The following is a 69963-nucleotide window of genomic DNA, read 5'->3' as shown; positions in this document are numbered from 1 at the left end:
TGCGAAGTAAGAAATAAACAGTTTGTCCTTCATGAATGGCCAGTTTGTGATTGAGGGAAGAAAAAGCATCAGTTTTTTTCCTTGCTACATTCAAGCCAAGGCAGTTTGCACAAGAGCAGAGACTCGGAGAAGGTCGTCGTCAGTGTCCTCCTTCTTCATAAGCCATTGTAAACTCTTCATTTCATCAACTATAGTAGAAACCTCGACTTTTCTTTGTATTACTCGTGAGCGTTTAAGCATTTTGCTTTTAAAGAATCAGCTTTCCCCCTGTATGCTACTACTTGATCCTCTGCTGAACTGCTCGGAGAAAGGTTGCATCTGTGATGGAGAAACCAAGAGGACGACTGGTAGGTGGCTGCTGTGCTACCTGCTTACAAAAGGCCATTAGCCGAGGTGTGTAGCTGACAGATAAGGCCCCCCGTTGTTGCCGGTTCGAGCTATGATTTACAATCTTTATATTTAACCGGAGAGAGATTAATTATTGCTGGCAAATTGACAGGGCCAGTGAGGTGAGGGAGGTTTCTGACTGACATCGCCATTCCTCACAGCGCTTCCCGCCTCAGGGCGCTGCCTCTGACCTTGAGATGCCAGGCATTTTGGGCAGCCCGCCCTCCTCCCAGCAACACCTTTCTGGCCCCCTTCCCCTCCCTCTAATACCCATCCTTTATTCTTTGCAGGACTGCCACACACCCCTTACTGAGCTTCCAGCGCACAATGGTTGTCATGGTAAAGCAAACAATTACTCTCAAGCAGAACTCCATTATAGTTTTTGTTGATCCTGTGGGACTTGTGCTCAAGTGTGTGCAAGAAAGAAGTGTGTGGTCTAAAAAGAAGCTAAACAGAAAACCTTCAGTTTCATATCTCGTAGTTGCCACTTTTTTAATCGCCGTTGTCATTTAACAGATAAGCGACACTCTTCCTCTATGCTTCTCATCTTTTGGGGAAATGTGTCTGCTAAATCAGCATAATGTCATGAAGAGACACAGGGCTGTTGCGGGTCTAATGTTACTGCAGCTTCACACAGTTCATGATGATCCCACCCAGGATGAGAGGATAATGTCTGTGCTGAAACACGAAGCGCTGTGTCGAGTCAAAAGCACCATAATTGTAGACATAACGAATACATTTGACTTGGTTTTTTTACAGTCAGTTTCAATGTTAAGGCAAATGATGGGATTTTCCAATTTAGATGTAGGTAAAATTTGGAAGATTCATGGATAAATGTTACATTTAAACAAAGAAATATATTAATAATGTTGATTAGTTAGTGGGGTTTTTTTCTCAATCCATTCATAACATCACAAGAGCAACAACTTGCTTGAAGATTACAGCAATAATCAAAAAACAAAATCCTGAGAATTTATTTTTAAAGTGGTTGTAAGATTCCATGATCGAAAATATTTCTGTTTGGTTAAATTTATGAATCTCAAAGAATTAAAGGGCCATTTGCACCTAAATCTAGAGGGAGACCAATTGACACAACAGTCATGTTTTTGGACTGTGGAGAGACAACAACACTTAACATGTTACTTCAAAATAAGAAACTAAAACTGACTCAGCTGGTTAACTTCAAATGTTAAGTTTCTAAAGAGCATGATTTTTTGTGTGTGTCAGATTTCTACAGAATATGCACATTTCCATCTGTTGTGTTATATGTTTGAAGCCGCGGCAGAACAGAACAAAAATATTTGCAAAATCAGTTTCCATTGGTGTTGTGGAGCCAAGACAGAAACATGTCAGTGAAGAAGTGAAGCAACAGTTTTACCGACCTCTCTGCCGCTCTGCACTTCCAGCTGAGATAACCATACGAATAAAAGTTGCCATTTGATCTGTTTGAAATGTGAATTATGTAAGATCTTTTAAGCAAGAATTACTTTTTGAAGATGAATAAAATGCTTAAAGATAAAACCCAATGTCTTCCGCCATAAAATCGATTTGATCTACTACTGGTAACAAGCTATGAGTCTCCCTGTCAGGAGGAGGACGTCTCTCTGGCATGTGACTAAGCAATCTGAGGAACAACATATTTTTAGCACCTCTCATCCCAAGAAGAAACTTTTACCTTGTTACTGCTACCCACTTCAGCTACGTGTTTCTGTTCTAAAGTCATTCCTCGTCTTTCCCTTTCAGTCTAAACATCTCTGCTCACTGCTTCACTCAGCCTACATCACGCCTGCCACTTTCCCTCAGTAGCTTCATATGGCTGAGGATCCCAATGCAAATGGTTTACATGCAGCAGATCTGTAGCGATGACCTTTTATCTTCTTTGTGCCACGACAGTGAAGGCAGCATTAAGGAAGGTCTTTCTGCAGGAGCGATGGCCACCTTCACAAATCCTCTGGCGTCCCCGCCGGCGTACATTACAGATGGAAATCACTTGGGGATTATAGCAGCAAAATCAGCTCTGCTTGGATTAAGACGCAGATTGCCATCAGCCGTCTCATGCTTCCTCTGCCCCGCTGCGTTTCTCAGTCTTCGCCACTCCCGAATCACACTCCCACATCTGAAGGCAAGGCTTTAAAAGGAGAGATCGCACCCATCCCGAGTGTCAGCATGGGAACAATTAGCTAGAAGGTGCAGTTTGTTGCTCTTTTCATAATAAATGTTAGTTATGTGGACTTCCCCCACACCACACACACACACACACACCCACGCCCCCCCATCTCCTCCAGCTGAATCATGGTTAAGGCTTCATCTCTTTACATTGCTCTCATTTTTTTCTGAACACACAAAGCCCCCAAAACAGAGCAGTAATAATTGGACGCAGGAACACAAACTAAAGGTTGCAAACCATACCTCCCCCCACTGGACACCGGCTTAGACTAGGACGTTACTGATTCTCAATCCAATTATTTTTATTGACCATAGAAAATCTATACGGAGGGTTGATGAATAATCTTTAGTGCCAAATTTCAGGGATTGCCTCACTATAATTGCAGTTGGTTGTGTCTGTCACTTTCTCTCTAATGAAATAATCACAGACAGGCATTGTTGTTATTAATCTCCCTTTTAAGAACAAAGTCTCTGTGACCCACTCCTGAGACCTTCCCTCTCTCTCTGTTTTTAGATTTTTTTGTAAAAGTGTCTGACATACAAATAAATCCAAAGCATTTCTGCCATATAACAAACACATGCAGAGATCATACCAAAGAGGACAACGGGGTAAGGTGAGAGTAATCCGTCGTGATTTCTGAGGCACTGCACTCACTCTATGGACATTAAAGACGCTGAAGGTCACGCACTTTTAGCCGATCGCTAAGTGAAAACAGTCTGCTGTGATTCAGAGATAGCCACATCATAACGACTCTCACTTTGTGAGGCACGTTTAATTCAGTCCACAAGGTCAGAAGGGTCAGTGGACAAAGTGTTGCTCATCTCAACTGACAAGCAGCCACATGCTGCTCCGCTCAGCTCCCTACAAAGAGTGCTACTGCTCTCTACTGATGGCTGCAAGACACTTAATGTACCTGACGACAGCCCGAGTCAGATTTACCTTGTAACCTGACATTGAATGACAATGTGGTGATGATCCCTTTTAGTTGCTCATATAAGAAAAGTCCATCTTTTATATGTTCACGACAATTCGGATTGTGTTATTATGGGATCATGACATCTATTCTGTCCCATCAAACTTCTGGTTCTGACTCTCACTCAAGACTCCATATTTTTTTTAATCAACTCCATCACTGTATCCTGCAGGATTTGAATCTGACTGGCAGTTCTGAAATGTGTTATGTGGTTCCTCTGACTGAACAATGAACCCACTCTGATATGATGCCATTAATGCCACATGTGTGTTGCCTGCTGTGTTGTCTCCATCTGGTGGAATCTGGGTGTATTGCAGCAAACCTGGCACCCTCGCCCTAAAAGCTCTTCGGCTTCATTTGAAAGCTTATTATTTGTTGCCACAACAAATCTTACCTCTAACTGCCATTTACTTGGAGCCGGTTTGGAGCCGAAATATGAGAGGAACAAAATCCCTCGGATAAAATAAAAAAAGAATAAATTTAGTGAGGGAAAGCATCTGTCTACTCATTATTTTAACATACCCACTGAACTAGATATGTCTCAAGTCTGCTGCAGCCTCTCACTGTTGTCTTTCCAGAATTTCACTGGGATTTATCTCCGTTCGTCCTCCCATCAACTCTGACCAGGTCCAGAAGCCATATCGAAGAAAAGAAGCCTAACAGTATTATGCATCCACTATCACACTTCGTCAGGTGGGTGATATTTTTTGTAGATTGATGTGAAGTGGGGCAGTTTTCCACCACATTTGAGGGGTTTTATAGGGCAGAAAGGTAAAGGATCTTTGCAGCACCTGGAGAGTTACTATTCTGGGTTTCTCTTTTGATTAGACTAGGTTTAGTTGGGGGGGATTACAGTTGTAAGATGCTCTTTCCATTTTTGGAACGCAGATTGAATGATTAAGTGTCGAGCGTTTAGGATGCTGGTTTACGATCTAAACCTGATTTAATTGCTTCACTTAATTATTTTTCTAGCTTTAAAGGGGAAGAGGTGTTATGCACAACTAATTTTTTTAGCCTCATATCACATTATAATGTTATTACCAAATCAAAAACATACCTGGAGTGCTACTTCGATTCTTTCATGCATGTTTGAGAAATCTTTGAATATTCCATGGAAGCCATTTGGGGTGCTTAAACACTTGTTCATGTCTCTTCAGGTCGAGCTTCCACCTCACAGAGCATCCTTCCCCCATGCCTTCCCCACTCAGCTCCCCTAGACTAGCGGCAGCAGCAATGAACAAACACCTGGTGAGACTGAGTCTGCTGAGCTTATCATAAGAACTGCCTCTCACTCCAACACTCCTTAGCACAGCCATAAACAGCATGATGAGAAGCACTGTTGTGATGACGTGCTGAAGGTGAAGTGCAGGGAAGAGTAGGAGGTTCTTAAAGAGACAGTATCTGTCAAATTACAAAGTCAAATTGCTTTTAAGCCATGTTTGAAATGTACAGCATTTTTATAACTGAAGATAACATAGTTACCCGATTGTGCTGTGAAATGACACTTTGTACCTGGAAAACACAGGTACAAAAAATACATAAAATATTTACCCCCTTTAAAGGAAGTTAAATACAAATGCATGATGCAATTTATAATTTAAAAAAATGAAAGCGATGTATCATTTTCCTTCCACTTTACAGTTTTGAAATTTCACTGCAAACCATAAACCGTAGGAATTAAAATACAAAATAAAGACAAACCCAACAACAGAATTGTACAAGAGATTTCATTTAAAGAGACTGTTAGGATCTTGTGTTCATCATCAGTCAAACCGCAAAGAACCTGGATGGCAAAGGGAGGCATACGATTCACAGAACAACAAAGATTTTTGGCTCCCACTACAAGTGGGACTGAAAATCACAAAGAAAGCCCACAGAGATTTCCAGCTCCTTTAACGAACCACAAAGAGACATCAAAAGGACTCACAAGCGACAGGAGATGACACAAAACTGCAACAAACAACTGCAAAAACTCTTCAAAGAAGGAATTTGGAAATCTGACACTAAGGCAGTAGAAGTGACTTTAAAAACAAATAATAGAAACGACAAACGGTATAAATAAAAATGGCTATGCGTACAATACATACAAACCCACACAAAAGAGAATAAAACTAATAAAGGAAGAATTGAAAATGATCACGGAGGCAAACAGTAGCCATGGGAAAAAGGAAGATAAAATGATTTGTACTTTCTCAGTCTTGTTGCTCTGCAGCTTCAGGGAACATTTGACAAGTTTGTTTTCATTTGTTTTTATACATCCATATGTCAAACTTCTGCTATTAACACTTGAAACCAGAAGATTAAACTCACCCAGGACATACATACGTTCTTCTGTTTTTTGAAGACATAAATAATAAATCTCTGCCATATTCCTTCTCTCAGTTTTTGGCAACTCTAGCAGACCTAAAACAAGAAACGTTTGGTGTGATTTAACTTTAGACAGTGAGACAAAAATGTGAATGCGTCTTTTTATTTTTTTGTATGTAAACTTCTGGTTTCAGCTTTGTGAATGGTCACTGTGCGAATTCTTCCAAAACAACACCGCCACAAACTGAACCGAAGCTTCAAAAATCAAGGTAGCCTCACCTTTTTAACACCGCAAATGGACAAAAAAAAGTAGTGCATTAAAAATAAAAATAAAAAAGTGCTCTCTCCTTTCTGGGTCTTAGAAATGCGTTACAGTGTATGAACAATAGAAAACAACTTTCACTTGGGCCCAGGGCCAAAGTTTCAATGGAGTCCTTCATGATAAAAATGGATTGGGCCAAAGATGCTGTCCACTCATCTGCACGCCTGCCCATCAACGGCATATAATGATGTCATTACAACCACAATAGCCCGCCCAGGCATTCAGTGTGTAATGGATAATAAGTGTCTATCCACCGCTGACAGCTTTCAGGGTCCCTGATGCTCAAGTGTCTGGACGCCTTTCTTCTTTCGGTTGATGGACTGGTTCTTTACAACACAGTCAACGCACGTGTTTGCCTATCTGCCATATGGTGTGCTGGTACATTAAAAAAACAAAACGCTAAAACATGCATTTCATTGTGGTTTCACAAGGTTTAAATAGTATTTGAAAGAAAATCAGCAAGATTAGAAAAGATTGATCAAGGAGCATAAAAGTTCATGCAAAAATGGGATTGGTTGTATAAATGTAGGACACGTCCTCCACCTATATTGAGTGGCAAAAGTCCTGTGATGTGTGTGTTTAATGGATATTTTCAGTATGTTCTGGTAAAAACTCAGATTTGTCTTACTCTGAATTTAAGGAGTAATGTTTAGCTTACTTCTGTAACTTTGCACATCTAAACACATTAGCACTACTGCCTTTTAGAAATAAGATATGTGGTTGTGTTTTCCACACAAAGCTAAAAAAAACAGAGAAAATTTGTTTATGGTCAATTGTTTCTTTGTTGTACCAAAGCTTATTGTTAGGTATCACACATATTTTTCATTAACCTCACATTCACCCTTTTATTTCTTTTACAAATAAATCATTAGGAATTAATTATATATTTTTTTTCCTGAAAAAATATTACAAAAAAACAAACATTTAATGTCAAAGTGAACACTGATCTGAGCCGAGTTTGCCAAGAGCGGTCATGGTCAGTGGAAGAAAGTGTTTTGAGCTGATGAGATCAAAATTAAGCTTTTTGGTCACCAGACAACAAACTTGGCCAAACACCAAACACTAAATATCACCCCAAACTCACCATCCTCACTGTTAAGTATGGTGGTGGCAGCACAATGCAGAGGGGATGCTTCTCAGCAGCAGGCCCTGCATGTAGCATTCTAATTTTCTAAGAAACTAAATGTTTGTGTTTTCATTAGCTGAAAGCAGAAAATAAACCCACTAAGCAGAAATACAGATCTGAAAACAGCTGTATGTGTGAATGAATAGACTTTAAATAGCTATCTACCTAAACTACCGGCTCCATAGCAATAACAAATTAATGTTGTTTGTTAGCCTGGGTTAACAATCAACAATAAGTGTCTTCCAGGCTCCATGTGAACCATGATTAAAGATATCCATTCATCCATCCAACCAACTCTAATTAATGGCATAAATATAAAGTTGATTGATTGATTGATTGGTTGATTGATTGTCTATAACCCCTTATGCTGGCAGGGTCATGGGGGTGTCTCCAGCAATTCATACCCTGCACAGTTCTACAGTAATATAAAAAATATATAATAAGGCCATCCATAAAAAGCTTCTTTTTTTTAAAGTTACAGTTCACTTTTTCCACATACACACAGCTCCCGTGGGTTGTCTTTTGAAAGTAAATAGCGGTGTGGTTAAAGTATTATTTTCAGTGGCTTAAAAAATAAGCTTTTCTCCTTTTTTTAAAAATGGCCAATCCAAGCAAGATGCTGAGTGGCACGTGCCGCCCGGAACACTGTGATCATTGGTGCAGGTCCGCCTGTAAGAACCTGCTTTGTTCTGCCTGAAGTACCGCTCCTTCGGACCCCGTCTGTCGGACTCGGACTGAAAAGGCACCCCCTGCAGGACCCCGACTTAAAGCATCGCGACATTTCCTTCCACTTCACTGGAGCAGCGCGCGGTTATGCTCGAGATGACCGAAAGGAGAGCTGAAGATCATTACAAGCAGCTTCTAAACGAAAGATGATGACACACAGCATAAAGTCAGAGAGAGAGAGAGAACTACCCACTGTCTTTTTGAGTTCATCAATTAGCCCTTTGCCACAGATACCATTAACTTAATGAACCGTTTCTGTAAGGAGAATATTACTTCCCTCTTCCCAAATTAATGAGGCCGCTAATTGTCCTAATTTGCGTCTGAAACCCAAGCATTAAGCTTTCTCTCTGTGCTCACCAGAACCACCTCCGTAGCTTCGGGTGTGAGGGGATAATTACACACTATGGACTGTTTCCAACATCAAGAGGCTCTCTGTTGCTGGTGCACGGTTGTGTAAAATAATCCACACAGTCTTTTGTAAGGACATTAAAGGATCTTTAATTAAATAAAAAGATAGTTGACATAGAAACTTCCACTTTACATTATTACCAAAGCATCCGAAAGGGTGTGGCGGTAGCAATCCTGAAGATAGAAAATAATATTCCTTTTTGAACTGAACCAAAAAAGAATAAGGTATTTTTGGTTTAAAGTTTCATCAGTTATTTATCACAATTATTACACTGTATAGACCTGTATTTTGCAAACACGTCCAATAAATACCAGTATTACTGTAATAATAATGTAATAATATTAAGCAACAATAAACCAGGGTTTAGGTTACTTTATACACTAATGTGGCTTAGAGCTTTCATCAAGATCAAAAACAAAATTAGTCACTTGTCGCAATGTTAAAGACAAAATTTGACTGTTCTTGTGTGGAGCTAACAAAAAATAAATTTAGCATGAGTTGATCTTTAAATGGGACAAAATTGTCTTAAATCAAGCCTAAAAGACGAGAGAACATTGGGGCCCTTGTGGCTCCCCAGGGAGTTCACTGAGTGGGTCTGAGTGCGTCCCCTGAGAAATATCAAGACTGTTTGGTTTGCTTGGCACATCACCCGTCACACTGTGTTTAATAAGTATGATTGCTATTAAAATAACCAGGCCATGTGCAGTGCCTTGTAGAAGTACATATGTGGGTAGGGGTTTTTTTCCACATTTTGCCACAAAATAATAAACTTCAGTGCATTTAATTGGAATTGTATGTGAAAAAGTAGCATAAAGAGGCACAGAAGTGGAACGTAAAGGATGCATGCTTTCTTTCTTTTTTTTTTAAAATGGACTTTTGAAAAGTGTGTAATACACCTAAATTAAATCCAGTTCAACCAATTATTTTCAGCAGTCACCTAATTAGTGAATGGAGTCCATCTGTCGGTATATTAACCTCAGTGAAAACACACCTGTTCCCTGGCGGCCTTAGGGACTTTTAGAACATATTAATTATGATACGAGGATAAACTGAACTTCTTATCTGCTGTGCAAAAACTCTTATGTGAGACACTGCACATCAGCCTGGACACACCACCTCCACAGTGACACATGGTAGTGGGGGTAATTGTTATTTAGCAGGGACAGAAGAAAAATACAAAACGCAGAAGAAGATCCGGCAGCCAAAGGTACTGTTCAGATCAAAGAATTTTTAAGTATTTGAACGTCCTAGTCAAAGTCTAGGTCTGAATACATTTGAGAATATCTGGCAAGACATGAATCCTTCCCCTTCAGACCTTTTGTTTGTCTTTAAATGAAATACACAAATCTCAAAATGGTGGAAAACGAAGAAAAAATTCTAAACATTTTTTAGTTCTATGATTGTGGCTATTGATCAGACGTTTTTAATTCTTTTGGGTTCAAGTCCAAGCCACCTATGCTAAATCCAGCAGCTCAGGTGGTTAGCTGAACAACAGCCATGGGGACATTGTGTCGACACAAGTGGGTGCTGCTGCTCTTGGCTGATTAAGGTTTGAATAATGGTTAAGGCTCAGGAAACAAAGCACCTGGACTGACGCCAGGTTCCATCACTAACATCGTGGGCCAGATTCAGTCATCTGCAGCTCTCTGGTTGCCAGGCCAGTGACAAGTTGTGTGCAGCCACTGGCGGTAAACGGATGTTGTGAAATTTTCTCAGGGAAATTTGTCCAACCAGCTTGACTAACCATGTTAACTCTGACAGCAGAGAGTCGGAAAAAAATCTGAGGAAAAATGATTACTAATGAAAATAATAATGTTGGAAGTTACTGTATGTGTTTGAGGCTATTTGGAGTTTCCATCAAAAACTGTGTTTGTGTTGGTGACATCAGTCATCAGATTCAACTTCTATTGTTTTATTTATATAATGTTTATGCATAAATTTTATTTAATCGGACTGAAAAGCAATTTAAGGACATAAATAGATAACTTATATTTTAACTTTACATACTTATACAATTGTAAAACATAATTTTGGCTTATAAGCAAGAATATCTAATATTAAATATATTTATCTCTTAGTCATAATATTTATTTTTTATCTGCTTGCATGACTGAGTAAAATTTAACAGATATTTTATTGAGATGACAACTTTCAGATTTAAAATAAATAAAATAATTTTGTTAAAACTTTACATTATTTTAAAAATCATATTTATTTATTTATTATTTTGCTGCATACCACTTTGTTTCTGCTGACATAGCTTTTGGTTATTTTATAATTTTACTAAAGACATTAATATATTTCAATGTAACTGGAAATAAACTTGGGCCAAGATATATTTTTAAATAGATTAATATTATAATCTATTTATATATTGAAATCTATAATGTATTTATGTATAGTTACTGCCCATAGAATGTCCTGTCTTCTAATACCTTTTAGTTGTTAAGCCTGTGACTAACCTGAAGTGAGTTAACATGGAGTCCATACTATCTACCACATCTCAGTGTAAAGTAAAAGCCCCCAGCAGGAGCCACTGGGCGATTCAGAGGGTCAGTAGAAGTTGACCTCAGCAATGTTCCTCACACCTCCTCGGCCTGCGCTGCCACTCCTCCGCTCCCGCCCTGCACCAGATGGGAAGTGTAGCCGCATTTTTAAAGCCTGCACGCAGGGTTACAGGCTGTTGTGCTGGCAGTGATGCCGAAGGAATGAAATATTCATGCAGGCCCCCAAATAATACAAAAAAAAAACCCTGAATGGACTCCCCGGGAGAAGAACGTGCCGATTTATTCAACTAAGACCAGGGCTCATTAAACTGCTGGCGGCGAGGCAGGTCACGGTGATTTTCACTAACACTGCCCGACCCCGACTGTCTCTCTCACACAGAACTACCCAAACACCAACTCCACACACTTCAACAGGGGTTGGGGGGTGAAAAGGGCTGAATATAAAGTGTGTCCAAGTCACCATCGCCGGTCTACATGATCTCAAGATCTCCCAGCGGGACAGGTCTGCGCTGGTGCCGAAGCTGCTCCTATGCAGTAATTGACGCCCTAATGAGTGATTAGCTTCGGAGCACCGTGGGCAGCATATGGGAGATGTGGGTGACACTGTGTCCACCAGAGGTGCGTGGCTTGTGAGGGGTGCCAGGGGACACCAGCTGATAGGCACAGGGCAGGAGCCAAGTTACTAAAACTGAAATTTGTAGCCTAATCAATCATCCTTCACATGAAAACAACATCTTCATTTTGGCAACAACAACTATAACAGGAACCTGGTTATTTAATGGTGTAACTACCTCTTTTATGAATGTTTTCATCCTGCTCTTAAATGATTCATAAATCGCCTTGAGACAACTTATCAGTTATCATGGTTTCGCTGTGTAGCCAGGTGTGTCTCAGCCTTGTCTCCCACCTGTTCGTTTTATTATTCTTCTGCAAATAATCAGGGAAAGATTGGCCTTTTTTTTTTATTGTTTGTTTGAGCATGCATTTATTTTCCAGATCTGCCTTTCCCTCTCACACAGATCTGAGCCAATAGTTAGTTTTATGTTCAGTAAAATACTCAAATTCACTTTACCCTGGCTGATGATGGTCCGTGGTTAATCCAGAAAGGATTGCTGTTCACTACGTACACACCAACATTTAATGTGTAGCGTATCTTCTGTCTATTCAATAAGATTATTTTGACCACTGTAAAAATGATTTTTTGGGTGGTATTAACCATTAGTCATTAAATGGGTTTACACTTTTATCAAGGATTTTATATCGTAAATGTAATCTTGATTAATGGTTGAATTATACCAACTTTAGCACTTTATTTTGATTGCAAATCCTCAAAGAAGGTTTAAGAATTTAACAGAAGATGAAATGTACTTAATTCTCAGTCATTGTGTGTTGTTACCAGCAGTAGAAATGAAAAGCTGTGATGATTTTGTGGCTTGCATTATAAATAGAACGTTTGAAAAATTTTGCCACAAGATTTGTGATTGAAAAAGTTTCTCTGCTGCACTAAAAATTTGAGTTTGGGTCCAGCTTAAGGTAGTTTAGCAGCACCGCTAATAATAAAGTCAAACTTATTAGCAAGTTGAGCTTCTTAAACATCTTTAGCTGTTGTCATCAGGGAAAATATTTTCAAGCCATCTTGACAGAATACATTTCTTGACAGATAGGCTGAATAATGAAACGATATTTACTATTTTACAATACAAGTCAAACTGGAGATATTCGATTTGACTCGCTCTTTCTCTGGTGAGTCTTCTGGAGACATTACAATAGAGTTAGAGGCTTTAGATTCTCCCGTTCAATTATTCGTGACCTGAAGTAAGGGCATAAACACTGGAGATATGTTCATATCAGAATTCTCTTGAGACATCGGTGCAAAAATATGAGCAAGATGTAACAATTTGTTATAATGCAACTCTGTTGACAAAGCAGATTTTAAAGTTGGTTAGAGTTTAACATACTTATTTTAGAACCTATTAGCCATTAATCTTGCAAGATTTCTACGCAGAATGTTGATTAAGCTCCATCAAAATAAACTGCTAGACCAAATGTACTGGTTGAATTATAACAGCTTGTTTCATCAGTGTATTTAAATGTAGATCTTGTTTCAGTTCAAGCTCAAAAGTCGCTGTGCATAACGTCGAGTCTTGGCAAGCACACTTGTAATATGATCTGCATTTATCCATTAAGATTGTGTTTGCAAAGTTTACTGTCATTCCAATAAGAGAGATGTTACACCCATTTCTTCCTTTATCCAAACTTTCTAGACCTCCAGTGCCATCCACGCTCCTGAATGATTAATACTCCAGCTCCCCTCATGTGTAAGGACAACAACAAGGTCGTGATTGAGTTACAAAGCACAATAGGAGAGAAAAAGTCAAGCTTTGTCTGATTGTTCTTTGACAGGGTCAGAGGCTGCTCTCTCCTGAGACAGCAGGGCTGTCACTGGGCAGGGAGTGACAGCAAGGTGACTGAGGGGAGGCTCTATAAATTGGCGGCGCCGAGCAAACCTCTCCAAAGACGCGGAGAATCCCGTGCGCAATTCCACTGCAGTGCACGAGCGCAGGCTGTCACTGATGATGACCGCAAAAGCAGAGCTTCCGGGCTGGCCAGAGTACCCCGAGGACTTCTCCCTGCTACAACAGAAAAATCTGGCCCACCTCAGCTCCAAAACGTGGATTTCCTCAAATTCGGTCCGTGGCTTTTCGCGAAGGGAAGCGCACGACGCCGCAGAGGCTGGGATTTCACTGGAGAAACTCGGGTCAGTGGGTAGACTCCACGAGTGCGCGTCCGCAGAGGCAGGCCACGCGAGGGCATCCGATGGAGACAAGGGGAGCGGCTTGGGGCCTCAGAGACACCGGCGCGTCGCAGCCAACGCCAGGGAGCGCAGGCGGATGCACGGTCTGAATAAAGCCTTTGACGAACTGCGGAGCGTCATTCCATCGCTGGAAAACGAGAAAAAGTTATCCAAGTACGACACCCTACAGATGGCGCAGATTTACATCACTGAGCTGTCTGAGCTGCTGGCCGGCGTGGTTCAGCAGGAGTCCAGAGGCCCTCGCTCGGGGTCAGAGAAGACCTCCAGGAGGAACTTGATTCACTCTATCCGGCCAGACGCGGCTGCGCAGCCAGCCATGCTGCTGACTGGAGAGGAACAACAACAGCAGCAGAGAGACCAATCCATCAACCACCTGATCATACTCGGGCCTTCATCTGTGATAGAGTCCAACACGTCAGAGGCGTCCTCCAGCAGCAGTGATGGCGAATCCTCGAATTTCAGCGACACGGAGGACAGTCAGACTGGGAGACAGTGACAGAGAAGCAGTTTATTTCTAACTTGGTTCCCAGATGTTCACATGGCAGTGAGGCAGAGCTGCTGTTTACTCCGCGGCCGTCTCTAATAGATCAGATGTTGCACTTCTGGATTTCAAAAGTGAAGAGAACTCATTCATTTCTCAGAGATCCTGACTTGGTTTCCTCTTGATGAACTAAAAGAGGCCTACATCTGCACTTTAAGGTCCTGAACAATAACTTTATCCAGAGTCAGTGGTTGGATCCTAGCTTTTATTTTGAAATAAAACAAGTATTTTTCTATTTAAGAATAGCTAATCTGTATTGTATGAGGGATGTTTTGTTTTTGCTACAATAAAGATATAATTAATTAATGGGTGTGGATTTTAATTTATTTATGTATCACTTCCAGCGATATGTGCACAATTTATACCAAAGCACAATTATTGATTATGCTGCAAAATAGTTGATTTATAAGTATACATTCCATGGCTAATAAGAAGACAATGACCCTTTCTGGTGCACAAGTCATTAGGTTCGAGTAAATACACTACATTGCAATGATATTCATGAATATTATAAGGTTTCACAAATGATACCACATTATAACCACAAACCTAAATCTATTTTTACTGGGCCTTTTTGTCAGACCAACACGAAGAAGAACATGACAGTGCAGCAGGAATGATCAATTGTGTTAAATCATTTTTAGTGGTCTGCGACTCTTGTCCTTGGCTGCCACTGTCCTGCAACGTTTGTGCCACTCCAGCACACCTCAATCAAATTAGGAGGTAATGACCAAACTTTTCTAAAACTTGCTGACATGCTATTTGATTTGGGTTTGTTGGAGCAGGGTTGCATCTAAAAGTTGCAGGCCAGTGGCACTCGGCGGGCTGGAGTGTTAAGAGAGCTAAACTCAAATCCATGACAAACCTCTATCGTTTTCATTTAGAAAAAATGTAGAAAACCAGGCAACCTTTTCCTTTTGTTTCACAATTTCGAGGTCCTTCGTGTTGGCCATATCCCAATAAATTACACTGAAGTTTCTGGTTTGTAATGTGACAAAATATTAGCGAGCTCAGCACTGTATCAGCTAGAGGTTTTATTTTTAAACAACTGTTTTCTGCTTTGCCTGGTCAACCAAAGTGGCTGTAAAAGGTACAACGCTTCTTTAATGTCCAAGCAGCTGCAAAGAACAAAACTGATTATCACATTTCACATTTTGCTATTGCAAATCCCACTCACCCCCCCCCCCCCCCCCCCCCAAAAAAAAAGTGGGGCGTCCACTTTTCCAGATCCATTTTCAAAGCAGAAAAGCATACAAACAGCTGCAAGCACCAGAAGCCTAATTATGGCGCGTGACAGTTCATCATGTTTGAAACGGTTTTTCCCAGTCAGTCTGTGAGCTAACAGCCTACTGTAAAACGTGGGGCTTCCTGCTCAATAGGGAAGAGGAGGCTGGAACTTCGCCAGGTCCTTAGAAATGATTTCTGCCAGCCTCTGTTTGAAACTGCCGGGGGGCTCAGATGGGACGGTGGAGCTGATGGCCTCCTCCGGGTCGATCGTGTCGTCCTCTGCCTGTGCGCTGTACCCCGCACATTCGTAGGCATCTGCAGGGGGGAGATGCAGGCTTTGTGGTCGTGCTGAGGCAAAGTGATCTGCATTGGTGAGGGTAAGAGTAGAGGGCTCATTCGAATAATAGAGATCGGAGGAGGAGTAGCTTTTAGTCTCACTGTACATGCACTGAAATTCATCAATCTCAGTTTTTCTCATCAGTGGAGGCGTGGTCTTCCTCAAGTTGTAATAAATGCTGTCGTTTGTGTCGCTATCCTCATCTACAGCTTCAAGGGAATGACACCGATCATCCTCGCCCTCGATTTCCTCTTCCTCCTGCTTCTCCTCTTCCTCCTCCTCTTTGCTTTCCTCTCCCACCTCCTCTTTGCTGCCGGAGAGATAAGGCTGGATAAGACACAGATGCTTCATACTCTCCTCGGAGGGGAGGAGATTAATCGTAGAGTATTGGCTGACAGAACTGTCCTCCTTGTCATGACGAACCCGAACAAGACTGTAGATTGGAGGAGCGTCGGTCTGGCCGACCGTGGTTGGAAGGGCAACGGAGGACGCGTCAAATGATGGCCTTTTCTTGATACCGGAGGGCTGGACATCCTGTTTCTTCTGCAGCGAACACTGCCTCGCTAAAGTCTGGTAGATCTGGGGACCGTCACGGGTCAGGAAGGTGAACACTCCCTCTCCCGAATCACAGCGACGGCCTGCTTCGATGCAAAAGCCCCCCTGCAATCAGAATCAAACCAGCGCACAATTCATATTTAGCATATTTTGGCGGATACTGAGCCATGTGAAATTATCCATACATCTTGGAAGCAGTAACGTCGTGTCAAGTTACAACCGCAATCGTCACTCTTTGGTGTTGGGATTTTATGTGGTCGACACAAAGCAGCTAATAACTACAAAGTGTAATATAACATTTTTAAATTAAAAAAAATCCAAAAAGTGTGACCTGCATTTTTAAGCAGCCCCATTTACTCTGATTGCACCCCCCCCCCCAGTTTTCTAATTCCAATTTCCCTTAGGGGTGAATAAATTATTCTTGAATTTTGAATTGAATTGGTCAGCATAAAATACAACGAAAACAAAAAAGTAAAAATAAAATGAAATAGAGTCCAGCTGTGTTTCAGTTTAATTCCAGCTCTTCTGTAAAGACATCAGTGGTTTGCAAGACAACATTAATGAACCACAAATACAGCCAGTATAGAAGATTTATTGTTTGCCTCAAACCTTTTAACAAGTTCTTGTCTTAGAAGACTATACTGGTGCGATAAAAAGGCCCAGTCAAAGTCTAGACCAACTGACTTGAACAGTGACGTTCATAGATGTTCTCCATCTAAATTATACGCACTTGAGTTATTCTTGTGCAAAGCTAGCAGAAACGTACCCCAAAAGATTTGCAGGTATAATTGCGATTAAAAAGTATTGATTGAGAGAAAGGGGAGTATGCAAATGTGTTTCATCCAACCTTTATTTTACTAGGTAAGCTACTAATAAGGTGTTCTTATTTACAATAATGACCTGACAAGGCTGCTATTGACCTGAAGTGCATGCTACACTTTCAGATTATTATTTTAAATTAAAACCATGCCATATGCTGTACTTGGTGTTGCTCCATCACACAAAATCACAGTAAGATATATTGATGTGCCACGTCAAAAAAAAGTGCATGAATAATTTTGTGGGACATTGTATGTTCACAAAGACTTCACTGAGCATACAACTCATATAAATGAGTCGTTGTGCGATAATCTATGACAAAATTTCTCTTTAGGCATTAAGATGAATTAATGAGGTCCACTACAACTTTACCTCCACTTGTCCAAACTTGCGCAGGAGTCTGTACGGCCAGCTGTAGATGACTCCACCTGTGTTGACGTCGAGGAGCTCCAAGGCCTCACTGTCTGTGAACACCACATACTCCCCGGCCAGTTTGCACCTCTTAGCCGCATCCGTGCCCAGAACCCTCACTTTGTACTGGTCAGGAGGAAGTGTCGGCTCTACACGTCAGAAAACAAACCCAGCAGGGAGATGTTCACACGTCAGGACCGAGCAAATCCAAAAAAACTTTTCTATAGCGGCTCTTGAGAAGCGGAGTGTCATTAAAGGAAACAAGCGCTCACCACATTTTCAGACAGTCTGATTCGAAATTACTTGCACTCTGCTAATCTCTCCATGCGTTCGAGCTACCCGGGTGTCTTGGGCATGTAATCCGCTCGGAAATGAAAGGAAGTGCATTTTTATAAGCCGGAACTTGCTGATGCCAAAGCATTCGAGCTTTAACGCCTGAACAAATGAGCACACTTAGCTGCTTCTGACGAATAACGCGAGTTTCAGCAGATGCTTACAATTTATTGTGTTGCGACATACCGTCTGGTCGTTTTACATTTGTTTAGTAAGTGATAACGAATTTGACACTAACCATCAAGGTATTTATACTACATTACAGTGACGACATGGTAAGAGCTACAATAGACCTTCTATTGTTTGTAAAAAAAAAATTGTCACGGGGTGCGGGTGGTGAGAGTGGTGAGGCAGAATGCAGCGGACCCAGGAATGATGAATATGAGGATTTAATGATGAAAAACCAGTCAAAACAACGAACAGCAGGAACAAGGACACACTGACGACAAAGAAGCTAACATTGACGAGGACCCGACGAGGAACAAGGAACACAGGTGGAGTTAAATACACGGGAGGGTAATCACAGAAACGAGACACACCTGGGAACAATCAAGGGGAGGACAGGACAACGAAGAGACTAAGGACACAGAAAACTCTAAATAAACACAGAAAAACACAGATCCTGACAAAAATACCTGTTTATCTAAGCAAGAGTTCAATCTTTCAAAAGAGAGATTACTGAAAAGTTTCTAATGTTAAATGAAAATAATGTGGTTTATGATTTTGATGATGATATTACTTTAGTGTAAACAGTTTGTGAAGCAGACTAAAGATAAAGGGGAAGGTGTTTGACATTTGTAGCCGTGTTTACGATGAGAGGTGTTGCAGTTCTTGTTGCTCAGTTCAACTTCTTGGGATGTTTTTAGCATTTATGCAAATTGGGAGGGAAACCACCATCTTCTTTCGTTATTTCCTTTCTAGAAGAAAACACATTCTCTTTAAATTCACATGTACGTTTTCGGACATAACAAGAAATTGTCTGGTTTGAGGTGTGGAAAAAACAGTCAGCAGTTTCGAAGGAGTCATAGTTTATGAAACTAAGAGAAAGGTAATGGGGGGGAAAAAAAGGTCTGCATGAAAAGCTCCACCCCATGATTCAGTATCTTTGGTAACAGTAACTTGAAATAGTTGTTTCCTGTGCAATTTTATCAGTCACTCATGTCACTGGGGATGGATTTCGCCAACTCTTCTGTACAGCTACTTCAGTTCATTGGGTTTTCAATTAGTTTGAGCTCTTGACTTTAAGTAGGCCACTGCAATGCCTTTATGCTTTTCTTTTGGGCATACTCTGCTGCAGATTTGTTGATGCGTTTACGATTTCTGTCCTGTTACATAATAGCATTTGAAACAAGCCTTAGTGTTCAGACAGAAAGGGTTTAATTTCACTCTTGTAAGCTTTGGGTTACAAAATGCTTGTGGTCATTTTGGCGACTCTGACCAAGATGACCCCACACGCCCTCTTCATCACTGGTTAGTATGAGCTGTTTGTCCTGATATTGTGATTGGTTACTCGTTGAATATAGTGTAGGGTATTGTGGCCAAACATCACAAAAAGTTCTCATCCGATCAAAAGATATTGTTCAATCAGATGCAGTTTTTAAGTCATGCTTCCTCCTGGAAGAAAAAAAAACTTTCAAAGAAGTAAGTTTTTTTCTAATTCTTATTGTCATGACCTTTAACAATTAACATGCAAGATAAGGTCATCAGAGTCACAGGTGTTGTTTTTTTTTTTTTGTTTTTAGTCTTTTCTCTGAGCATTCTCTGGCAACAATCTTGAATATAATAGTCTTTCTCTTCAAAAATGACCTAATAACCATGTTTACATCAATTCTCTCTCTAATGTCATCGCTGGTGTCTGCTTGGCATCGTGCTAACACACTGGCAGCAGCTCCCGCTTTCACACAAGTGGCCACACTTGCTGATGAGCAAGTTCAGAAGCAGTATGGCTGTGGTGAGTTTTTTGAACACAGTTTTTTTGTATTTTGGCTCTGTTTTTCTTCACTGTGCAACAGCATTGTGGAAACAATTTTCTATTTTATTCATTTGTGGGCAGCACTGAATTATTTTAGAACCTGGCAACGTTTAGGTTGTTGTTATTTTGTGATGATTCATATGGTCTTCGGTCCAAAAATATGTTTTTTTATGTTACTATGAATGTACACTAAGAAATTAAGAGCGGAAATTTCGTACCCGAAAGTATTTCAAATAAAAGGCAAGATGATACTTTAGACTTTCTTGTTTATCCTGAGTAAAAATGAATTACTCCTTGCTGTACCTTTTTATTTTCTGAATAAAGCACATCTTCCAGCTTTTCAGCAGTAGTTTCTCATAGCAATACATCATCAATTAGCAGAAACAGTGCAGTGTTGCGCTCATCCTACTGGATGAATGCTACAAATGATGGGAATTACCACTTTTCCAAGACGAGTAAAGGTCATTATCCGCCATGGTAAGGCCATTCCCTTCCTCAAAATCCCCTTCCTCTGAGTCTCCAGGATCCCTCTGCAAACACGATGGCACAATAAACATTACACAGAGTAAACGCCTCCCTCTTATCGCTGCTTTTTATGACTTCAGAGTAGTAAGATGCAAGCAAGAACATGGCTTGTGCAAGCACAAGAATTGGAGAAGTGGCAGAAGTTCCAGATAATGTTTCAACTTCCCCATGTTCTTATCATGTCTGGCTGTGGGGAAGGTTTCTGAGCATTTTTCCCAAATTAAAGCACTGATATGAAGTGAAAGTCTGGCAGCTGCAGGGGTCGTAACGAGGGGAAGCGTGATACCTGGAAGGCAAGACAGCAGAGGGCACAGATCCAGTCCTGGCTCTCCATGGAGGCGAAGGTGTAGGTGTGGTGTGTGGTGTTCAGGTAGAAGGCCGTGCAGCGAGCCGGGCATGACTCCTTGGCAGCAGGGGTGACACTCAGACAGTCGCTAAAGCGCACAACCTTTCTCTCTTGTGTTTTCTGTCGACTGGCCTTTAGCTGCTCGCTGTCAGATATAGAGCGGAACTCCAGCCGACCCACACCCATGGAGCTGGGTTTGAAAAGCACCATCCAGATTTTCCGCCATGTTCTCTGTCAAGAAAAGAAAGGAGACGTTTTTTTATTGGAACAGATTTTGAAAGGGAAATCGGCCTCCAGCATCTCCACTGAAAAAATGGTAAATGGTCTATACTTGTCCAGTGCTTTATCAAGTCCAGAGGACTCCATAGCGCTTCACACTAAATTCATTCATTCATTCATTCATTCATTCATTCATTCATTCATTCATTCATTCATTCATTCACACACTGCATCATCTTCTAGCTGCATGAGTGGAGACACACCACAAGGGGCGCCAGAAGGTAAAATAAAGATTGAGCTGTCATTTAAACTCTAATTACTTCTTTGCTTGTCTAGTCTAAATTACTTACTTACCTACCAACAAAACAAACAAACAATGGCTCTGAGAAGGCCATGCCGCCCTGTTAAAATTTCTGATTTTTAAACTTCAAAATACTAAGACCATTAATATGAGGTACATCATGGAATATTTCAGCGTTCCACATCTGAACTTTTTAATCTCACTATTCTGAAAACGTTTCCCAAATCTCTCAGATTGTGTGGACATCTCTTGTCCACAGTGATCAAGTCATGTCATGTATTTGCTCCTGGATTTAGTTCTGTTCTCTGGGACGCCATTCTAAAACTTGCATCCTTTTTTATTTTTTTTTTGCTGAAAACATCTATTGTTGCTGATTTAAATGTTTGCCTGAACTCACAGTGATGCAACAAATGAAGCCTCTCTTCACTTTCAGATTTCCATGAGATACCTGGAAGTTCGGGGCCTAAACTGGAAATAATTAAAACTTATGAATTCACCCAGGTTCAATCAGAAGAGAGGGAGCCCCAGATCATGACCCTGCCATCACCATTTTTCACATGTGTGAACTCAGGAAAAGTCAAAGCTGAAATAAATCAAAAATTGCTTCAGCAAAGTATGTGCTTAAGAATGTGTGCACACTTCTAAAAGATTTGACTGTCATATTACAATATTACTGACAAGTTTATTTATTTCAGTAACTCCATACATTACGGAGATTAATTGCGCGCATTGATGATTTTAAGGCTTTTAATTCTGATAGTTATGAGGATTTTCCACTAACAAATGAAAACACGACATTAATGATTAGAATTTCAGACTAACATTAAAAATACTTTCAATTCAGAAATGTGGACTTATTAAAGGCTATGCTTAATGCCTTATTTAAAGTTATTTTTCAAATAATCTGACAAGCAGTCTCATTGGAATCAATATTCTAATTTATTGAGTATGACCGCAACATCACATCCAACGTGAAACATTTTTTAAATTCTTTCTTAAGTCTGGAATACAGGATTTCAGCAGGGCTGTGTAAACTTTTATTGTATCAGTATCTGTTTAAAACTGCGTGTGCATCCCCGTCCAGCATGATGCTGTGGGAATACGTTGGGGAAGTCGGTCAGCGTTAACGGAAAGATGGATAAAACTAAATTATAAAAACTAAAAAAGGAATAACATGAACAATTTCCAAATCTTTACATAATTGTTGTTTAAGACTGAGCTCAATCCCAGAGTTTCTGATTGGATGTGTGTGAGGTGACAGAAGGTGTGTTTGCACTGTTCTTACAGGAAGCGTGATTAATAAGTAAACCTGTTCTTGTTCTAACACAGCTTGATCATCCTCATCGTATTCACAGAGCTGAAGTGGAAAATAAAGTCAAAAGTCTACAGGTGACGTATTGTTCCCGTTACTCAGCAGCGAAGACCAGAGGAGAGAGTCTCACTTCTCTTTTCGCCACCCATCAACATCAACTTACACCTCTGGTCTAGAACCTGAAACCGATTTCAGGAACCAAATTCAAACATCTGTAGCCTTTCTTTGTATTATACTGTAGTTTGTTCCGTCTTACATTTCCCGAACAAGTCTTATTTGGGATTCTATGTTGTAAAACTTCTTCTCACGGTTGAGTCTGTCGGATGAAGTTATACCAAATTTCTGACGTCGTGAGGACTCGCACACTGCAGAAAGCATAAGTGACCATAATAGTAGGGGTCAAGAAAAGAAGGTGTGAAAGTTTATCTAAAAGCATCAGTTTTTAAAAGGCAGAACTTTATTTACTCACTGCAACTTCTGGAAACCCAAATTTAAACCTTGCAAAACAGTACCTGAAAAACTTCCTCTCTGCTAATAATCTCTGATTAATCTATCAGACCACTTTAATGAGGTTTTAGTTGTTTTTGGCGCCATAACCAGGTTAGATTTAATTAATAGTGACAGTCCTTTACTTTTCAGACCTTAAGGTTTTTGCAAAGCAATGAACATTTTCGCTTACTCCCAAAGAAACAGCAAGTTCCATGTTTTTAAAGCAAAACACTGATCTGACAAACCCCACATTTGAATTGTGGTAAGACAAACATATACTGCTTGTCTTCTAAGTTATCTGTTCAGTTATCCTGAATCTATATTCGTCTTTTTCTTTTCTTTTAAATCAACCAAAAGTAAGTTCAGTCAGGTCTTTAAAAGAACTCAGTATCATACTACAAACAACTTTTAACAGAAGTAAATTAAACTGACATAAAATAAACAAGTTGGCCAACCAGAAGGACTGATCCGATTTAGATTTAAGCTTACGTGCAGAACCGAGGAGGGAATGATTTGCAAAGAGCTGGGATGCAAAGAACGTGTAAATGACTGGGTCAACTTCTCTGCAGGCTTCGGATGCTGCTGTGGGCCCTTCCCCTTTCAAGTCACTCTGATCACTTTGGGGGGGAAACATGGCAATGACAAGGTAGAATTGGGAGAGTTCCTCTTGCATGTGTATCTTTGAATTTCCAAGAACCATCGAAACAGCCCCAACGTTTAACAAATGCTGCACAACGCAGTCAGAGGAGATGTTCTTCACTCTGATATGGTTAAAAAATGTAATGTTTGATGTTTGAACAGGCATAGACAATGGGTGGCTGGAACATTAGTGTTTTCTTCATTTGGTTCCATCTGGTTAGGGTAAAAAAAAACAAAAAAAAACTCTTTTTTTTTTATATATATACAGTATATATATATATATATATAATTCTTACGCCTTTTATAGTGTGAGAGGTTCTCACACTATGCACCAAGTTCTAAATCTTTTTTTCCACTGGTTTACCAGCGCACTGCACTGTGAAAACCACAAACACAGTGTAGCTCCAAACAATACTTGCCACAAATATTGTTCTCAGAGCCATCAAGTGTGACAATAATGCACTACTCGTGGTAATTTGATGCAATAAAATGTTTTTTTTAATTTATTAAAAAGTAACAATTTAATCTACCAAATGCATGACAAATGCAAGAAAAAAGTTGGAGCATTAGCTGCAACAAAAGCCGATCTCTGCTCCAGCTTTTTGCAGATCCATATTTGCTGGTTTACAATAACATAACTGTTTCCCTGTTAAAAGGTTCATTGCTTTACTGATTAAAAGAAAATGCTTTTTAGAGAAACTTGTAAATCCAGGGAGATTTTTTTTAAAGTTACTTAATTTATTTCTGTGAATTGCTTTAAGTATTATTTTCATTCTTACTTTTCAGTTACTTTATATTTCAAAATACTGTAATTATTATCATTATTTCACACCTGTGACTTGGTTTTCTGTGCAAGTATTTTAAACTTTTGTCTGAAAAATAAAAGCTCCTGACAAGTTTGAGTTCACCACACCTTTAAAAATCTAAAGATCGTATGAAATAAACATTTTAAGGCTCCATAAAATATTTTACGTGATGTTTTGGAGCAAAAATCCCATAACATTTCAAAAGGATTTCAAAACGTCACTGTTTAAGCTTCAGATATAGACTTAGTGCATAAAAATGTCCTTTAAAGTAAAACTTGCTTGTATGGATTATTGAAGAATGCAGTAACTGTTGTAAAGAAAGTCTTTGCCTCATGTGTTTCTTTTGTACTGGCATTTTTGGATTTTGTTTCATTCTTCCTTTAGGCAAGTATGTCCCAATCATGAAACTAATTATAATTTCAGACAAAAATGACCTTGGTAAAAAAAAAAAAAAAAATTTTCAAATGATGATTTATTTATTAAATAGAATTTTAAAAAACAGCCAACTTGACTGAGAATAATTTCTTTTTCTTATACGCTGCATTAGTTTTTACAACAGATGTAACAGGAAGCATATCTTCCTTTTACCTTTACCTTTTCTCCTCATCAGTCCACAGAAAATTTCCCTCCAGAATATTGAGGATCATTGAGAGTTTTTGGACAAATGTGAGATTTTTCTTTAAGCTCTTTTTGGCCAGCAGTGGTTTTCTATTTGGGAACCTCCCAGAGATACAATTTCTCCCACTCTCTGTCTTATTACCGAGTCCTGAGCATTGACGCTAACTGAGGCATGTGATGCCCGCAGTGCTTTAGATGACGTTTGGGTACTTTTGTGACCTCCAGGATGAGTTGTTGATGTGATCTTGAAGTAACTGCACCTGTTAAATTGTGAACTTACCATGATTTATTTTGGAATGTTGGTTTTAATTTCAGTAGCAACAGAGGCTTGATTCCCGGCAGAGTCATAGAATCAAGAAGTGGCTTAAATAGCACCTCTCTAACACCATGATGTAAGGTGAAAGACCTCTACAAGCAACACCTCATGCCATGGTAGAAAGAAATTCAAAAACAGATAAGAAAGTTATTGTTATAGATCAGTTTGGAAAGGGTTTCAAGCTCATGTCCTTCAAAGGCTTCAGAAGTCCAGCAATGAAGAGAGACATCCACAAATCGAGAAAAAGAAGAAGAAAAAAACACTAAACACTGCTGAACCTCCCCAGGAGTGGCCAAAAATATATCTCAAGACCACATCGACAACTCATCCATGAGGTCACAACAGCAACCAAAATAACATTGAAGGGCGTGCCGTGGTGGTGTAGTGGTTAGCGCGACCCGTATTTGGAGGCCTTGAGTCCTCGACGCGGCCGTCGCGGGTTCGACTCCCGGACCCGACGACATTTGCAGCATGTCTTCCCCCCTCTCCTTTCCTGTCAGCCTACTATCATATAAGGGACACTAGAGCCCACAAAAAGACCCCCTGGAGGGGTAAAAAAAAAAAAAAATTAAATCAAAATAACATTGAAAGCATCTCAGTTCTGACTTTCCTCAGTTACGGCCAGCGTTCAAGATTCACTAACACTAATGAGAGGCTCTGCAAAAAAGGTGCGAGAGTTCCAAGGAGAAAACCACCGCTGGCTAAACCGAGAATAAAGACACGTCACATTCGCCAAAAAGCAGAAACAGAACAAATTTGTAAGAGGGAGGGGGAACTGTTTTTTTTCTTGGCACTGCAGACATGTAAATAAATACACAATCCTGTGCGTGGGTGTTGAATTCGTAATTTACTGAACTTGGCGTACTATTTTCATGTGGCTGCTGCAGTTATTTTAAAATTCCATTTTGCACGTCTATTTATTGCGATGGAGTAAGCTGAAGTGGAACTTACAAAGCTGATTTCTGCTTCTGTAAAAATATCAAGTATTATTTTATCAGTCACTTAACCTCTAGATTCTCCTAGGGAAAAAAAAATCATACAGGTAAATGAAATTCAACATGAGTTTTCACATCAGACAATTATTACTGCAGAAGAGTGACAGAAAATTCTGCTGCCTTGCACCAGTGACATGTAGTAAATCAAATGTGATCTAGTTTGTAAAGCTTTGCAATATTTGGAGTAGAAGTACATCTATATTTGAGAGGATTAACAACCTGATAGCACCATTGACATCTACAGTACTTTTTAAAGAATCTTAAAAAGTAGAATGCTGTGCAGTACAAGGTACTATAACAAATGCCAATACTGTGAAAGCAGTCCTATGCAGCAGCACTATGTACGTTTAAACTTTTCCTACCTTTCATAAGAACTGGACACTCAATTGATGCATTTTAGCTGAGCGGTAAAAAGCAGGCAGAGTATTCCTCATTCTTTATCGTGATAAAAGATTCAACTTACTTTTCCAAACTTGGCCCCTTGAAGGTGCAGCATCCCCTCTTTGAAAATGACCTCCATGCTCGTACGCTTTGGGTGAAAACTGTTCACACGTTAACAGCAGTTGTTGCGATGTGGCAAAAAATGTGACAAGTGATGAGGTTAAATTTAGGCCTCCTCTACCACAAGTCTGACTTTTTCCTCGACGTCATGAACTGCTGTCATACTGCCGTCGACCTGTGTCCCTGGCTAAAGGAGGAGTTAAAAATCATCTGCAACCTGTTACAAAAGAAAGGACACACAAGTTGTGTGTGCTGATGTTTTCTTGAGTCCAACTTCCCTTTGAATTATTTTGCAACCACATCAACTTCCTCGTAGAAAAACTCACGACACTTCTTCAATTTTGTACATAATACAAAAAGATCATATAAAATATAAAGGTTTTATTTACAGTTCAGATGATACTAGCAGTATTTTAAAAAACATATTCACAGCAAGTGATTTAAGAAGAAAAGAAGCAAAACAATCACTTTTGTCTAACAGACCTAGAGGAGGATGATAAAATAAACTTCCTCAATTCAGAGACATTACATGTAAGTGTAAAGTTTCCACAGAAATATTTTCGCCTCCATCAGGACAACTTGCATTCTTGTAAAAAAAAATGAAACAAAAATAGTATTTAAAAGTCCATCGAGCTATGAGCCAGGTAGTCTTTCCGACCGATGTTGGTGACCTGCTTGGTCTGCATGGCCTCCAGCTTGGGACAGTCGGTAATACGATGGCCGAGACCACCGCAGAACGTGCAGCCCCTCTCCCCTGGGAGGACACAGCAGCAGGACGTGTTAGAATAAAACCGCTAATGCCGCACTACGGCGTGAGGCGATATGGGTTCAGAAATGTCACAACAAAGTAGCTCACCTCCGATGTCCAGCATGGTCTCGTCGCCCGTCTGGAGCACCTGGAGGACCGGGGGAACCTTCTGTTTGGCTTCAACCAGCAGAGCTTTCAGGTCCATCAGCACAGACTCGTCTGTTAGGAGAGACGAGACGAACGCTGCTGAGTTCAGCTGTGAAGAGGCCAGCCAACGTCACAAGTTCTTGTCCCCTGAAGCCTAGCTGGTTTCACCCTGCAGTTAACTTTTATCAGCTCCTCCATGTTGGTCATTACTATACTTAAATACAGTCTTTGGAGCATTTGTACTTTATTTAGAAGCATTTCTTTGTAAAACTTACTCCATTTTACTTTAGATACTTATTCCTCCACCATTATTGCTCTAATACTCATTACTACTGTCGACAGCGTTTGAGTAGTTTGCGTCTATTTTGTTACACTAAAGCGTGAACATACAAATCTGACATTAAAATAGAACCAACTTACAGGAACTAGCCAGCTGGTATTTTGCATTTGGTGAATGCCATTTGACTTTACTTTAGGAGCTTCATTTTCTAAAACGGCTTGTGGTGAACAGATTTACTTTGTTTACCCTCATCAAGCATTTCCTCACAGATAATGTACAGAAAATAGTCGCTTGGGCAGCAGAGTTGGGTGTTTTTTAATGTCTGGATCCAGTTGCCACTGGAGGACTAACGTCCTAAGACAGATGAAGATTTGGTCAGGATGATTCGGCAGCACTTTCATTAGGTCTTATCACTGTATCTTGTTTACAATTTGTCACTTTTTGTCAAGTTGCAGTGACATTGTAGCATTGAAGTTTACATACACCGAATAAAAGTATAGGAACGCGTTTTTTCTTACTGTCTGACTCTGAAGTTAAATAAGGCTTGTTTTAGCTCAGAATGACCAGATCTACTTCTATTTACTAAAGGCCACCATAGTGAAAAAAAAGAATGCGTCAAATTTATTTACTGATGTCTTTAAAATCAGAAGTTAACATACAGAAAGATTACTGTTTCTTTAAGCAACAAGAGAAAGCCCCAATGACAATGTCATGGATTTGGACATTTCTGGTTCATCCATGGGAATCATTTCCAGATGCTTCCAGGTGTTGCGTTCATCCGTTCAAAGTGTAACATGCAAGTGCAGACGTGGTGGGAACGTCCAACCATCACACCGCTCAAGTTTGGTCCAAAATGTGCAAATTGACCCCGAAATTAAAGCCAAAACCCTTGTGAAGGTGCTATCTGAACCTGGTAAGACAGTGTCATTCTCCGCAGTGAAATGTGTTCTGTACAGACATGGACTGAAAGGCCATTCAGCGAGGAAGAAGACTTTACTTCAAAAGAAACAGCCAGACTGCAGTTTGCAGATGGACACGGACATTTTAGAGACATGCCCTGTGATCTGATGACAGTAAAGTGGAAGTGTTTAGCCATAATGACGTCCAGAAGAAAAAACAGGGGTATTGCTTGTATCATTCTCACTAAGAATTACGTTGTGGGGCCGCTTTGATGCAGAAAGAACTGAATTTCATAAAATAGATGGCATTATGAAGAAAGACCATTATGTGGAAATATTAAAGCGACAACTACAGACATCATCCAGGAAGGTAAAACTTGGGTGCAGACTGATCTTCCAAATGAACAACACTGAGCAAACAGAGAAAAGTGGCTTAAGGTCAACAAAGGCAATGTTTTGACGTGGCCACCACAAAGTCCTGATCTCAGTCCTATGAAGAAGTTGTGGGCAAAAAGCATGTGTGAGTGAGGCGACCTACGAAATAGACTCAGTTACACCAGAGAGGGAAGAAAACTCAACAGGTTTGACCCAAGTCAGATAGTTGAAAGGCAACACTGCCAAACACTTTAAACGTCTGACATTAAAGACATTAATACATCTCTGACACACTTTTGCTCTTATTTTTGACATTTAGCCTATAGAAATAATTTGCTAAATAACATTACGCAAATCTATCAAGCAGAGTGAAAATTATATTTTGCTTTCAAAATATTAAAGGTTTTGAAACTTCTTTGTTAAAGTGTCTGAAACAAATACAAAGTGTGATTCTGCAGGTGGTGAAGTTTAATGCAGAGCAATCCTGGAAGAAAACCTATAAGAGGTTACAAAACACTTGAAACAGCTACATTTTACTTCTCTACAGTAAAGATGGATGGAGGTACAACAGATATTAGTAATATCTGCAGCAAAGTAAAAGTAAAGGAACAACAATTTTGAGGATAAATAACTTGGATAACAAAAGCAATGTTTCCTCACCACAGCCCTTATTGATGAACGTTGTGGCAATGCCGGTCTTGCCTGATCGTCCGGTTCTTCCTATTCTGTGGACTAAAACAAAAAAAATTTGATAGAGAGGCATTAGAGAAGTCCACAACCAACTGCATAATGTGACAATCTTGTGTAGTTAGATTCATTTATCAACATATATCCTCTTTACCGTAGTTTTCTATCTCCTCAGGCATGTCGTAGTTCACTACATGCTGAATAGCTGGAAAATCGAGACCTTTAGATGCAACGTCTGTGGCAACTAAAACGTCTTTCTTCCCTTCTTTGAACGCTTCTATGGCTTTAGTTCTTTCTTCCTGATCTGCAAAAAGAATCAACAAATAAAACCTTAGTTTTTACACCTGATTAGTGACTACTTCACACAACCTTGTGACATTTGCGAGAAGGGCGACATCTGCTGGTATTAATGAGGAAACACAAGCAGATTTTAGAAGAACATCTCATGAAGGGTTAAACACTCCTTCATTCACAGTTTTTGTCTCCTAATAGCTTTGCATAGCAGCATCAACATAATTCTGCATACCTTTTCCTCCATGTATGGCTACCGCCTCCACTCCCTTAAGCAACAAATATTCATGGATGGCGTCTACATCGGCCTTTTTCTCAGCAAATATCAACACCTGTCAAAACAAACAGTGGCTTTACATATATTCACTTATTTTGTCAGGATGTTTGCACAGTAAATTGAGATTCTTACTGGAGGCGGGGTTTTCTGGAGGCACTCCAGCAGGTACACCATCTTGGCCTCCTCTTTGACATATTCCACTTCCTGCATTGGAAAGAAATGAGCTCATGAAAATCTTTAAGATGAAATCTGTGAGAAGATTTGAGAAGCTTTACAGCGACACAGAAAAAACGTACCTGGATTACATCCAAGCTTGCAGCTCCGGCTCTGCCCACGTTAATAGTGACCGGTTTGACCAGAGCACTCTTGGCAAAATTCTGGATCTTCTTTGGCATAGTAGCACTGAAAAGTAGGGTCTGCCTTTGTCCCTAGAAAACACAGACAAAACACACATATATGCACACACACAATCAGGAAGGCTGTTTTTTTTTTTTTACAGATGGAGAAAATAGTCTGCATCAACAGATTGAGTGCAGCAGCTGGAACCCACAACGTGGCCAATTCTAGATGATTAACTTCACTTCCTCTGAGCTTTAGGAGAAAAATTATAACTTAGCAATGAAACGCAAAGAAAAAAAAGAAAAAGAAAATTCTGGAAAAATCCAGAATGAAAACACAATTTAGGAAAAACAAATTTATTCCAGAGAAATGTCACCAGAAAGCACGTAGATGTTTCTACATAAAAAAAAATACTTCTATTCAGTGACTAAAATATACAATAAGACACCCAGATCACTGAACAGAGGAACATGAAAATTGCAACTGCACTGTGATGTGTGTATTGTAAAACAAACACTCCAGATTTGACCACTCGCTTACTTAAACTACACTTGCCCAGGTCACTTCAAAATGTCCTAAAAGGATCTTTTAGCTCGAGCCAAAACTGTCATTTTTTCCCCATGCAGCTGGCGTCCTGGAACCTCCAAAATGTGACTGGTTTAATGATCCTGACAAGTGTTACCATCAAAAAAGGCTTCGAGAGTCTGTCAATATATCAAGTATTTCATAAATAACTTACGAAACCAGGAAGCGTTTGTGGCACATCCAGAAAGTATTTACAGCAATTCACTTTTTCCATGTTTTGTTATGTTCCAGTCTTATTTCAATTTGCACTGAATGAATCTCTTTCCTCGAAATTCTACTACATTAGGCCACAATATCCATTTAACTTTTCTTTTCCACAAAACCCCTTTCCTTTTAATCAGTTAGGAGCCCAAGTCCAGTCCTCGAAAACTACTGTCCTGCAACTTTTAGACACATCTCTTGTCCAACACAGTTGAATCAAATGACTAAATTCCCTCCTCAGCAGCCATTTGTCCCAGTGGAGGCCTGACAACGAGCCATTCATTTAATTCAGGTGTATTTGAGAATGGTTGCATTTGAAAGTTGCAGGAAAGTGGTTCTCAGGGACCAAACCTGGACATGCCTGATAACAACATGTTGATGGTCCATTCCCCAGCATCGCTTATTTACACCACAAGTGCCTCACCTTAAAATAGGAAAATATGGTCCGGATGTCTTCTTCGAACCCCATGTCAATCATCCTGTCTGCTTCATCCAGAGCCAAGTAGCGGCAAATGTCAAGACTGACCATCTTCTTTTGTAGCAGATCCATCAATCTTCCAGGGGTGGCGACCATCATGTGGACGCCACTGAAAACAATACAAAAAAATAAAATAAATGAAATAAATCCTCAAAAGCAGGTAGCTACTCTGCTTTTTGACGTTACACTTTGTGACACGGTTCATAGGAACCCTTTCTTGAGATTCTGTGTTTGTCTCAGAATGACGTAGCTGAACACTTCCAAATGGCACAGTGAACAGATTTTTCACCACTGAACAAGCTAATCAATCTTACTTACTGTTTCACCACCTCCATCTGCTCCTTGACAGACATTCCTCCGATGCAGAGGGCTGTGCGCAGCTGAGGAGCTCCTTCCTCTTCCAGCAGCTTGCAGTAATACTCTATGATGCCATGAGTCTGCCTCGCCAACTCTCGCTGGGGGGGGAGAAGGCTGCAGATGTTTTATTGTATGACAAGTAAAAGATTTTCCATTGCTTATGTAATTGAGGTTTAAAACTGAAAAAAATATGAGGGGACTAAGATGTGCAGCAAATTTTGGTCTGAACAAATCAGAACAGTAGAGATGGATTGTTCAGGCTTTTCGTAATTGATTCAGATATCTTTTTTTTTCCAGGTGTTTTAGCTGTTGATTACAATTTAGCTTTTCAAAGTAACTTTTCTTTTTTTGAAAGCATGCGGTTCTTTCACATAAACACCAGAAAAATATAACCAGTTAAAGTACGACAATATTTTTACAATATAAACTCTCTGAAATCAAACCTAACAATTATTTAGACTCAACACATTCATCTTCTGTTATTGCTGAATAATTTCTACTCACATTTATAATGGCCAAAATTATAAAAGTTGTCAATTTTCATTATTATTTTACTTCCATTCAACTTCATTTGTTTGCGACAATACAATGGGCACATTTCCACTGAAATTATTATTTCAGTGGAATGCCTATTAATTAATATAATTAATAGGCAATTTGCCAAAATTTGGCTTATCAAGTACAAATAAAAAACATTTTTGAAGTCATTTAATCAACCGGTGTTTGTCAAGTAAAACATCAAATATTTCTCTCGTTTCTTCAAGAAAAAAAAAATGAGTCTGGCATGACTTACTGAGGGACAGATGATGAGTCCATATGGTCCCTCTCTCTTGAAAAAAGGCAAACGTTTCTCCTGCTCAAGGGAAAACATGATGATTGGTAGAGTGAAGACCAAAGTCTTTCCTGATCCCGTGAAGGCGATGCCAATCATGTCTCGGCCTGATAGACTACACACAAGCACTGTCAGTTCATAAACAGTTTTCCATGCATTAAATCCTAACAGAGATCATCACATCACTTACACTGTGGGGATTCCTTGTATCTGAATTGGGGTTGGATGGACAATCCCCTTCTTTTTTAAACCTTTTAGAATTGCTGCAAATGTAAAGACAGAAATATGTTAACAGGAGAGACATAAAACCACAGAATGCAGTTTTAACGTGGGAGGTGTCGAGTGGTGTCACCTGGCGGAAACTTCATCTCCCTGAAGCTTTTGATGGGAGCAGGGATGCCTTCTCCGTCCACCAGGATGTGGAATTTCTTCCTGACTCGCTCATGTCTTGTGTTTGGCATATTTAGGATGTATCGTGGTGCCTTCCAGCTACAAATGAATAATCAGTCAAATGAGCCCTCACCACCAAAACAAAATGAAGTCCAACAAACACAAAAAAAGCTTCATTACGTAAAGCTTCACCTTGTTTTAATTGGGTCATCATATATGATACCTTTGGCCATTTCCTTTACAGACATCAGAGCTAGAAGAAAAGATATAAGTTTGTGCAATTAGTTCTGTCATCTACACGTTTCTCAATTTCACCACTGAATTACTCTGACTTCTGAGGGTCTTGGTTGTGTTCATGTACCTCTGCCCTCAGCCACGCTTTCCAGAATCTTCTCTTCCTCCTTCAGCTGTTTCTCTTTTGCAGACTCCTTACGGGCTGCATACACAGACAAGTAAAAACCGTTACAGATCCCTTAACGTAAAGACAGAAAATAGAGACAAGTGTTACATGGAAAAGCTCTGCTCTGAACCTTCTGCTTTCTCCTTGAGGTGTTGATGTTGGTCGAGGAGACTAACATTGGAGCGTGGACCAAGGCCCTCCTCTTCATCCCTTTGCTCCTCTCCGCTATCCTTCTGCTCCTCATCTACGGCCTTTCCACGCAGGCGTAGCATCTTCTGGAGCTGTGAACATTCAAAAAGCTTGACTACATACTAACTTAAAGTACAACTGCACAACATAAAGTTAAGTAACTCAAAATATTAAAGGCCTAACAAACCCTTAATATTCATTTACTCGACTTTGACGAAAATTATTTTTTCCCCCCCAAGATTCAGATTATTACAATAATAATGAAGTAAAATGATGAAAATTATTGGTGTGTGGTTTCATAATGGGATTAGTATAAGGGGGGGAAAGGATTTAATAAATATTAAGAAAAAAGGTTAATGTAAATTCATTTGGTCACGTGGAACAAGAACCTAAACATTAAATTTGTCACTTCTTTGTTTCGTAACATTACTAATGCAAGATAACTCACCATTTGTTGTTTCCTAATTTTGACTGGAACATATGGGACATAATCATCATCCTCCGATCCTTCTGAGCCAGACTTTTCTTCACCTCCATGGGATCTCTGGAGAAAAAAAAACAAATGGCAGATGCCATGATAATTCAAAAATAAAATTCTGAGAAAAATTTGTAAAAGTGCATTGTGTCTGAATGATTCATTTCAGAAATTTTAATTCATATTAGCGTGGTATATAGACAGTTGTTCGTAGTGCCCCTCATTTTTGTAATTAAAGCTGGTACCACGGACATCAACCTTCAAGACTCCAAGAAATGCTCTCTGACATAGACACGCATCTCAGTTTTAAATGTCACCACCGTATTTACATTAAAATAGAAGCAGACACTGATAATCGTATAGCCTTCGAAAAGCCTAAATTGCATACATAGCACGGCTAGCTCACTTTGTAAGGCCCGTGTTGATATAGTTTAGTTTTAATACCTGCATCATATTACAAAAATGTATTTTTACACTTTCTACGTGATTTTATTTACATTTAAATGTACTATATTATGTGAAATTATGCTAGACCTTCACTGATAAAAAAAAAAAAACTGTTAGCATTTTCATATTAGCTTTCCTTAGCTAGCTTCACCCGTTTAGCCCCCGTAGTTTGATCTTAACTTACCTTTAGAGCCCGATTTTCGGTCTCCATTTTATTTAATATTTACGTAACTTTACCCTGTATATATTATAAGTTAGCTACAGATCATAATACAACAATTTAATTTATCAACTCCTCCTGTTTACGCAACCGAAGCTGCTAGTGTACGGAACGCCAGGCGGGTCAGATCAACCGGAGCCACATCTTCCAAACAGGCGAGACAGCGGTACGGATACAGGTATGAGACAAAATTAAAAAAAATAAAATAAAAAAAAGAATACCACACCTGATTTTGTCAAAACTGTATTGTTTTAATCTTTCCGAACGAAAGATTTTTTTTTTCACAGTATCAAAAGTGAATTAAAAAAAGAAACAAGCCAACATACACTTGGCTGTTATTGGTATAGTATAAATCTACATTCGAGACATTAAGGTAATCTTTTCTAGTTGAGTATAACCTGGAAAGCATCAGAGATGTTACATTAAAAACAGAATTTCAGCACAGATTTAAAATAATAATTAAAAAAATCATCCATCTTCATGAAAGCCATCAGGCAAAAACATTGATACTGGTGTGAAGCCAAAGGCTTGTGTCCTAAAGGTCTGTTTCTATTATTTTTGCCAAGAAAACACTTGGGAGGAGGGCATCAAGTTAACAGTACAGGTCAGAGCATAATGAATGAAAAATGGAGCTCACACATATACACAAACAACCCTCAGGAAGGTAAGAAAAAGACTCGAAGGGGCCAAAAATATTCACTCAGTATGTACAAGCATTTAAATTAACTGCAACATACAATGCGTTTCCAATGTTGGAGTGAACATTGCACAGTGCGCTGCCAAGCAGGGAATGAAATAGCAGTTTAGAGAATAAGCACTTCATGGCAAAGGGGTTTCTTCAACACATAGTCTCAGAGTGTATTGGATTTCGTAGTTCTTCATAACTAACACCAAAGAGGGACCGACACTGAAGCAACACAATTTTCCAATACAAGATAGGAGCAAAGAGTTTAGTTCCTTTTCATCATGCACAGGGATGCATCTGCAGGGGTGGGGGGCTGATAGAAATCACATTTATCATGCATCCCATTGGCCAAATGTAAAAAAAAAACTCAATTTAATAAGTGACAACATGAATATTATTAGTGTTGCTCTCATATCTATTGTTTTAAAAAAACATGCTGTATTATTTTTTTCAATTTCATAACAATAAAGTCTAGCAGGTAGGTCAAGTGAAAGGTAGATTGTTGATCTTAATCAAGTGTAGGAACAAGTATCCAATTCAGTGCCAGGACTGACTTCAGTCTCTTTGAGACTAAAAGCGGCACATCCTGTTATATCTGTAACTTAGGATGGTAGCTGTGTTTTCTTAATATTAGTTCAAAATATTATATTGTGCTCCATTCTGTACATTATTAGCATATTTGGATTAGACTGCAGGTTGTGATGGATGATAAGCACCAATTCCATTTGACTTCATTGTAATTCATCAGTTTAACAACGTTAAACTTTCGCAGATTTGTGATAAAACCATTTATTTCATGTAATTGTTTACATACTACATATGTAAGCACATGGATGCAGTTGAATCAACAGACTTTTCTCCGGTTCTGCATCACTCATCCAGTTCACGTTGCATTCATAGCAAAAGGGTAGAGTTGGCCTTGAGAACGCCAAGTGGCTTAACGGCCACGAGTCGCTTTTCAGTCTTTTTAGTGAAGAGCAAGATTTTGAAACCAGGGTCCCTTGGCTTTATCAGGAGAAGAAAACTGGGAATGAGAGAAGGGCTCAGGCCAAACCGGGCTCTGTTGAGAGAGTTTGTGATGTGAAGAACTTTTTTCTCCCCCTCTGAATTTCATCCAAGTTATTGAGCTGCATTGGAGGGAACCTTTTTGAGGCTGAAGTTGGACCAGTTCACTGCTACTTTCTGGCGAGTTTGCTTTGCTGAGTCAAGACAGAACCTATGAGAAGCAAAGATAAAAAAACAAGAAGTGAAAAACAAAAAACTGGATTAGTGATGCAAATAAGGCTAACACTGACAGATGTGAACAGGGAAATCAGCAGATGTTCAACTCGAACAGCCTCTATGGGTTACTAGATGGATCAAAACCGGGATCTTTTTCTGATAACTTAAGAGCTACCAGTTCACCCAAACAGTACTTTTCCATGTGGAATTGCTTACTGACTGAAAAAGACTCAAATGTAACTTTTACCAGAACCACTGAGTTCTTCAAAATGAAGTTAGAAAATCACAGAAATGTACAGTGGTGTGAAAAAGTGTTTGTCTCCATCATGATTTCCTGTTTTTGCATGTTTGTCACACTTCAGTGTTTCAGAACATTAAATGAAGTAGTTAATTATTAAGGGAGAAAAAAGATCCAAAAACTATACGTCCCTGTGTGAAAAGCTACTCTTTAAATAGATAACAGGAAGGCTCAACATAGTAAAACAGACATGTTGGGTTTTATTCATTTACCTTTTGTTCAACATACCACTATTGATTCGAAAATAAGACAACCTTTTAGAAATCTCAGAGTTAAAGGTTTACAACCCCTTTCCAATTTTTTTTATTTATTTCTGCTAAATCTGCCAATTGCTAATATAGAATAGTAAATGGCCTGTACTTGTCTAGTGATTTAGCTAGTCCAGAGGACTCCAAAGCACTTCACACTACATTCAGTCAGGAAGAAAAACTATCTTCAATACTGTCCATTTATCATGCTGTTTTTTTCATAAAGAATAAAATGACAAATGGCAAGAATTAGCATCGGCAGCTCCATTTAATTAAAAGCTTTTTTAAAGCTTTATAAAAAACTAAGATCGGAATCTGAGCTCAAAATTCTGATTAGTGCATATATGGTTTCAACTAAATCACAGCTGTATTGTGATTACCTTTTAAAGTATTCAACTTCCCGATCAATCTCATCCATTTCTGTGGGATCCACATCTTTAGGGAGAAATACATCATCTGAAGAAGTGACATAAAGATGCAACATTAGATGGGATGACTCAAATTCAGCATAATGTGGTAAATACAAAGCTGTTGCCCCCGTACCAATAGCACTGTTGGACTTTTCTCCCTTATTCTTGTTCTTCTTATTTTTCCCCTTGGGTTGTTGCAGTGGAGGCCCATTTGGAGGAATGGAGGTGGGAGCTTTGCTCTCTGATTCCTGCTCAGATCGACCTCCTCGGGTCTCCATGTCAGTTTTCCCCCTTGGTGCACCCACAAGGCCGTTTGCTCCATTTGACACATGTTTGGACGGCCTCCCCTCCTCCGTTTTCTTAGGCCCGTTCCTCTGGTTGTCTGCTGGCTGCTGAGGCTGTTTGCTCCCAGCCTTTGAGCCGTGAGATGCCGTGTCTTTAGACTCATTGGTTTTCTGTGCTTCGTTCCCAGAGGCAGCTTTGGTTGGTTTGATAGAGTTTTGCTCCAATACTGACTGCTCCTGTTTTAGCTGCTGCTTTTTATTCTTCTTCGACTTTGCGCCGACGTTTCCAGTGCTCTTGGGATCAGGAGCATCCTCCTTTGATTTTGCCGTCGCTTGGGCTGGCACCTGTGGCAAACTGTCAGATCCAGCAGAAGTGCATCTTTCTGGGGAGCGAACTATAGCGAGCTTTGAGAGACTGCTTGTAGTGTGCAACCGCTGGGTGTCCTTTGAAGCAGCACTGACACCTGATGGGGTGTTGGCAGCAGCGTTGGGAGAAGAGGACATATTTGTGTCCTCCCATCCATTAACCAGGTCCAGGTGGCTCTTAAAGCTTCCCAGCGAGAGAGGAGAAAGGTCCAGGTCTATCTGCTGCAAGTCAGAGGAACCGTTGAGATGGGACAGCAGGTGGTTTCCCTCCAATGTAGCCGCCTTCTTGGGAAAGTCATTGACGTCCAGATTGAGGTCGTACATGCTGAACGAGGCCCGAATCGAGTCTTTGATGGTGTTCTTGATCTCTTCTAGTCGACTTGTGAGAAAACTGTTGACTCGCTCAAGTTCCAGCTGAGGCCAGTCAAGCAGCCGACTGGTTTCAGGGCCATCAGGGATGGGCTCGTCTACGGGCTCCTCAGGCACACCGGACTGGGGTTCACTGCCAGCAGAACCCGTGTTAACCTGCTGAGCTTTTTCCTGCATCATAAGAGGAACAAATTCAGGAGCAAACTTAAGTACAAACACATACACACAATTTAGAACTTCCTTAGAGATGTTTGTATGCACTCATGTCATATTGATCCTGGTTTTTTGATTATTTATTGGAATTGTTTAATATTGCGGTAGCAACATTAAACAACATTGCAATTTGAAAACAAAATTGAGATGCACAAGTTTGAATTTATTGCAGGTTAAAACTATTTTAGTTATGATGTTCAAGAACAATACAAGAGCCAATGTGATTTCATTTTATCACAGGTTTGAAGGTGCTGGTTCACCAGTGCACACGTCCAGTTAAACATCAACATAGGTTGGAAACGACTTGTCCAAAAAGAAGCATCTGCTCCCAAGCAGACACCTTCAAGCTCAAATACATTTTGCAGGCAAAACTATATTGAGCACAATGTTTATCTTTTTTGGCCAAGATCACAAGAAGTATGTTTGGCGGAGTCAACTTAAGTATTAACAGTACTAGGATCACTGTACCAGAAGTCAAGCATGGTTGAAGCTCGTTAAAATGTCCTTGAAGTTCAATTTTATAATCTTAAGGCCAGAACTGTCCCAAATCACGGTTTATCAATTTTTTATGACAAAATTAAATCTGAAGTTACAAATATGCTCATAATAGACTTGACCTTTTATTGCCGGACAAAGATTTGAGCTTTAAGCTTTAAAAAAAATCATATCTACAGTATTTGTTTTGTTTAAAATTCACAGTTAAGTAAAATTATTTGTTTAGCAACTTTTTCAGAGGTCAACACACCTTTTTCTTTTGTTTGTGTCGAGCCCTCTTGGCAGCCTTGGCACTGTTGACTGGTTTAGGCTCCGAGCTGTTTATGAAGTCCAGCAGCTCGTCAACGTCCCTGTTGTCAATGGCACTGACTGCGGTCAGCTCTGCATCCTGACGCTGAGGCAGCTCCTCTTTACGTCGCGTTAGACGTGAGCGAAGCTTCTCACGGATCTCAGCGTAGTTTCTGCTGGTTGGTGCAGCTGGAGGCTGTAAGATGTTAAACATGTTTAAATATGACGCATGTTTGGCAGAGCAAATGCTTCCCATTTCTTGCTTTCTATCTCAAAGGAAGAAAAAACAAATCTACCGCATTGTGTCCAAAGAACTCGCAGTAGCAGCAGTCACAGTATTTCCCGTCCTTTTGATTGGTTGAAGAGGAGGCACAGGAGCTCCTCTCAGAGCTGCTGTCTTCATCCTCACCTTCTTCCAGCTCAGACAATGGGTGGCACAATGTCCCATTTGTCACTTTGTGCCCTTTACATGCCTGATCCCTGCAAAAGACCCCCACATAAATTGTTTGTTACTTTCAATAACTACATAAATTCTCTAATTTCACAAAAATAGAGACACCAGTTCTAACCTGCAGGCTCCAGCCGTCAGATGCCCTACATTTGAAGCGGCCACAGTTCCCGGGTTGTGTCCGTTACAAGAGTGGTTACAGCCCATTAGAGACGTTCCTAGTTTGCCGTGTTGTGTGTTTACCGCAGGAATGTGGGAGTTTTTGCATGAACTGGGTTTATGAACCGATGTTGGGCTGTCTGGACTTGGGGAGTTGAGTTTGGCTGTGGTGTTGTGGAGGTTTGGTACCAGTGGGGAGAAAGAAGTCTGGGCTGCCACGCCAGTGCCGCAGGACGAGGTGACGTGGCCGTGCTGTCCGGAGTTTGGCTTTGGGGGCAGGAGAGAGGAATGCTGGGAGGAGAGACCGGTGGGACTGTTGGGCGGTACCGACAAGTCTGCATGTTGATGGTGGTCACTGGGATGAAAGGCTTCCCCTGGACAAAAACACACATTAAAAATGAGCTCTAGGGCATATACAAGGATTGACAGCAGGAATTAGAAATGAGCAATTCCTGTATGGGCTTCAAAAAAATTACATCTCTGGGACATTTTATGTCGCTACAATGGATATGTTTTTGCATGTCATATGTAACTTGGGAAGTCAAAATAATAATAGAATTACATTTGCTTAAGATAGTGGTAAATTAAACTCTGTTTTTTTTTTAATAAAAAATACTTTAGAATATTTTACTTTGTAATTTTTTAATCACATGAAAATGACTAAGTAAATCTTTTTGGGATACAAAGAACAAAACATAACTTAATTAGTGGCATAAAGTAAAATATTCAGTTGGATAAAATTAAACTTTCCATCATATTTGTTCCTAAGACAAATACAGCTTTTTAAATTTATTTTACCAAAAGGTTGTACCTGATCAGCAGTTGTTTATTTAAGATAAAGAAAAAAACTTTACATGCTACTACCAGTTAGCAGTCTTATTTGATCAGGATAGTAAGCAACTGTACATTTTGATTGCTTTCGTTCTAGAAAACACCAAGAGATTTTTCTTTAAAGCCCTTTTAATTACCCTGTGCATGAATAAAGTCAGAAATTGAAAACTGGCAACAAAATATTTCATCGGTACGTTACTACTTTTAATAAGACTACTGACCCAAACTAAACAAAACGAAATACCTGGTGGCGTTGGTCGACGACACATGGTCTTGAAGTGCTTGGGTGTGGTCTTACAGAGGTCTGCTGAGGTAGACTGGGAGTTCCCAGCAGAGGATCCACTGGAATTCTGGGATGACGGGTGACTGTAGGGACAGACTTTAGGACTTGAGGTTTTTGCCGATTTTCCAGGTGCTTCGTGAAGCCCCCGTTTTTCGTGACAGGCTGTTAGCCCTGTGAATAGAAACATGTCTAAAATATCTCAGATAACAGAGGGCTTAATAGCTGTTTATTTTCATAGTTCACACCGATCAACACATAGAAACAGGAATAAGCATCAGACCTTTTGGTGTAATTGAACCATCAATATCAGAAAGAAGCATGTAGAAGTCATTCAGGATTAGAGTTTGTTTTGTGAAATTGTCTCTTTTCTTTGAGGGGACATTTAACTATCCAATTATAACTAATTTTTATTGCTCCTACTAAAAAACAACCTGACAAGTATTTTTTGACACTTTTCGGTCCAGCTGGTAAATTTCTTTGAATTACATTTTAAAGTGTTGACCTACTTATAACTGATGTAGAAAGACACTTCAGACCATTAGACGTTGACATGTCTTGTTCCTTTCTTATTTATGTTGTTCCATTGATGTGTCAGTGCTCTGCACCCTTTGCTTCTTATTCACTAAACAATTAAACCTTTCAAGAATGACAGGCGACTTCATGATGCATGCAAGCATCATTTGACTACTTTCACTTTCCAAGTTTAAGCCTCAATCTTACATTACCAATTCAAATTTTCTTTCCAGATCAGAGCTACAGGAACTCTGGTGTATTTAAGGTAAACTCTACAATGAAGTCTCAATGAAGCCTTAAGTAGAACTATTTTTAACCAATCTGAATAATAAACTAAACCTGATTGCATTGTTTGAAAACAAGGATCAACTGCAAAGCATGCAGTTGACATGAAATCTAATTGAATTGAATATAAAAAAAACAACAATTACATTCATGTTTTTTTTTTAATTTCTAGTCTTTTTTTTCTTCCATTGATTATATTTCTAATTTGTTCTATTCAACACTAATGTTTACATTTTAGGAAACTACCTGCTCTACTCTTTATTGGTCAAAGTGTTTTGTGGCTTTTTAAGACTGTCGAAGTGGAAACATCTTTTTGCTGCCTACTTTTAACAAAACTCGTAAAATTCAAAAACCAAGACAGGTCCCTGACAAAAAACAGCTGTTTGAGCACAGCTTCAAAGGTCTAACAACTTTGCAAGTGAAGAAACATGGGTTCATTTTGGGGCTAAAATTGAAGAGTTGGTTAAGACCAGTGGTTCTTAACCTTTTTTGAGGTACCGAACCCATCAGTTTCATATGCGCATTCACCGAACCCTTCTTTAGTGATAAATAAAAATTGTTTTTTTTCCAAATTCAAGACATAGGTATATGTTTTTTTGCTGGTGCACAAAATGAGCAATGCATGAACGTCACCTTGCTCAAAGAACAAAACCATGAACTCACAGCAAGTTGCAGTATGACTTTATTCTGGCCCCCAAAAAATATTTCGGCCCCATAAAAGAATTTCAGCCCCCAAAAATATTTTTTTTACTATTTTACTAATTAAAAATAAATTTGGATTTTTTCACAGAATTAAAATTTTTTTCTTATTTTAAATTAAATTTGTTTTTTGTCATTTTGAATCCACAAAATACTTTTTTTGGGGCCAGAATAAAGTATTGCACAAATGACATACCTGCAAATCAGTGTGACTTCTGCTGTTGTTTTTGGGAGACCAGTTCAGAGAGGCGTGGCTTCACCTTGGCAAGTGCGTCTTCAGAGCAAAGTCTGTTCATTTTCTTCTTTTTTTGCTCGACATATTTAGTATGGATTAAAATATTAAGAAAGAAACCACGCGACATACAACTACGACAGCCGCTGATACTGTGTGCACTAAATTTCCCGCAGCACTGATTGGCCGAGCAATGTAACATGATCCTCTGCAGCAAGCGATGGCCAACCGGGGCGTGTCATCACGACTTTACACAAGTGTGTCTTTGCCTCAGCGGCAGAGGCTCCGCCGAACCCCTGAGACCGACTCATTGAACCCCTGGGGTTCGATCGAACCCAGGTTAAGAACCACTGGTTTAGACACAAATGCAAACGCATTTGTGTACTTATTTAATACACAAACTTATTTAATAACTCAGACTAAACACCAGCCTACACACACAGTAACTTTGTAGTTATGAACAAAAGCTTTAATTTAGATTCACTTTTTGGTTTAGCCAACCTCCTTTCTGCAAACATCATTTTACCTGCAATAATTCTGAGCCAAAACTTTATTTTATCCTTCTTTAGGTATAGCAGAGCAAAGATGCCAGCCAATAAAATTCCATTCAGTTTCTTCTGAACAACAACATCAACTCAACATCTGGATCTTAAGCCTGGAGAAACCTTCAGCCATCACCGTGTGTGTGTGTCATTGATGCCTTTGTTCCTTACCTTGTGATGACAGACCTTGTGAGTGCGAAGAAGTGTTGTGGTTGCAGTGCTCGCCTCCGTTGGAGTGGGCCGAGTTCCAGAGACCTGACAGTTTGTGGGCCGACAGGAAGGAACTCGGGTCCCAGTCTACAGTACTTTGCTCCGGGTAACCGTTCCCACAGCTTTGGGACTTACAGGAGGAAGAGTGTGACAATGGTACCTAGTTTGAAAGAAACAAACAAAACAAAACACCAATTAGTTACTCATCTGGACTTCTTTTATTGACTTAAATCTTGGCAGTAAAAGAACCCGACAGGAGAGTGAGATAAAGGTCAAACAGCTTAGAAATGCGTTAAACTATTTTAATGAGAAAAACAAACGGTAAAAAGACCGCTTCTTGTTTTTTCTAACGTTTAACACATTTACAATTTGAACTGGAAGTGCAGACATTACACCTTTTTCTGACATACCACTATCTGTTTTTATTTAAGGTCTGAGCAGCTAATTATGAGTTTGAGCAATTCCACTTTTATTTTTCTCAGGACAAATAAAATAGAAAAAATGTGTTGCAGGTTCCATGTTAGATGTTGTTTTGCATTCAGTGGAAAACTAAAAGAAAATACTCGATTATGCCCAACTACGCATCAATTAGTTAGCTTAAAAAAGGACATTTAAGTGCATGCTGTTGGATGATGCATTATGGACCAAAGAAAGATGGGAGTTCTTAGTTTTAATGCATTCAACAATTAGGGGAAAAAAAGTCAAATCAGATTTTTCAGATCCTGCATCCCCATATGAAGCAAATCAAAAACAGGTTCTCCCAGAACACATTAGTAATCAAAACTTAGTAATCAAAACAATCAAACACATTATCCAAATATAAGAAAGCAGGAGTAGAGTAAAACTTCGCCTGAGCCAAACCGTTTAATTTTTTTTGTTTAATGTACCGATGAGGGCTGCTCCTGCGTGCTCCTTCTCTCCTCCTCCTCCACACTCTTGCAGCAGCTCTGACAGATCCACAGAGGGACCTCTCCCAGCAGGGACTGGGACAGCGAGGGCACCGCGTCGGCCAGTTTTCGACCCGGCGCCTCCCGCAATAAGGCCTGGGAAAGTGCAGGCACCGCGTCGGCCAACTTCGTCCCGTGGCCGGCGGGAAGCCCGTTGACAGAAGCCGCTCCCCAGTCCTTGAATTCTCGATGGCACAGCAGGCAGCAGGTGTGCATGGGCTAGGTAGATACAGAGAGAAAGAATGTGATTACTGTTTAAGATCGAATGAACTGTGGAATTGAAGCCTGATTTCATGTGGCGCCATAATAAGCTTGAACCAATTTGAAGCCGGGTGAATATAAATAGAAAACTTCTAAGCGTCAGAAGAGTTGCTTGCTTTTTACTTGGCCTAAGAACTACTACTGAGTCTTTGTTTGTTTTATCACTTGAATACTTCCCTCTTATTTATTCTTCTCTTTGAGACCCATAGTACTCAATGAACAGACAGCCACCATTTTTCTTTTTCCTTCATATTGTGATATCACCATTTTGCTCTTTTAAAGGCAGATATAAATAATAATAAGACAGATATTTCTTGCAATGTCTGCACAAAACTCAGTTTGCTTTAAAACACCTCAAAGATTTGAACCACAATCTAAAGGCAGCTACAAAATGTCAATTTTAAGTGCCATTACTGGCTTATTACTAAGTGTAAATGAACATTGTGTTTAATAATGGCCCTATAGTGTCACACACTTGACAAGTTAATTTGAAATCATATTGCTTAGTATCACAAGACAGACTTCAGGGGCTCTGGAGTGTGTAGGGCTTTATATTCTGCACTGGCCAGCAATTTTAAATAATGCAAAGAGTTATACTGGTAAGGAGCAAAGTCTTTTTTTTTTTTTATTTAAAATTATTGGAAGGAAGATAAAAAATTTTAAAAAAACCAGAAACACAACTGAGTGCTTTATTAGAAAAGTAATAAAATGTTTCTTCGTGTTTCAAAAGGATAAATGGAACATCATTAGGAACCTTTCTGATGTCATTATGATTTAAATCTAAGAATTATGTGAAAAAAATAACACTTACCAGTTAATATAGAGTTTTTCTTAGTTGATTACAACGAGTTATATCTGCGTTCAAGTAGTCTCAGATTTCAGAGCAGGGAGTCACACCTGAGTTAGAGGGTTCTGGTTGCAAGAGGGAAAACTGAGGGATTTGCCTTTTCTTTTGGCACCAACAACAACGAGCCTATTTCTTTCAACTTCCTGTATTCAAACACGAAAGGAACATATTCGCAAATAGATATTTTACTGTGTTGCCCTGAATTAATGAAGTGCTAATAAATGGTTAATATGGGCAACTGTTACTACATTCTGTGTGCATGCAGGTATATAAGATATTAAGCTCAGAGTTTCTTCATCAGCTCCAGCTTCTCTGGTCCAAAGATTGACTTTAGGGAGCATTCTGGTTGTTTCCTGACTCAGAACTTGGAAAATACAAATTCTGAGTACAAAGTGAGTGGACAATTAGTACAACGTAAATTGTTTACAGCTAGGGTATCTTACCTTCCGGACCTACAGTACGCTGTACATTATGTAATCATTATTTTTCAGCTGAGTTTATTGCTTCCCTGCAACATGGGAGTCATAGTTTAGTCACGGGAGATGAAACACAATTTCACAAGTAATAACTAAATCCTCTGCTAGAGCTACTAACCACAGAACAAATTAACCCAACAAAAAACAGCACTTAATAAAGAATACACAGTTAGGAATTAACTGGACATATGTGCACTTTCCAGAACCTAAAACTTAAAAATGATCTTTTTGACTTTTTAAAATCTTTCAGAAACCTTCTATAAACACTCTGCAGATTCATCAAGTTTAAGAATAATGTTACGGTTTTTCGAAAATCTGTTTAGATTATCAAAAAGGTTTTAAAACTACACCACTAAACATGAATTTGACCAACAGAAACCAGAATAGTCAGTAAGGAGATGTAATGTTCGGTTTGTTTTGAACTGTCTATGTGGAGCTTCATGGCATAAGAAGTATTTTAGATTGGTTACATTTTTGGAGCATTAGATTTCTCCGATTCCACTCACTGACTCAGTAAAAAAAAGAAAAGTAGAGACATTGATGACCATAATCGTGGGGTATCAATAAACTAACAAATGTCAACAGAAGTCAACTCCAATTCTGTGTATGTATAACACTGAATCACATGATTATAAATCATATATAGCTAGACATAAGTTACATCCATGCCACAATATATGTTTATGGATTTATTTGTAAGAAAAAAATAAACAAAACTACATGCTATTGTTTAAAAGAGTCACATAAAGTTAAACATGTTCCGTTTTATTGTTATTATTTCTTATTATAGTAGTAAAAAGGGAAAACTGATTATAAATAAATACTATAGTTTTAAAGCTTGTTCGAAATTTTGAGTGTAACTGACCCAGACTCAGCAAAATTCGCATCAGCCGGAGTTATATTTTATAATTTAATTAAAAAAGAAACCATGATAAATTTGAGTCATATCGTGTAGTTTTGACATCGTTTTACATGCTCAGTGCAAATGACGGTCTCATTAAGACATAACAAAATGATGCGTTTACAGTTAAAGTTTTCACCTCCCAAACAGATAATAAAAAACAAGACACGACGAAAAAAAAAAAAGAAAAATCCTAATGAGATTTGGCATAATAATTTTTAACCCATTCTCTCCTGTAGCCCGGTGGGCTGCTAAGCTGTTAGCTTGTGCTTGCAGAGCGCTCCTGCACATAGGGATGAAGCACGTTTGCAGCACACTGACTAGCCTTGAGGCTAACGCTAGCTGGGCGGATGAAGAGTTCTAAAGGCTGGAAACGGGACGACCTGTCCGAGGTACAATGTCACCTGTCCGACACAAGAGATGGGCTGCAAAGCTCCCGGATTCTCCTCCCTCAATCCAGTTTATGTGTTGACCTGCACATCCAACGCGATCAAGCTCCACATCCACGACAAGTACATCAAGTGTGAAATAGCTTTCAAGTACGGAGCGAATGCATTTGATTTTACCTCAGCGGTTTTCGTTAATTAATTTTTTTTTTTTTTAAAGAAGAACAGCACGGTTCTGTTTGGATTAGCAGAGTGGAGAAGGAACATAGGCCGAGCAGTCTTTACAGATGGGTTGCTTCTTTAGCTACCTGGTTCGCCCTGGTGCTGGCCAGCCTATCCAACCCAGCATCTCCTCCGCCGCCACCGCCAGCTGCATCGCCGGGAGAGACAGAGCTCTTCGGTGCGGGCTGCTGTCCAGGCACAAGCTCCTTCTGGCCGACCCCTTGTTGCTTGCTTTTCTTCCTCGCCATTACTGTGGTGTTTGCGGGACGCTTTGGCCAAGTTTGCACCAGTTTCAATGTTTCTACGAGCACACTTTCGTTTCTTCTCGGACCTCAAAATGTTCTCTATCTCCTCCAGTCAAGACAACAGTCAATATGGCGGAGGACTGGCACACTCGGGGGTTCAGAGGTTAAAGATACTACTGGCAAGAAGGCTTCACTTCCAACCGGTGAATGAATTTGCTGCAACGTTCAGTCGGTGAAGCCAGAGATCGCCATGTTTAGGAAGGGCAAAATTATCTTTTTTTTTTTTCTTTGAGTATAATTGAAAATACAGCCCTAATTCCGAGAATTTCTTTTATTAGAACACATCGTTAATATCTATTATAATAGCATAATTCTCACAAGCATGTATAAATTATTAAATCAGATTTAATATATATAATTAAAGAACGAATGTGTCAGCTACGATTTTGTTTAACTGGAAAATAACCATAAACATGTTGCTTTAAGTTATTATTATTATTTTATTATTATTATTATTATTATTATTATTATTATTATTGTTGTTGTTGTTGTTGTAGGAAACAGATATATATAGTCGATAATTATGTAAAGTTGTATGATTTTTGCATGTGAGAAACTTAAAAAAAAAATTCAGTACTACTACAATTATTGCCGTAAATACGCGTGAAAACGTTTTTATTATGCTTGAGCAAATTAGAAACGAGTACACGTCTCTCACGGAGGGGAGTGGCTGGCTTGACCATGACGTTTTACGAGGCATTACGACCCCTCCAAATGCTTTTGGAAATGGTAGAGCCATATACATAACATTGTCATTTTTGAATTTAAGCACACTTGAAAAAATGAAGGGCCATGTCATTGCTTTCACATTAAGAGCAGTCTATTAATCCAGTACCGGATTGTGATGGGCTAACTATTTTTTATTAGCGTTTTGACAAGGCAGCCGAAAGGGTGGAATTTCCGAGATTTACGTCCAGTCCTTGAAGGCAGCACTATTGTTGGATCTCTGTGAACTGTGGACGTAGCCTGCACAGACAGTCCTTCGCTCATAGTAGATGCTTGCCTCGTTGTAGTTTGTTTACCTCCGCTTGTTTTACTCTTGCCAGCTCAATAATGGAAGGAAATGTTTGCAGCATTCAGGTTCTCCTTTGGGCAGCCGAGTTCGTGGAGAGGAAAGGCCGAGGTTCGTATTTCATGTCAACAGTCAGCCTAGGGGTAGGAGTTATTGTTGCAAAAGGGGAAAAAAACAATCTGCATCGAGAAGCTGTTACTAATACATTCGGGATTAATAATGCAGTAATCACATTATTTGCATTTGTTTAAGATTGCACATGATTTTCCAGCTACATGGTGCCGCGGCCGATCTGTGCCATTTGACTCAGTGACCTACATATCGGTGGCATCTTTGTATTGGAAGGCGCCAATCTCACCGAGTTTGAAAATGAATCCAGGGCGGCGCTCATCAGTCCTGCTCGATGAATGAAAAGACCGACTGGGCAGGAAAGCTACGTTTTGTCGCGCATTCTGCAAACTGAGTCAATGCTAGTTTAATTTAGTAAGTTAGACTACTTTAAATCTAAAAGTCTCGGTTTGAAAGTGACGGATAGCTAATAGATGGATGGCGCCAAAAACCAAAAAAAATAAATAAATAAACGTTCAGCTGATGACTCCTCAGATTGTTTTCATCATTTTTGCTTGAACGCTTTAGCTTGGGTTAGGGTAATATTTCTGTCATGATACATACTTAATCAGAATCCCAGGACTTATAACATATTTACAATGAGAAACCCACCATTATAACATTGTAACAGTAAGTTTATCAGCGTCATAAACATTGACGCTTGCCTGTAATGGACTTCCTCCCCGTGCAGAGGCTGAACATGGATATGCTTCACCCCCGCCTCTCAGCCCCGGTAACTCGGATAAAAGAAGCAAACGGAAGAACAAGAAGATTTCTGCTGCTGGCGGTAAAAGGTGAGCACATTATGCAACAGATCAATGGCACTTTGCGTGTGTCTCTCAGTTATGACAAGGAACCATAAACCTCACCTATAAAAGTTGTTTCATCCTTTTCTATGCATATTTATAACATTAAGGAAAGTGTGTTTTTAATTCTAATTGCAGGACAGTTCACAATGAGCTGGAGAAAAACAGGTACTCACGTTTTTTTTAAATCAAATTACATCAGAACTGTCAAAGCTGGGGGTTTTTTGTCTTGAGAGATATAACAGTACATTGCCTTCGTTTATAATTTGAACTTTTCTACATTTCGTCACATTGTATCCATGGAGTTTTACTGTGCAATGCCTGAAAACCTCAGAGGCTTTTGCAAAACATATCACATACAGACATATTTTCCTGAGTTGACTTCTTAAGGTTGTCATGGTAAAGTGGAATGTATACAAATGCATAACAGACTTCACATTATTTGCAACGTGAAACTGAAAACCACATGAATCTTCGTCCACTTCACAATTACATTGTGTGGGACTATAGCATAACTCAGTCGAGGTTCCTTTGAACGTTGTGGTCGTAATGTGACGAGATATGAAAAAGTAACATTGCTGATTGTTGTAATCTGCAGACGAGCTCAGCTGAGGCAGTGCTTGGAGCAGCTGAAGAAGCAGGTTCCTCACTCTACCGACTCCATGAGGAACACCACCCTGAACCTGCTGAGACAAGCTCAGCTTCACATAAAGGTACTCCAGAAAGCCTCACGCTGACCTCTCCAACGACATTCCCTTCCTCTCTCTTTGTATCTGAAGCTTTGCTCAAATGTCTCTCTCCCCTTCGTCTGCGACGTTTCAGAAGCTGCAGGAACAGGACGAGCGTGCCGAGCAGCTGAAGGACCGCCTTCGCTGGGAGCAGAGGGAGCTGCGGGTTCGGCTGGAGCAGCTCCAGAGGGGAACGGAGAGGATGAGGAACAACAGCCAGGGGTCCACCATGTCCTCTGAGAGGTCGGACTCAGACAGAGGTGGGTGCATGACGGGCTCTCAGCTGAAATCTGTTATGTCACACTTTGTTTTTACTCTTTTTGGTTTGAACTTTTAGAATGATGCAAAAAAAAAAAGTCTTTGTTTTATTTACCAAAAACACTGATAACAGGAGTTTTTTTAAACAGCCCCAGTTTTCAGCTCTTTCACCTTGAGTTTCCTCTCCTAATGGGTTTGATCTTTGCTGCTGTCCTCATTACAGAAGACGTGGAGGTGGATGTGGAAAGCATCGTGTTTGACTGCGTGGACTCTGACGGGCTGAGTATTGCACACATGGACGCAGACCACAGTTACTCCAGCTTGGACAGGTCCTGGCTATGACCACCATGACACAGGGTTTAACCAGAGGGAGGGTAGGAAGAAAACATTCCAAAAACAAGACAACAGAGGATGAGGGAAGACGTGGATACTGTACACAACCAAACACTTTTGTTTTTACAGGACAGCTTTCTTTTGGGGGGTGGGAGGGATATCTTCTTTCAAAATAAGTTCAGGCTAATAATGTATTCAATTGCACTGGGATGGATGTTACAGCATGAATAAGCATTCCTCTGATAAAGCAATTATGTATTTTTGTTCCCAAAAGCCATGAGGTGTTAACCTTTCTGTCATTTAGGAATCCAGTTTTTATCTAAATAAGGGCTTTAATACAAATTTCCTTCATGTCTGTGCTGAATTCTGCCTTAAACCAGATTTAAACTAACGTTCTACGCTGCTTCTCCTTAGCACCAAGTCTATATTGCAGCAATGTCACATTTATCATGCACTTAAAACATTATTTCTGTTTTGTTTTCCCTTTTTTTTGTCCTCCTACGTAAGTTCCCTTCATGTATTTATAGCTCTTTTTCTTCTGTTGCACATAACGTCCACCCGTTGCACTTGTTTTGTCAGAAGGACGTGGGGTAGGGCAAGAGATGGGGGGGGGAAAAAATCAACAACCAGGAAATGGGGGAAGGAAAAAAAAAACCTCAGTCACATTTGCACATTGAGGTTTTATATCAGCACGCATTTACATCTCTATTTAAAGTAAAGACTTTTGACGCATTATGTGATCGATCGGATCTCGAGAGCGTTCAAGTCGGGGAGGAGCGTTGGCCATCTCGAGTATTCAGTTGGACATTTGAAAATCAGTCAAAGCAGGTGACACCTACTTGCAATAATTATGCAATTAATGCTGATTACAAGTATTTAACATGGATTTAATAACTGAAGTTGCTTTCTTCTTCACTTTTTGTATATGCAAGATGCCTTATTACTTTTAGTTCGTCTTTCCACCCAGTAATATTATGTAGCATTTTTTTTGTACCATTGTAAGCTTTCTTTCTTTTTTTTTAAGCAAATAAATATTTTCTATATACATTTTTTTCATGTGTTATTTTTTCAAAACTATTCTCTCTGAGAACTTTAGGAACAAAGCCTTGTAGAAGTATTCATACCTTTATACTTTTTTCATATGAAAACTAAAATAAATGTGTATTGCGGTGATTGTACCTGATAGAGCAACACAAAGAACAGAATTTTTTCTACAAAAAAAAAAAAATTAGTATACTATGGTAATCTGCGTTTGTATTCAGCCCCATTTAACTCTTATGCCACTTGATAAAGTTGTGGAGGAATTTAAAGGTGGGTTAACCTGTCTACAGGATAATTATTAGTTTTGCAATCCCAAAATCTGAATATTTGACATACTGTCGCTTTGTGCGTTTCACCCCAACCAGTCGTGTCTTACCCACTTCTGCTTTTAACTTTCTGTATTTATATTTTTAAATACAGAAAGTTTATATTGAGATGTTCCAATAACGCAATGATAGTCAGTCAGCTACAATCAAATGATTTAGATCAAAGCATACTAATGTTAGAATGGCTTTGTTAAAATCTAGATCTAATTCTAATCTAGAATCTGTGGTAAGACAAAAAAAAATCTGCCATTTTGCAAAGAATGTGAAAATTATATTACAATTACACACTACTTTGTGTTGTGTTACCACATAAAATCCCAATTAAATACAGCAAAAAGGCGCCATCGCATCTAAAGTTGTACAATGCTTTACTTGACACAGAAAACCATATTATGATCAGGAAATGTCAATTTATTCACGAGCTGATACTTCATTTAAGCAAGAAAAGTCACAAGGACTACATGAATGTATACAGCGAGTTGACAAGCAAGTTAAGAGGAGGCTTCATGTATTGCTCTTACCCAGCAGCAGAGACGCCAGGTGACGAGACGTTATCAAGCTTTTATCTCCCACACTGTGAAGCTAACAAACTTCAGCATGAAGCAGCCAGGGAACCACGCTCAATATCAGGACTAAGGTAGGACTGGGTAAACTGAACTAACACAAAACAATTGGGATATCATAACACATATATTAATCATAAAGAACTGATGTGATATTTTAAAGTAGTGCTCCAAGTTAACAATAAAGAACATGGGGGAAACAAAACAAGATGTGAAGTGAACCAGAAGAAAAAAAAAGGCAAATCCTGGTGGGTAGAGAGGCTGAGCAAAAGCCTAAGGAACACTTCCAGTATAGGTCATCACCTTTACTCTTATGGCACCCGGGGCCATGTTCAAAATCTCTATCTGTGGTCAATACTGAAATGACGTGGCATCAGAAGTACAATAAACACAATCAGCGTGGGTGGAGCAGGCTCTTGAACCCAGCTCAGGCCTTTTCTTCACCACCACTTTCAGCAGGATGTGTCCTCACAGAGGTGTTTTTAAACCAACACTGGGATGCATTGCAAAATACCCAGTAACTGCGTGAGCTATGAGAGTGGTTAAATGTAAAATAGTCTTGATATAAAAGGCTGCAGCTGCATCATCATACGTATTGTTTCTTCTGAGCATGCGAGGCGAGGTCCTTGGCTTTCTCTTTAGCTGCCATTGCTGTCTCTCTTGCCCGCTCTGTAGCGGTCTCTGCCAAGGTTCTGGACGGCGTTTCGCCTACAGAAACACAAAGCATGGCTTTAAATGAAACACATCAACATTCTCATCCTCAGGATGTAGAGGTAAAGGTTAAGCTGATGTGAAAAACAAAACTGGCAGGTTTTAACAACATGCACTTTTTCACAGCAATGTATATTATGTCAAGATTACAACATCAAAATGTCCCTCGTTTCACAAACGTCAATCAATTTTATTAAAATCCACGTAGTCATCAAAAAGAAATAAAGGAGAAAAAGTCACAGCTGATCAGCAGCATGGTTCTGCTAACTATGTCTGCATAGAAATGAGTTGCCGAAGAGGCAGACTAGCATTAACTTGCTTCCTCTTCGTATTGTTCTGACTCAGAGAATTTGGTGTGTCAGCATTCTGAGATATTTAATTAATTTTTTTTTTTACATTTCTAAAACAAAAAATTAACTGTTATTTTCTGTCATTATTGGTCAACAAAAACTCTGATTTGAAATGACAAACTGTATCTGCAACAATTAATGTAGTGCCACGCCCCAACTACATGCTTGTAAACATGAATGAACTACATGAACCTTATAGGTTCATGTAGTTCATGACTCCACGTTAACAATAAAGAACATGGAGGAAACAACTCTATAAAATAACTCTAGGGAAATCTGGAAAAAAAAAAACTCTTCAAATGACAATGTACCTTGCATTCTGGAGAGCACGTACTCAAAGCCTTTCATTGTCTTTGTGACGCTATTCTTGAACCTTGCCAGACCAAATTCCTGAAAAATGAACAAAGTCAGTAAAGGAAAAAGACAAAGTGTATTTATGTAAACCCAGCAACAATGAGGAACTACTTGGACTAATTGCTCAGCTGTTGCATCTTAACTCTGGCATTATGTTGCTGATAATGCCAGAACAGAACAGAAGGCAGGTGGGGAGGTCTCCCCATCAGCCACTCCATGCTGCTTTCTGTGCCGTAGTACCACTTTCCACTTTACTCTACTAACCTGAATAGCTCTAGAAAGCCCATAGAGACTGGAAGAGATCCAGGCTTCCCGTTTAATCTCCGTCCAGGAGCCGTTCTCTTGATTAATTTGGTAGAGACAGCGCTCCTCCACAGACTGGCAGCGCATGCAGAAAAAACAAAACAAAACAAACATTACAATTATGTTTTGACTTTGAGCAAAGCCAAGTTCTGCTGGATAAAAACCGGAGCGTACCATGAGGCGAGCGTGGCTGATGTTCCAGGTCAGGGTGGTCATGGTCCGTTTCTGAGGGTCTACGACGGAGTCCTCGATGATGTACGCCGAGTTGGTCATGTGCTTTGGGAGGTACCGCTCCATCCAGCGAGGTGCACGGCTGGTTTTGGTCAACAGACGTCTGGAAATGAGGCAGTTGGACGAAGTAACTTCTCTGAAGATGATGTCCTCCGTCAAGACATGGTTACTGAAATCAAAGGGATCGGTAAAATATTAAAAATTACATTTTATTTGCAATATATTTATTTTTGGACAACTTTAAATTCTCAAAGTAACAAATCAGTGTTCTATTTTAGTATGAAAGGATTTTATTGATGTAATTTCTGTGTTGACTACTTACAGTAAACCTAACATCCTAGATCAGTAAATCAAACTTAGGTCAGCAAAATGTTCCTCTTCCTCAACAAGAACTTCACAGTATTCAGGAAACACAACATCAGTAATACTTTAGGGTCTGTGGATATTTGTGGTAAATAGCAATTGTTTACTTCTGTAGCAATGCTTTATTTGATTGTCATAATCTTAACTTGATAAATTTCTATGTATTTTAATTACAGGGCTCGGTGTATTGCTGATCCAGAGTCACATGAATCTTTGGTTCCTTCAATGATGATTAAAAACAAAGTTTTTAAATCATGAAAGGAAATAGAAAATGGAGGATTTAAGAGTTCTTTATGTTGTTATGCAAATTCCAGATTGAATGCCAACAACAAAACGTCAATAATCCAAAGCTTTTTCCCCCCAAACTATGTGAGAAACTAAGGGGAAAGTTTAGGGGACTATAAAAAGGACACAAATAGTCTCATACATAGTTGTGTGTATGAGACTAACATTTGTCTAAATGCATAATTAAATTTCGTGCCTGGTGTGTTCCTTCTTGGTCTTCATGATGCAATTTGTTCACCAACAACAACCTCTGAGGTTTTCACAGAAACAGTTTAGATTAAATACTGAGATTAAATTACACAAAGATGGGATCTTTTTTTTTTTTTACTAATCAGTTGGATTCTGAAGGCAGAATAAAAGAGACTGAATACTTGGATCAAATTTCAGTTTTCTTTGTAAAAGAAAAAAAAAGATGCATAATTTTTTTCCTAGTTTACAATTGTGAATGACAGTGTGTTAGTACATAGCAGCTAATCACAATAAATAAATAGGTTTGTGGTGACAAAGTAACAAAATGTGGAAAAATTGAAGGTGTGTGAAGAACTTTGCAAGGCAATATGCATATTATGTAATGTGATTCTAATTATTAATAAACTGCTTTTACAGTTATGTCAGACAGGTTATCATGTCCCACTTTGTTGCCTCATGTGACAGGCAACACATGAGTGACATTACTTTGATCATTTCAAAGTCTGTGTATCAGAAAATTCCCATAATGCATTTTTCAGCTTGGCATGATAGCGCCTTATGGTTTCAAATGGCCAATAATTGATGTTTTATAAAAAACAAAAACAAGCTTGTAGGTACACTACAGTTATGTGTGTACTTATAAGAGTGTTTGTACATCAATTAATTCATCTACATTAACAAACCTCTGCAGTATGCAAATGTAAAGACCCATTTCACCAGCACAATTTTGTACAGTATAATTAATAACCGTGCACTTTTACACTAAGATATTTTTTCTCACCTGTAAGGATTGGGATAACGTTGCCAGAAAGCAATGCAAACTTGGTCCCAGGTGTTCTTCAGCAAACCTGTGCAGCAAACGTATTTCCCCATTGTTCCCTTGGTTTGCTCTGGCAGTACTCTGTGGAACGACGGCACATAAAATAAAGTCAGTTACAATCAGATAAAGCAGAAGTAGAGTAAGGTTGACAGTAGTAATATTTGTAGCTCATTTTACTGCCGTCTTCGGGTTTAAATAACTGCTACGAATAAGTAGGATTTAAGTGCATGCTTGCAAAAGTCAGTCATGACTGTACGGACATTTTCCATTCATATTTTGTAGAAAATGGTACAAGGTGGCTAAAACATACATAAAAACCTACCAAGCTATAAAAAAAAAAGCACAGCGGGCCATTTTTACTGACGGCTTTATGATGTATTTGCAGTTTAAATAAGGGCTTCATGTATTTAAATTAAAAAAAAAAAAACTGAGGTCAACGTGTTTAAAGTCGTTTCTGTCACATTCGTCACGTCCACACTACCAGCTTCCTGGACGGTAGGAGCTAGCCTAGCATGTGGCTAACCTCGTGAATGAATGGCTCTCTCGGTATACATTTGCATTTAGTCACATATCAACACTCAGGAGGAAGGGCTCAACACAGACGAAATAAACACCGACCTGCACAGTGACGATTTTCAAAAGATCAGAACGGACATTTCATTGTTCGTGAGGAGCAAAGTCCATCTTGCGACCACCTACATCAGACGCCAAACGTCACCAGGCCGAGAAGAAGGTCAAACGTTGAGCGTTGACGGAACATCCGGCAGGAGGCACTGGTGATGCTTGTTTCGATCACTAGATGGCAGCAGAGATCCTGCGCAAAATGTTTCAGTTCCATTGTTGACGCCTACAGTTTCTTCCTGCCCAGTTAAATGTCATTCCAAATAAGTACTCAAATCAAACTCTTATTTTCTGCTGTTTGTGACTGATATTAACAAATAGACCATATGAAAATACTGTAACTTTTAAGGAAGAGATTTTGTTTTTCTTCTTAAAGGCTTGAAGCCTGAAATATATACAGTATATAATGATATGCTTAAACCAGGAAATCTGCAATGTGGGAGTTAGGAACCAGTAATGCAATGGCCATAGCTATTCTCTTTGACATACAATGAATAAAAAAATGTGTGGGTCACACTAGTAATTTTGCCATTTTAATGTTTTACTGAATTTACTTTTTTATAAATCTAGATGTACTTTACTTCCACACATACACAACCAATATCTCTTTATTTGACACAGAGGAACAAACAATAAGTTGTCTTTCTAGAAACAGCAGCTGTAATGTATCAGGTCCAGGATTGAAACCTGTACCCTGAGGCCTCGTTGTTGATTCATGTCCCCACATTTATTAAATACGATCAACAGAAAGGTCACTTTAGCAGCAGCGTAATGAACACAGAATTGCATGTTCTTTTTACATCCCCTTGAACAAGTTTCTGTAATGATGACATCAACAGTGTGCTGCCCTGGCGTCACACAGGTCACCGGTTTCCAGTCCCATTCTTCTGGACACATAGTCCTGCTGCTCTGTCTAATCAAGAACAGCTGGTGGCCAGGTGAGAACAATTAACTTCTATTTTTCCATATTAGAGGATTTGAATGAATGATAAAACAATTACCGAAGTATCATGAGAAGTCTACATTCACTGTCACATAAATCTCTGCTTTCTCACTAGAAAATATCCTGCAAAGTTGAACATTATTTAGCAACAAGAATTATGTACATACAGTGGAACATGTTTACATAAGACATAGGTAAACATTTTAGATACATATTTGAATAAATTAGATATGTACCTTACAAGTACCACTCACAATTCAACAAAGAGCCTTATAAAGAGATTTGCATGCAAAGCATTGGGCCCTCTTTAGTGACCAATGCCTTGTGTCAACCATTGTCTCTATGCAGAGGTGTTATTATCTCTTGTCCCCTCTCATTTAAGCTGCAGGGTCCAGGGTAGGGAGGTAGCACTTTTGGAAATACCCTCAAAAGGGTGGAGCTTTGATAGGTTGTTAGCCATTTCTGAATAGGTAAGTATGATAGCGAGAACACTGCATTGCGTTAGGCACTAACACCTTTGTCACATTGTTGCTTATCTGCCAAGTGTTTTATTGGGGTAGGATTACATACTGTCTTAGGTAAATCACTTTCCAGCATCACTACTTGTCCTTGCATTTAATACTGTAGGATAGTTAATATAAAAAACATTGTATGTTTAACCAAAAGCCCAACTGGAGAAAGACATTGTAAACAAGCCTTGGTTAAAAACGTTGAAGTGTTCAAAATTTGTTGACACTGAACACTTGAATATAGATAAATGAAGTAATCAGTGAAAAATATTAAGTAACATAACATGATCATTAGCTACGGCAGGCTGAATGTCCCACTCTTTCCAGCACTCAACTTTCAGGAAGTCATCACAACATCACTCCTCTATAGACCCTTGAGCAACAATGCAACCATTGAGAAGTAGCGGGTATAATGAGATCAGCAGATGCACAGTTCCACCAGGCGTTGGCTAATTGCTGCTGACTAGTCTGAAGGAGCTGAGTGAGGAAGTTGCAGAGATCTGTGAGGAAGAGGCTCTGCAGCGTGGAAACTGCAGCTCTGAGGGGGAGCTTCATCCTCAAAGAAGATCAGTCCCACCAAGAGTTTTGTACAACTGAATGGTTGTGCAAAACAAGATCAAATGATTTCTCAAGCATGCATGAAAGAATCAAAGCAACACTCCAGGCATGGTTTTGATGAGGAAATAACATTATAACATGATATAAAGCTAAAAAAGTAGATATTACATAATACTGCTCCATGTAATCCCAATTTATATGCATTATGTAAAGTGGGAACATGTCAAAAGTGACAAACACCCATCAAAACTGTGATATGATTTGATGTTTCCAAAATGATTCCTTTTTATCCTGCTTAGTTTTATGAAACTCATTTTTAAGGCCCAGCACACATGGCAAAATAGAAAATAACGTGATAGCAGCTTAAGGATTTCACATACTTGGTAGTTATCTTAATGCTGTTTTATAATGTACCCAGTGTTAAAATAGTCAGAAAATTATGCTTTATTGGTATCATTTAGAAAACCATCTCCTAATCTTATCATAGTTGTGCAAATAGCTATACCTAAATGTTGCATTTGCAAACAATAACAAATTTTTCCAGCTGGAATTTATTCAGCTGGAAACACTAGACCAAAAGCATAAAAGAACATGTAGTTTTGTTTTGCTTTATTTTTTACTTTTAAGACACTGTCAGCAGCAGCAACACCTCAGCAGTTCAGTATTGACCAGAAGTAAGTGACACATACTGTATGTACCTAAGGTACCTGTACTTTGAACTTTTGTGGACAAATGGTTTTCAAGGTTCTTGAAAACCAACAAAGAGCGGAAAGCTTCAGGATAGATACAATTGAAATACACCCATAGGTCAGTTCTTTTAAGTCAAAATGCTTCTTGAGAACCACACACCCCTTAAAGCAGAGGTCTAGCTAATGTGCTAAAATTCTGCTTTTAAACAAGACAAATCTCATACAGCAGTAGTAGGGTGTCTGCTGTTACGACCGTTCAGAGTGGGCCCTCTTACAGAGCGTGTCCTGAACGACCCATCTGGGTGGAAAGTATCTGCCTTGTCCTCGCAACGGAACACCATTATGAAGCCATTCCTGTAGTTTTTATTCATCCATCCATAGAGGAGAGGGTTGGTGAAGGTAGGGCACATAGCCACGATGTGAAACACTGTGAAGATGAGCTTATACTCCTCAAACCGGAGCACCAAGTCCAGATCAGTGGCCAGCTGGAGCACATGTAAAGGCAGCCAACTAGTTGCAAATACCACTACTACCAGTGCTAGCATCTTTGTGGTTTTCTTGCGTCGGTTGATGCTGTCGTTACGGCTGGACGGACTGACATGGTTTTTCAGTTTGACCCAAATGCATATGTATGCATAACTAATGATTGCTAAAGGAAGAATGTACAATAGTAGGATCATTGAGAGACTGTAGATGACTCCATCCCTGTTGATGCCATGGGGCCACTTCTCAGAGCAGACAGGCATGCGCAGATTGATAGGAGGAATCTCTTCATAGCGATATTCCCTGAAGATAGCAAGAGGAGCTGCCAGGACAGAAGAAATAGTCCAGGTGAATGCCATGATGAAGAGGCTGGAATGCCAGGTCAGCCGTCGACCAAGGTGGAAGACAATGCAGCGGTAACGCTCCAGAGCTATGACAGTCAGGGTCAGGATGGACACATGAACACTCAGAGCTTGGGCAAACGGGACCATGTGGCACAACACGGCACCAAACTTCCATTCATCCAGCAGAGTGTAAATCAGAGTAAAGGGCAGGCATAGAGTGACCATCAGAAGGTCTGCCAAAGCCAGGTTGGCTATGAAGTAGTTGGTCACTGTCCGCATGTTTCTGTAGCGAATAATCATGTAGATGACGAGGGAATTGCCCAGCAGCCCCAGCAGGATTATTAAGGAATAAGCCATTATTAGAGTGATTTGGACTCCAAGGTGCTTGGTGACATCAGAGCTGAAACCGGGCTGGTATGAATCAGAGCTGTCGTTGAACAAAAACGACAGATCACTTTCGCTAGGCTCCACTTCTGCTGTGGCGTTGGATGTGTCAAGTGGGCTCATTTTTACTGGAAGGTCCACAATACTGAGGCTGCACCAACACCTGAGCAGAGAAAACAGAAAACAAAACAGCTTGACACAAAATTAATAGAACATCACTTTCAGACAGAACATAGCTATGTTGGATATTCTGGAGAAGTGAGGAGTAGAATGTAATAAGCCAGGGCTTTTTTCTATTCCTTTTCAAACGGAATAGGAGCAATTAAGTGAAGCAGAATTAGAGGCAAGTGCAGTAGCCTCCATGCGAGTCTGAAAGCTAACCTACATTAACAAGCACTACCAAATCTTGAGGCTATTCGCTTAGCTTGCCACACTGTCTATTGGGTAGATAGAACCGCAAACTCTGGTAAAACTGGAGTTCAAAGCTGGATACTAACTGGATATAGATACTAACTAGAGATAGGGTAAAAAGCTCGGTCATCCGAGAGGGACTCAGAGTAGAGCCTTCTCCTTCACGTCGAGAGGAGTCAGTTGAGGTGGCTCAGGCATCTGGTCAGGATTCCTCCTGGACGCCTCCCTGGTGAGGTGTTCCGGGCACATCCCACAAGGAGGAGGCCCCGGGGAAGACCCAGGACACGCTGGAGAGACTATGTTTCTCGGCTGGCCTGGGAATGCCTCGGGATTCCCCTGGAGGAGCTGGAACAAGTGGCTGGGGAGAGGGAAGTCTGGGCCTCCCTTCTGAAGCTGCTACCCCTGCGACCCGACCTCGGATAAAGCGGGAAAAAAACGGATGGATGGATGGATGGATGGATGGATGGATGGATGGATGGGTGGATGGATGGATGGATGGATGGATGGATGGATGGATGGATGGATGGATGGATGGATGGATGGATGGATGGTTCCTCCAATTTTTTTCCTTAGGGCTTGCACACCCGGCAGTTCAGCAGTGATGCCCAATGCTCTATAGTGCTCCGACAGAAATTCCCAAACAGCTGAGATGGCATATTGGCCATTTTCAACCTCAGGAAAAAAAGAGCCTTTGTTGAGCATTCTTTTCAGGGCTAGCAGAGTTTTTTTTTTAACTACATCTGATCCTCACTGGTGTGAATTGGATGGACACCACTTTGAACTTAATTGATGGTCAGTGGAGCCTTGGTCTTCCTCTTAATCCTCCAAACATCCACAATGACATCTTTTTTTAAAAAATGGTTGTTTAAAACATAGTTATTGCCTGTACAACATTCAACCAGATGTTGGGTCTCCTACCTGCATTTACATCTGAGATTAGTCAGCGTGGAGTGGCATCATTTGGAAATTTGATTATGATGTTGGAAGAGTGTGTGTGTGTGTGTGTGTATGGGGGGAGGATCAGTCATTGTAAAGAGTGTAAGAATGACTGGACTCAACACAAAGCCCTGTAGCACACGTGTCAGGTCAGAGTTATGGATGATGATGTCTGGCTTTCCATCCTGATATTTTGTGATCCGTTACTGAAAAAATTAACAATCAATTCACATATTGTGTTGGGCAGTCCAAGGCTGGTGAGTTCGGAACCGAAGTTCAAAAATACAGAGCTCCAGGTGGGATGAGGGCGGCTGAATGAAACATGATACATCTTCAACAGACTCAGTTTGCTCGGCAAACATCCAGGCAGCCAGTATAGGATGCTTTTGATGTGCAATACCACTCTCTGAAAGCACTTCATTATGGTGTAAGGCCTACTTAGACAGTAGTTGTTGAGGCTGGTGGCTGATGTCTTCTTTGGCAGTGGGATGAATGTGGTGGTTTTGGAGCAGGTGAGCACTGACGCGTGCTGTAGTGAGAGACCAAATAGGCTATATCAGTACACTTGAGGTGTGCTCTCACCTTGCTGTTAAACAAAAGGGCTCTAATGGTCAGCATTGCCTCAGTGCAAAATTTGATGTAATTAAAGCCAGCAGAAACATACTGTATGTCTCTGAGTCAGCTCCCTGTGAAAGCACACCTTGTGTATGCGTTCAAAACAGTCCTGTAATGTTACATCTGTACTCACAGATGCTGGGGTTTTGCAAACCACAGGTTTATATGATAGATTCAGGATCAATGAAATGTGATTTGTCATCTGTCATCCCCAGGATGTGGTGATGGCACAGCTTTGTATTATCACGGGATATTTGCAAATAGTTGATCCGGGATATTTTTGTTTCTGGCCAGAAACCATACATTTTTATGGCACTTGGGTAAGACTGCTGTCATATCTGCATTATTAAAGTCTTTAGGATGAGCATTCATCTGGATGATAAAAAAGCTATGCAGCTCTTCCAGTGCTAGGCCAATGTTAGCTTACAGTGAGATGTAAATAGCTATGCAAAATATAGAAGTAATGTCTCTCAGTGGATAAAATGCCCTGCATAAGGCACTCTTGATGTAGAGAGCAATGTTTCCTCATAACATTTACTGGAATACTCCTGTCATTCTTGATATAGATATTAACTCTAAGGGAGAGCCCAGACAACCTACGGAGAAAACCCATTTTGGCCGCTTGTATCAGCGATCTTGTTGGAGGAACCTTTTCTGGGTAATAAACACAGCACTAAGGGTCACAGGAGTACACTGTCAGCCCTGGACACTGTATCATGACCGGCTGCAGCAGAAGTCAAAGACTCAGTGCTGATGTAACTCACCCAAGGCATTCACTGATTGTCCCTCTGCCATGAGGAAGGAGATAGTGCCTTTTAGAAACATGCAATACATGTGTGAGGAACAGATTATTTTCAAGAACAATAACTTCTATCAGCCCTGAATCCCTTATTGATTAGTGCAATATGACAATATATGGGTTATGATAATATTTATCATCCATCCATCCATCCATCCATCCATCCATCCATCCATCCATCCATCCATCCATCCATCCATCCATCCATTCATCCATCCATCCATCCATCCATCCATCGTTTTCTGCTTATCTGGGGTAATATTCACGGGTCAGCAGCTTAATTGATCCCCAGAGTCTGTGGGAACCAATGCTATTGCCCCCAAATTAGTGGGCACTGGAGATGAGGCTAAGCAGAGAGGCCCAGTTGTTTTTATTACTGGATTTTTATCTAGTTAACATGGTTCATTTTGTGAGGAAACGGGAAATAATTTTAGTTTAGGTAACTGCAATGACGATAAAGTATTCTTTTTTTTCTTATTTTTATTCTATGTCTGATTATTGTTCTTGATTGTTTTTGTATTATTTTCTTTAAAAATGAGTTGTTTATATGTTCTAAATACATATTTCATTTGTTCGTTTGTTCATTCATTTATTAATTAATTTGTTCACTCATTCAGCAAATGAGATTATGAAGTAAGGGAATAAACTCAAGCTGCTTCAGAAGTGTCTGATTCAAAATTCTCAAGATCTGTGAACTGTGTTTCTTGTGTGTGCAAGCACAGTGGGATCTGCATCAGTCATTTGCTCCTGCATAGTGGGGCGACATGTACCAACCTTCACATATTCTCCTGAACAACAACTCCCAGTGGGGCTACTGAGTGCAGTTAGGAGGACTTGGCTGTCAAATCCTGCCACCTAACCCTGCCGAGGTCTCTCAGCTGGGAGTCTGCATGTACTTGGCTGCCAGTTGGTTCTTTGACCCCTTTTTTCATGTGTGCAACACCTTTTATTTGTTCCCATTCATCTCTGTCATAAGCGACTCTGTCATTTATAGAAATGAACACTGGCTGCATGAAGTCAAAATGATAGCATTGGTGATGTATCTTAAAATTATGTTATTTGTTTCCAATGTCATTTCCTCTTCAGCATGAGAGCTTCTTATGAAACAAGAATTAAACAGTATGCAATTTTTTTTACCAGGCTTGAGCTTCCATAGAAAATGTCACCACCATAAAGACAACTATTATTTAAAGCTGAAGAGTAAGAATTCAGTGCATTTTTGCAGATAAACTGATTCTCTAATGCGTGCAGTCTCATCATTCACACAATCTTCCTTGATTGCAGGGAGAAAGGTGGATGTTATACAAAGCTAAGAAAAGGAAAAATGAGCAGCAGTCACAGAGAGAAATTAATAGAAAATTAGCTTTCCTGGAACAGAAGTAGAAATTCCAACCAAAAAAAAATACACTAAATAGTCTATCTCATCAATTGACAATAATGAGAAAACATCTTTCCTCATGCTTTCTGTGTTGCTTGCCTATTTATTTACGGCATGCTTTCTTTTTTTTCCCCTTAGGAACACCTGTGCCTCTATTGACACTAAAGGAGACGATGGAAGAAGCAATGAGGGGTAGTGAGTGAGTTCAAAGCTCAATCATTAGAGCTGCAGAATGTGTGCCTATGCTTGCAGCTCATATTAAAGAGAACAAATGTGGGGAAATATTAAGGAAAAATAAATGCAATTCAACATTTTGTTTTTCCTGTTAATTTACATATGCAGGCAAAGTGCTGCTGCTGCATACAGATATATATTCAATTATTGCTACTGGCGTGTTAGACTGTCAACTAATGGTTTGCCAGATTAATCAAGCACACTTAAGAAATAGTTAATCATCAGAAGATGAATAAAATCTACTTCAACAACCAAACAAATGGAAGCAGTTTGTGAAGAGGACCAGCGTAGACTGGAGATTTCATAATCAAAGATCTCCCATTTTCATTTTAAGGAAAGATGTTATGAAAACTTCATGTTCAGGACTTTCCATTAGGATGATTATCAAGTCTCAATGAGGTTTGGACTGCTGAATCATTCCTTACTAACCCACTTGTGCACCTGCAGTACAACCAATAATCATCTCCATCATTTAAGTCAACACCAAATGATGGGAAGATACAATGAAATGATTTTCTTATAAATTTTCAGTGAAATACTGTTGGACTGTTCAGGTAAACTAAAAGTAGACGGCAGGTGGCCCTGCTGCACTGAATGGGGGGAATATGGGATGTATTTAATCATTCAGTCATAAAATGAATCAGTCAGATGGAAACACTCAAGCAGGAATTTAATGAACCTGAGACGAAAGAACACATAAGGCTGAGCCCTTCTTAATCACATGCTATAAAATCTATGCTGAAATTGCTTTTCTGAGATAATGTTCACTAATGCCAGGTGATCATGCCCATTAATGTGCCTCCTGTTATATCATGATCCAAACACACAAAAAGCAAGTTTTAGCCAATTTTGTCCTTATAAAAAGACATATTTATGCTCATTTTCTGAAATTTTGTCGTAGAATTCCAGACTCCTTTCTCAATTGTATTTTAAATGTATTGTGCAAATGAGTTAGAGAACTGTTACACCACTCCTAGTATATTTCAAGTTTTGATTCTTGGAGGAAGAACTGAGAAGAAATCAGGCATAATTTATTGAGATCTTTTCTTGTTCTCTTTCATTGTTCTGTTGATACAGGCTTCAAGTTTCCAGAAGAACCATGTTTACTCAATTTCTTTTTCCATTCAACTTTCAAAGTTGATATGTAATATTTGCAACACAGGCAGAAATATGATACCTGTGTTCCCAGCTGATTTAAAGATAAGAGCTTATTCAACAGGCTGCCCGCCAGGCAGCCTTAGTTTATAAAGTTTTATGTTTCTCCTTGTCTGTTAAAGTAGTTTTGATACATTCAATGTATGCAGTGAAATGGCATGAAAGCTATAAAGCAAATTAGAAAATGTAGCCATCGTCAAACAACTCAGCGGGATCCCCTAGACACCAAAGCGCACAGATACCCAAGAGCAAATGGATGTGATTTATCTCCGTTCAGGCAACATTTTTACAGTAATTAAAAAAAAAAAAAGACACAAGCACAAAAAAGACACTTCCTATAATTTCTTATCCCAAGAGTTATTATTATCATTCTTTTCTATGATGCACCTGCTGAAGGGATCCAGCTCACATCAATGGCGAGTTATTACTGATATATTTTAATAACCCAATTCAATCAATTATGCATTGACGCGTAATTTGTGGCCATTTGTTTCACTTTCTCACTCTTTAAATATATCTTTCACAACTCTGAAGGCTCATTTAACCCTTCAAAACATATGCAAATTGCTATAATTGTCTCACATCATTTGGACTCTTCATCATCTTGCTTTGAAAAGGTTTCTTCATATCCAAATTACGCACATGTGGCAGTTTCAGTTACAGGATGCGCCCGCGTCACAAGAACAGAACAGAACATTCAGCGTCTATCTGGTGCACTTGGACACATATCGAGCCCCGCATTATGAATTCACGGTCTACACGAATACCAATCGCGTTTTAATGGACTCACCTTTCGCCGCAATATCTACTTTGGGAAACGAGTCTTCACTCAAGAGTGGCGTGGAACAAGTGGTGTGAAATTCCCGAAGCTCCTCCCTGCCTGGAGTGCGCATCTTGTGGATCCACTGAGCGCTCCCGAGTCAGATCCAGCGGAGTCAGAGTAGGAATGAGGCGCCAACATCTGTGCCAGGAACGGTCCGCTGGAGATCTGCGCAATGGCAGCGTCCTGTGGGCTCCCCGCACATCACAATTTTACCCGAAGCGTCTCTCTCATCTTCATTTTTATTATGTAGACGAACATCACAAAGTTTATTGCATTCGAGGTTTTATTTCTAATTGTGGTGCACAGTGTGGACGCATCTCTGACACGAACAAGTCGTTATATCATTTCAGTTTATGGTCCCCATCGTTCTCCAGTCTGATCTCAGATGAACAATGTTCAAGTTGATATAATCGTTTATTTTCCACGATTGGGATCAAGTTAGTTTAAAGGAACGGCTTGGAACCAAGGCCAGAGTAGATTGATTTCCCCTGGAAATAATCACGTACTGTGAGCTCCATGACAACCTGGAAAAGATGAAAGCTGTTGGACATTGCACCGTTGTTTTTAGTTTAAACTGCAGACATAAACATGTAGAGACTTCATCAAGGCGGCAGGTCAATGAAAGAACATTTGAGGCCCAGAGCTGCAGACATACTTTTCGAATGCAGTTTTATTCATCTGAAGGATTGTAAATGCATTTTGAATGGGTGTCTCAGTCTCTAGAGGACAATTTCTTTGTCATTTCAGTGTGACATACAATGTCTTCCAAAAGCCTTCATACACTTGAAATGGTTTTGCAGTTGGTTACATTACAACCACAAATTTCAGTGTATTTCATTGGGAGATTTTGTGATGGAATTTCATCAAATGGACCAAAAGTGCAAAGTGCAAAGAAAAACTTTGACTTCTTTCTTGTCCAACTAAAAAGGTGAAAAGTTTGGCATTCATTTATACTCAGCCCGCTTTACTCTGATATCCTAAATATGATTAATTGAAAATCCTGTGTGTTGTGTATTCTCAGTATAAATACAGCTGTTCTGAATGCTTGTGACACCATCATGGTGTTGGTATGCTTTTCTTCAGGTTGGACAGGGAAGCTGTTCAGAGTTTATGTGAAGATAAAATGTACCTAAATACAGGGCAAACAAAGAAAACCTGTTTGAAACTACAGAAGCTTTGAGACAGGGCAGAAGGCATCTTGCTGTAACTGAAGTCGAAGATGATTCAAGCCAATATTGACTCAACTACTCCAGCTTCC

General features: G+C 39.7%; 7 protein-coding genes across 8 annotated transcripts; 2 read left to right on the top strand and 5 right to left on the bottom strand.

Annotated features, from left to right (window-relative positions):
• The first annotated feature begins 10642 nt into the window (after positions 1-10642).
• atoh1b (atonal bHLH transcription factor 1b) lies at positions 10643-14739 on the top strand. The gene has a single exon (XM_032555857.1). The coding sequence runs from the start codon at positions 13498-13500 to the stop codon at positions 14233-14235; it is 738 nt and encodes a 245-aa protein (XP_032411748.1). The 5' UTR covers positions 10643-13497; the 3' UTR covers positions 14236-14739.
• dok3 (docking protein 3) lies at positions 14583-27215 on the bottom strand. The gene is made up of 5 exons (XM_032555856.1): positions 26964-27215; positions 20746-21036; positions 20374-20464; positions 17591-17778; positions 14583-16504 (listed from the first exon to the last, which is right to left on the bottom strand). The coding sequence occupies exons 1-5, from the start codon at positions 27018-27020 to the stop codon at positions 15653-15655; spliced, it is 1479 nt and encodes a 492-aa protein (XP_032411747.1). The 5' UTR covers positions 27021-27215; the 3' UTR covers positions 14583-15652.
• A 152-nt stretch (positions 27216-27367) lies between these two features.
• ddx41 (DEAD (Asp-Glu-Ala-Asp) box polypeptide 41) lies at positions 27368-35818 on the bottom strand. The gene is made up of 17 exons (XM_032554776.1): positions 35583-35818; positions 34925-35020; positions 34418-34568; positions 34249-34323; positions 34080-34140; positions 33850-33986; positions 33688-33760; positions 33459-33612; positions 32627-32763; positions 32255-32417; positions 31002-31133; positions 30838-30909; positions 30664-30760; positions 30292-30441; positions 30111-30182; positions 27858-27968; positions 27368-27755 (listed from the first exon to the last, which is right to left on the bottom strand). The coding sequence occupies exons 1-17, from the start codon at positions 35607-35609 to the stop codon at positions 27619-27621; spliced, it is 1845 nt and encodes a 614-aa protein (XP_032410667.1). The 5' UTR covers positions 35610-35818; the 3' UTR covers positions 27368-27618.
• A 27-nt stretch (positions 35819-35845) lies between these two features.
• fam193b (family with sequence similarity 193 member B) lies at positions 35846-49107 on the bottom strand. Its single transcript, XM_032554773.1, has 10 exons — positions 48824-49107; positions 45585-45863; positions 44659-44857; positions 42178-42387; positions 41065-41476; positions 40792-40975; positions 40458-40691; positions 38614-39670; positions 38451-38526; positions 35846-37519 (listed from the first exon to the last, which is right to left on the bottom strand). The coding sequence occupies exons 1-10, from the start codon at positions 48983-48985 to the stop codon at positions 37423-37425; spliced, it is 2910 nt and encodes a 969-aa protein (XP_032410664.1). The 5' UTR covers positions 48986-49107; the 3' UTR covers positions 35846-37422.
• Positions 49108-49608: 501 nt separating this feature from the next.
• mxd3 (MAX dimerization protein 3) lies at positions 49609-52897 on the top strand. Of its 2 annotated transcripts, XM_032554774.1 has the most exons (6): positions 49625-50165; positions 50854-50956; positions 51107-51136; positions 51567-51681; positions 51791-51956; positions 52178-52897. In XM_032554774.1, exons 1-6 carry the CDS (start codon positions 50096-50098, stop codon positions 52294-52296), a joined length of 603 nt encoding a protein of 200 aa, XP_032410665.1. In that variant the 5' UTR covers positions 49625-50095; the 3' UTR covers positions 52297-52897. The 2 variants fall into 2 exon arrangements, with proteins under 2 accessions (XP_032410666.1, XP_032410665.1); XM_032554775.1 differs by lacking the exon at positions 51107-51136 and having other exon boundaries at positions 49609-50165.
• Positions 52898-54044: 1147 nt separating this feature from the next.
• On the bottom strand, positions 54045-58578 carry prelid1a (PRELI domain containing 1a). The gene is made up of 6 exons (XM_032555596.1): positions 58442-58578; positions 57785-57904; positions 56110-56335; positions 55897-56010; positions 55590-55668; positions 54045-54925 (listed from the first exon to the last, which is right to left on the bottom strand). Exons 2-6 carry the CDS (start codon positions 57874-57876, stop codon positions 54804-54806), a joined length of 633 nt encoding a protein of 210 aa, XP_032411487.1. The 5' UTR covers positions 57877-57904; positions 58442-58578; the 3' UTR covers positions 54045-54803.
• Positions 58579-59034: 456 nt separating this feature from the next.
• Positions 59035-68880, bottom strand: npy7r (neuropeptide Y receptor Y7). Its single transcript, XM_032554280.1, has 2 exons — positions 68673-68880; positions 59035-62517 (listed from the first exon to the last, which is right to left on the bottom strand). Exon 2 carries the CDS (start codon positions 62475-62477, stop codon positions 61362-61364), a length of 1116 nt encoding a protein of 371 aa, XP_032410171.1. The 5' UTR covers positions 62478-62517; positions 68673-68880; the 3' UTR covers positions 59035-61361.
• Positions 68881-69963: the final 1083 nt, after the last annotated feature.

The sequence above is a fragment of the Xiphophorus hellerii genome, chromosome 23 (assembly GCF_003331165.1).
Source record: "Xiphophorus hellerii strain 12219 chromosome 23, Xiphophorus_hellerii-4.1, whole genome shotgun sequence".
In the NCBI taxonomy this organism is placed as follows: domain Eukaryota; kingdom Metazoa; phylum Chordata; class Actinopteri; order Cyprinodontiformes; family Poeciliidae; genus Xiphophorus; species Xiphophorus hellerii.
Note: the sequence above shows the minus strand (reverse complement) of the source record. Positions and strands in the feature narration are given on the sequence as shown.

Excerpts from the sequence above, each read along its gene's own strand:
- atoh1b (XM_032555857.1), top strand. The coding sequence starts at position 13,498 with ATGATGACCGCAAAAGCAGAGCTTCCGGGCTGGCCAGAGTACCCCGAG.
- dok3 (XM_032555856.1), bottom strand. The coding sequence starts at position 27,020 with ATGGAGGTCATTTTCAAAGAGGGGATGCTGCACCTTCAAGGGGCCAAG. Across the intron at positions 17,779-20,373 it reads TTACTCGTCTTGGAAAAGTG|AGCCGACACTTCCTCCTGAC; the intron begins GTAATTCCCATC and ends TCTGACGTGTAG. Across the intron at positions 16,505-17,590 it reads GCAAGTTTGGACAAGTGGAG|GGGGGCTTTTGCATCGAAGC; the intron begins GTAAAGTTGTAG and ends TTCTGATTGCAG.
- ddx41 (XM_032554776.1), bottom strand. The coding sequence starts at position 35,609 with ATGGAGACCGAAAATCGGGCTCTAAAG. Across the intron at positions 30,910-31,001 it reads CAAGCTTGGATGTAATCCAG|GAAGTGGAATATGTCAAAGA; the intron begins GTACGTTTTTTC and ends TTTCCAATGCAG. Across the intron at positions 27,756-27,857 it reads GACCATGCTGGACATCGGAG|GGGAGAGGGGCTGCACGTTC; the intron begins GTGAGCTACTTT and ends GTGTCCTCCCAG.
- fam193b (XM_032554773.1), bottom strand. The coding sequence starts at position 48,985 with ATGGCGAGGAAGAAAAGCAAGCAACAAGGGGTCGGCCAGAAGGAGCTT. Across the intron at positions 41,477-42,177 it reads TCGTCGACCAACGCCACCAG|GGGAAGCCTTTCATCCCAGT; the intron begins GTATTTCGTTTT and ends GTTTTTGTCCAG. Across the intron at positions 39,671-40,457 it reads GACACAAACAAAAGAAAAAG|GAAAAAGCTCAGCAGGTTAA; the intron begins GTGTGTTGACCT and ends CTTATGATGCAG.
- mxd3 (XM_032554774.1), top strand. The coding sequence starts at position 50,096 with ATGGAAGGAAATGTTTGCAGCATTCAGGTTCTCCTTTGGGCAGCCGAG. Across the intron at positions 51,137-51,566 it reads AATGAGCTGGAGAAAAACAG|ACGAGCTCAGCTGAGGCAGT; the intron begins GTACTCACGTTT and ends TGTAATCTGCAG. Across the intron at positions 51,957-52,177 it reads GAGGTCGGACTCAGACAGAG|AAGACGTGGAGGTGGATGTG; the intron begins GTGGGTGCATGA and ends TCCTCATTACAG.
- prelid1a (XM_032555596.1), bottom strand. The coding sequence starts at position 57,876 with ATGGGGAAATACGTTTGCTGCACAGGTTTGCTGAAGAACACCTGGGAC. Across the intron at positions 55,669-55,896 it reads GGCTTTCTAGAGCTATTCAG|GAATTTGGTCTGGCAAGGTT; the intron begins GTTAGTAGAGTA and ends TTCATTTTTCAG. Across the intron at positions 54,926-55,589 it reads CGTGCTCTCCAGAATGCAAG|GCGAAACGCCGTCCAGAACC; the intron begins GTACATTGTCAT and ends GTGTTTCTGTAG.
- npy7r (XM_032554280.1), bottom strand. The coding sequence starts at position 62,477 with ATGAGCCCACTTGACACATCCAACGCCACAGCAGAAGTGGAGCCTAGC.